A 63131-nucleotide genomic window follows, 5' to 3' on the forward strand; every position below is an offset into this window, starting at 1 on the left:
AGAGAGAGAGAGAGAGAGAGAGAGAGAGAGAGAGAGAGAGAGAGAGAGGAGAGATATTGGTCCTGAGGAGGGCGCACGTAGGGACGACACTGGGTTAAAGTGATTACCAGCAGTGAGTGTAGAGAGGACAGATGTCACATCGTTTATTTTGGTTTATTTACGAGAGGCATCCGGGACAGGCAATGAAGTGGGTATGGCCGGAGCCATATCTCCTTCAAACATGAAGTTGGTGGAGGATTGATCCTTCCAAGAGAGATTGTCAGGGGGCACGACGGTCGCTTCCCACACCCCGTCGTCCAACAGGTTCACACAGACGTTCCCACACCACGTGGAACAGCATATGTTATTTGCTTGGCAGTCTTGGTGAGCCTCACACGGGCGCTTACACAGATACGGCTTTGGCCTCCTCTTACACTCCCCGATAGCCGGGAGATCTTGAATTACTGAAAAGAGCAACAAGAACGGGAGGGTGAGTAGAATGGCTGCCTAGAGAGAATCCCTCCCAGGCTTAAAGTTCCTTCAGCGTGCTAAGGTCCCTCTCAACACGCCTGGGTTTTCCAAGCACCCGTCTTTGTGCCTCTCACCAAGTCCTGGAGATGAGTTGTTTTCTGAACCCCATGCCCCATGCTACTCTCATCCCCTCCTCCACAGCTGCCAGCATCCCGCTCTTCGCTCTCCTCCCCTGGTTTTCCTCTTACCTGCATCGAGGACCAGTCTCTCCTAGTAGACAGAGCTTTGATGACATTACCTCTGTGGGATGGATATTCTTACTCAGCCCACAGAAACCTGAGACATTTCTCAGACCCCCTCCACTCTCCAGAATTTGCAGGGTCCATGAGGGTGACCAGTCAACCCCTGGCCTCTCTTTGCTTCCTTTGTTGTATCTTTCCAGTATCCCATCCCTTTCATAGTTTATCTTTTACTGACGCCCCTGTGCCCTTCTACCCCCACGAGCATCTCTGCACGTTTACCCTTCCCAAATATGCATCAATCAAGAACAATTGTCTTGTTTGTCCTTTGGACTTTCAGCCTTGGGGCCCCTTTACCACAGCAGGAACCCTTGGTTTCTGGATCTTTGGAACGAAGTGGGGGAAAATTGCAGGTTTACTCTCCACCTCTTCACTTTGTTTAGCTCTGGGATCCAGAGTGGGGGAGCTGTGATCACCAGGAGCCCGGACAGTGTTGGGGAGGAGCAGGGTAGGCAGTGGTGCCTCTTCCGCGTCCCTCCTGGCCTGTTCCCCGCCTCATCCAATCCCCTTACCTTCGTATTGCCTCCGTTTTCCGCGGATCCCTCCCTGGGATAGTGAGGACAGCAACAGCAGGACAAGGGTGAGCTGCGGAGCCCTGGACAGCATGGCTTGAAGCGAGCCCTTGGTAGGCTGAGAGCTCCGCTGGATAGCAGACTTCCCCACCGCGGGGTGAGGGCTCACTGCTGCCTATGCTGGCCAAGCAGGGGCAGAGCAACAACCTATCTCTTTTCCCTTGTCTCCTGATCTGTCCCATGTGGCTTTTCTCAGAAGATAACTCCTTTTGCAGTATCAGCCCTCTTTTCTTGCTAAGATAATTTCCATAATTGTGAAATATATTACTTGGGGCCCAGGCGATGGTTCAGTGGGTAAAGTGTTGGCATGTAAAAGTCGGTCTGGAGGCGAATGTCGGCTAGCCTGAACTGGGAGGGATGGTAGAGCGGATAGCTCGCTGGGTCTTGCTGGGCTGCTGGAGGGGAAACTGTGAGTGCTAGGTTCGTTGAGAGACTGTGAAATCTACCGCTAGTTTCCACATGCACATGCGCAAGCGTACTCATATATGTGCACACGTGCATACACTACACACACGAAGGGAAATATACAATTTATTTAATTTTTTTTTTGTTTTTTGTTTTGGTTTTCGAGACAGGGTCTTGCTGTGTTGCTCTGGCTATCTTAGGACTAGCTTTGTAGACCAGGCTGGCCTCGAACTCACAGAGATCTGCCTGCTTCGCCCCCCCCCCAGTGCTGGTATTAAAGGCGTGTGCCACCATCGCCCAGTCTATTTTAGTTTTTTTCATTATAAAAGATTTTGTGGAAAGAAGAAGAGAAAATTATGATTAAAAAGGCTATAGTCTCACCAGTTAAAATAGACTCATTTCTAAAATTTATTTGGTATATATCTCTGGGTAAATCTGTGTTGTATCTATGCACTGCAAGTAACGCCAGGACATCAGATCCCCTGGAACTAGAGCTACAAGCAGTTGTGAACCACCTGATGTGGGTGAATCAGTAAGACCTCTCTTTAAGGAACTGCAGCATGCTGCCTCAAGCAAAGCCCAGCTTAAAAAATGTGGCTGAACTTTGTTTTTTAATGTCTAGAATTCCTTTCCAAGCCCCTTCAGGTTTTAAGTGGATTTTAGTTGGCCATGTGGGGGCCAATCTGTTGGAGAAGGGGGCTGCTTGTTGGTTCCTGGCCACCCGGCTAACTTAGATATGAAATAATCACACAGAAACTGTATTAATTAAATCACTGCTTGGCCACCACAGCACTGTGAAGCCTCTGAATTTGGTTCATGGGTTTTTAGTTTTTAAAAACATCAAATATCTTTTCTTTATTCTTTGACAAGTTCATACCTGTATATAGAGTATGCTGATACCATCCATTCTCCATTCTCAACACTCACCTTCCACTGCTTTCTGAATTCTCAGCCCCCGATATGTCCACCTTTGTGTTTCTCTCTCTCTCTCTCTCTCTCTCTCTCTCTCTCTCTCTCTCTCCCTTTCTGTCTCTCTGCATACCAGAGAACCTACCTATCTCTGACAAAGCCCCACCTCTTAAAGGTAGCACCACTCTTACCATTGCTGCCCTGGGTACAACACCTCTGGCACAGGAACCTTCAGGGAACCATTTACAGACCATAGCAGGTACCATTGTCCTCCTCATCTGTAATTTCTCTTCAGTGTGTTTCCACACTCTTCATACTGTTGTAATTTCTCTTTAGTGTGTTCCCATACTCTTCACACTGTTGTGATTTCTTTTCAGTGTGTTCCCAGACTCTTCACACTGTTTTAATTTCCCTTCAGTGTGTTCCCACGCTGTTGTAATTTCCCTTCAGTGTGTTCCCACACTGTTCACACTGCTGTAATTTCCCGTCAGTGTTTTCCCACACTATTCATGCTGTTGTAATTTCTCTTCAGTGTGCTCCCACACTGTTGTAATTTCCCTACAGTGTGTTCCCATACTCTTCACATTGTTGTGATTTCTCTTCAGTGTGTTCCCACACCATTGTAATTTCCCTTCAGTGTGTTCCCAACTGTTGTAATTTCCCTTCAGTGTGTTTCCACACTCTTCACATTGTTGTAATTTCCCTTCAGTTTGTTCCCACACATTTCACACTGTTGTGATTTCCCTACAGTGTGTTCCTACACCCTTCACACTGTTGTGATTTCCCTACAGTGTGTTCCCACACTCTTCACACTGTTGTTATTTCCCTACAGTGTGTTCCCACACTCTTCACACTGTTGTTATTTCCCTTCAGTATGTTCTCAAACACTTCACACTGTTGTAATTTCCCTTCAGTGTGTTCATACACTGTTGTACTTGGGTTACCAAACCTGGGCCTCTGTCTTTGTACTGGCTTGTCCTCCTTGGTCACCAAGTCTGTGGAGACATAGCACATACTTCCCACTGCTCAGAGCACCAGGGGAACACAGAAAGAGCTCCACACATAGACATATGTTGTTACATGAAGTAATCCTGTGGGCCAAGTTTGAGAGGAGCCTGCTCTTTGAGCTTGACCTGTGTGTGTGTGTGTGTGTGTGTGTGTGTGTGAGAGAGAGAGAGAGAGAGAGAGAGAGAAAGAGAGAGAGAGAGAGAGAGAGAGAGAGAGAGAGAGGGAGGGAGAGAGAGAGGGGGGTGGAGGGGTAGAGGGGAACATTGGGTGTCCTGGTCTGTCACTCTCTACCTTATCCCTTTGAAACAGGCTAGGTTGACATTTTCAACCTGGCTAGGTGGCCAGCAAGAACTAGTGACCCTTTTGCCCATCTGCCCCAGTGCTGGAGTTACAGGCATGTGAGGCACTGTTAGGATTTTAAAAAAAATGTTGGTGCTGGCATCTGAACTCAGGTCCCAGGCTTGCCCAGCAAGCTCTTTTATCCACTGTGCCATCTCTCCAGCTCCTTCCATGTTTCTCTTTGCTATTTGGTGAACAAATCTCTCCACCTACCAAGCAACAACTCTGTAGCAAGATCTTGACTTTAGGTTTGATCAGTCCACTGCCTTTATTTGCTAGATGGCCAGCTAGCTTTTATAAAAACCCAGTTTCTTCACCTCCGTAAACCCTGGAGGGCATTTGTGGCAGCCTGGACTTTGGTCATCAAAGGAGAATCAATACTGAGCAGGATGCGATGATAAAGGTCAGGTCACAGAGCTGGATGTGGTACAACGTCCCTGTAATGCTCGCATTCTGGAGGTGGGGGCAAGAGGATTGCCATGAGTTCTGGGCAAGCCTGGGCTACAGAGTGAGGTCATTCCTCAAACACCACCTTCGCCAACACAGATGGGTACCTTTGACTCCCTTCTTGTGGGGGAACTCAGATGCTTCAGAAAGAGACTGCACCATGCGCTTGAGGAACTCTGGATCAAGACTGGAGCTGTAGACCGGGCACACAATGTCCCTCGCCCACCCAGACACCATCTGTGTCAATGCGACCGCGGTGCTTTCTGGTGGAAGGGTGCCAGAGAAAGAGTCTGTGATGTGGCCAACACGTAACTCCTGGGCTGAACTTAAATCTCTGCTACCACAAAAGTCACCCTAACTTCTAGGCCACTGAACGTCCGGCTTCCTCCCTTCTGTGCTCTGTTCCGGGTCTGGACAAAGCTGTGAGTACACTCTCACAAGCACCTGTGGAGGGCGGAGTGTGAGCGTCTCGAGGCATGAGTCTTATTTGTGGTTGGCTTAGCCTAGTTGCTGCCTGAATAGTGTCAGCACTATTCCCATGATATGGGTGTTGGTGTCCTTGTGTTCAACTGAAAAAACTGAAAAAGAGGTGTCAAGACCGACTCCAAAGGTAAACTTCAGGTGGATGCAGTGGTCACCTGCACGCCTGTCCAGCTGGTTTTTTTTCACATTGTGTACTTTTATGAAATTACAAAAGAATAAGTGAAAGGAAGGGGCAAAGCTGGAGAGGGAGGCTGTGAGTATTACCACTCTGAGGGGAAAGGCTTCCTCACTGCAAGTGATGCAATTCTTCTGGGGGGGGGTTGGGGTGGGCGGGTGGCGGTGAGGGGGGTGGGAAGAAGGTTTCCTCACTGCAAGTGTTACAGCTCTGTTCAGGTCAGAGGAAGGTTTCCCAAAAGTGTTACAGCTCTGAAGGGAAAGCTACTCTGGCAGATGGGAGCCAAGGACTATCATAAAGTCACACTGCACAACAAACCTTACACAGAGATTTATTGGGAGTGAAGAATAATGTAAAAGTATACAAGTGTATTGGTGGTCATCGGGTAGAAGAATCGTTGATATTCCTCTGTTTCCTCTTGTATTTTGTACTTTAAGAATTATACAATCTAAGGACTCGTTATTTTCCTTCGAGAAAGCAATGTCTTCTAAAAAGAAGCGATTTCACCAAAGAAGGCATATGTCATGCGAGATGGGAAGCAGCCCAAGGGAAACCGACGGCTAGCGAGGGAGTTGGTGTACATGTGGGGGCCAGCAGAACGGGAAGGGCAGAACATAGAGTAAACACGTCCCCCAGCGTGTCCTTCTCCTTCTTGCTCAGTCTGCCTTCGTTTCTTTTCTGCTTCTAGCAGCAGTGGATGAAGATTCGTCTTCCTGTAGATGTCAAGTCAGTGATGAGGCTCCGGATTCTCCTCCTGACTGTGCCCATCTATGGGGTTGTGGTGTTTCTGCACGTTCTGGGAAACCTCAAGGGTAGACATGGTAACAGTAATCGTATGACCCTCTGTCCACTCCTGGCATATCTGTCATAGCTGACTTAGGGCCCATATTTCAAAGTCGTCCTTCAGAAGGTCAGACGCTGACAACCTGAGTTCAGTTGCTGGAATGTGTGGTGGAGAGAACTCTCAAAAGTTGTCCTCTTGCCTCCCCATGTGTGCCATGGCTCACGCATGCCTTCACCCACATGCATACAGCACACACGCACACACACACACACACACTACAAAACTAAAAATCAGAGCTATCCTTAAGCAGAGACACCCCAGCGAGACTATACTGGACGCTTCCAATCTAGTGTCCCTTTAAACTCCGTCTGCATCTCGAAAGCATTACCAGGTTTGTGGAAAGAGAGCAAAACCTTTCTACACCACACAGAGCACGAGGAGACACAATTTTCCATCAGACCTGCTCAGTTTGAATCGTGTAAAGGAAGTATCAACAACCAAGTTTTTCTTTGCACTCATATTTCAAAATCTCTGTGCTTTGAGACACCCATGAACAGCACAGTGGTGATGTTAGTCACATCCTGCCGGGCTCTCTGGCAGAAAGAGCTGGGGCAGAGCCGGACCCACTGGACTCTCCCTTGGGCTGAGTGGAAAGTGAGGTTTCTACTGGCTTTGGTTCAGTTTTCCCATTTTGCAAGCTGGGTTTTATCAGTATAAACTTGGTCAGGTGGTACATGTTGGGAAGGCACCCCTGGCCTGAGCTTTAGGACCCAGAATCCCACAGTGCTCTCGTGACAGCTGGGAGGAGGGAATGCCTGTCGTACAAGGATGCTCTCTTAGAGAGAGACTGATTAGAAGTGTGTGTGTGTGTGTGGGGGGGGATTTTGAAGGACAGCCTCTGCTATCCTGGATTCTTCCTGGCATGGGGCATTCAAGTTCCAGAAGGGTTTGCTTGGTCTGAAGATCTGAACGGGTGTCTGCTGCCCATCATGAGTAAGTAGACCCTGGCAACCTCTACCATTTCCATTCCAGGTGAGATCAAAGAGGTCGACCAGTGCTGGGTACAGCCTCCCACAAGGTTTTGTGGGAAAAGGTGCACGAAGGTGCACGGATGTTTGAGACCGAACCACACGTGTTGCTGGACGTACTGTGGAAACATCTGCTTGGACGACGAGTGAGTGGCTGGGGTGAGAAGGCAGGGGTGGGGGTGGGAGGGATGGGGGGGTGGGGGGGCATGGGCACGCTTGAGTTCTGCTCCTCGCGCGCGCTATCCAACCCACTGATCAGAAGTCGCGGGAGACGGCAGCCACCTGAAGTTCAGTCACAGAAACAATCAGATAAAGCAAGAAGCGCCTATCTCTAAATCCTTACCTTCACCAAGAAACCAAGACACTGACGTGGGGTCGGGGTTTGCTTTTCCCACCGCTCTCATTCAGTTTCTTTGCTTCCCACACGACGTTGCCCACTAGTTCATACGTCCCTCGTTTGTCTGAAAGACCCGATCACTACTGGTTCCTTTTTCTCAGCCAGATCCTAGAAGAGCGTTTGGGGGAAATCACCTTAATTTTTTTTTTTAAAGTTTACTTATTTAGTGTACATACACTCAGATATGCCACCATGGGTGTGTAGAGGTCAGAGGACAGCTTGTGAGAGCTGGTTCCCGCCTACCTTCTAGGTCCTTGGGATTGAACGTGGGTGACGAAGCTGGGTGACATGTGCTCTTATCTGCTGAGTTGTCTTGGAGGCTCAGAAACTTGATTTCTGAGGACAACTTCTGATGTAACAGAGAATTCTGTCATTTTCCAGAGCCTCCAAGCTATTGTTTGGATATGGATTTATTTCTAGGGATACTGATGTCTAACGATCTAATTTTTCTCTTTCAGAGAACCGTTTAAAACACTGATGAAACTCTAGTCTCCATGCAGTCCACCGCTGGTGTGGGTTGCGGTGTGACCGACTGGGAGGAATGCTGCCTGCTTCCCTGTAGGGGCGCTCACTCCAGCTGGGAGCCTGTCTGCTCTCTCCTAATGTCTTTGCTCAGAGAAAGTCCGAGCTTTTGCCAAATAAACAAACATATCAACCTGAGGTTCTGTGGTTCTTACATATTTTGTGTTTTTTTAAGATGTGCGTCCTCTCTTGCTAGAAAGCCCCACAGTCCTAACGCTTGCTCCCATCCCGTTGTGAACACAGGCACAAGTCTGTCTTCTGTGTATTAACTAATTACTGCAGCGAAAAAGCAAAGAGGTTAACAAAAATTCCACGGCGCTGCTAAGCATGGTGGCGCACACTCGGCAGTGTGAGGCGGGAGATTGCAGGTTCAAGGTTAGCAGCAGCAGCAACAACAACAAGTTCACGAGACTAGCAAATTAAGTTAATTTACATTCAGAATACATTTTTCCGAGGGTCATCTGAGATGGGTACAAAGAGCTCCCAGGAGGGGCTTCTCTTTCTCCCATGCCTAGTCTCCTTCCTGCCCTACCGTCTTACCTGGCAACCATGCTCAACCATGCTCAACTCCCAAGTCATGTGTTCTGGGCTTTGCTGCCTGTGTTGCTTATCTGGACTGTGTCTGGATGTGACTTGACCTGGATGAGAATATTAGTGGACACCTTCCATGCATTCAACCTTATGCCTCTGTCTGGAACAGAGAACAAAGTGTGTGTGTGTGTGTGTGTGTGTGTGTGTGTGTGTGCCTGCCCTCTGGAGGGACAACGGCTGTTTTCTTCATGATACAAAGAAAGGAACAAAGGGTGAAAAGCACCAGGGACCGGAAGGGAAGGGATGTTCTCAGCTGGGGCTGGGTATTTTGCTTCAGTATCAGGTCCTTTTCCTACCTTTATGCGCCAAGCCAAGACACAAGGGCTGCAAAGGAGAAAAGACGTTGGTTGGTCAATATCAGCAAAAGAGTAATTTGGCACACGGTTGCTGCAGTCTGAAAGAATCATGCGGTGAGATTCCAGCTGATTAACGCAGAAGGCTGGCCCACCAGAACCAATGTGTTCTGATGGAGATAAACTCAGTCGCAAGGCGCTGGGCCTGCCACCTTTTGTATGATGGCTGATTCTTACAGCAGATCTCTTGCAAAGCCATAAGCACTCTCTTTTAGGGCAAGATTTAGCAGGACATAGATTACTGGGTGCAATTTTTTCCCATGTACTGGTATTTTCGGTCACCTTTTCCCACCCTGTGGGTCCCCGGGAGGGAATTTAGTCACACAGTCAATCGCCTCGGTTCCCACAGTCTAATCTCGGCTTCATTCCCTGAGAAGAACTTGGAAGTCAGCTCCCTCAGTTATCTTCTTGGCAGGACATTTGGTTAGGAGAGGAGTCCTTCATATGGCTCACACTCTGGACCTTCAAGATAGGGGTGGCACGTCCCGGCTCGTCTGATTCTTAGTCCTTCTTGATAAGGAGTCTGGTGCCCTAAATTCTCCTATAGCTGACTTGGGAAAATGCTAACCTTAGTTAACCCCAGTTCTACCCTAACAAAAAGCTATTAAATCCCCTTCATATAAATGCGTTAAGGACGTGCACCACCGGTTGCTTAGGCTTTGGTTTGGAATTCGTCAGATCATGAATTTTGTACAATATAACCATAAATCCCCATTGTCCCAACTATGAAGGGTGATATGAAGGGTCCAAGAATAAGAATATAAAAATGTAAATTCCAGAAACAAGAATATACAAATAAAGACATATAAAGTTGTAAGCCTAGGAGAATGAGAACAGACCATCAGCAGCCTTCTCAGCAGCTTGAGGATTAACTATTTATTAACAGTGGGTTACTCTGCTTTACAGCCCATAGCTCTATTTACAAGGTTAAAGCAACTCTCTGCAAACTGAGAGCCTAACATCCCGGCCATCCTTGATTAAAGACAGATATGAGCTGAGTTAACTTTTAGGAGACAGATCTATGACCTCTGGGTTACACATTTTCCCTGCTCTGTGAAATTGGCAGCATCAAAGGGGAGAGCGCAGGGCTTCAGTCAACACCGTCTGCAAGCACCAAGGAAGACAACAGATTAAGTACAACACTCATTTAACTGAAAAACTCTGTTAATGAAGATTGTAAAGTAAGGCATCTAAGTTTTACCTCGAGATTGTAAAAATTTCTTTGTTCAAACCTAATACCTGGTGCCCCAAGTACAAAAAGATGGGTTCAGAAAGCAGCCTTTGCCACAGCCTTACAGAATCCATTTCTGGCTGTGGTCTCAGCTAGCTGATAAGCTTTTTGTGCCCCATGGAGATTTTCTTATGTTATCTATTTATTCCTGGAATCTGGTTTCTGGAATAAAGTTTGCTTCTGGTTTATTAGACATTGGTGCTGTGTCCCTATCTTTGCATCACCCCCCTGGACCCAACAATAAAAGTAACGTTCAGTCTGATAAGTCCCCCTTTGGCTAGCTACACTGATGAAAATGCTAGTGCAGACCAAACACCACACATTTTCCTTTAGCAGTTTATCCCGGTTACGATGGCCACTATAAACAGCCTCTGTGGAGCAAAAGGGAGTACTCAGAGAGCACAGCGCTGTCGTGTTTCCTCCTCATTTTCTGCGTTTATTGATTACAAACTTCTAGCTTAACTGGCCACACTTAGGAATGCAGTTTAACATACCCACTTCCCTTCTCCCCTTTTAGAGTTTAGAAGCCTCCCAGAAGCTGCCTGGACATCTTTTCTGGCCACGCCTCCCCAGGGCCATAAAGATGCTGAGAGGGCACCTCCTGACTGTTATCTGCTTATGCCCCTGAGAAAATTCAAGCTCAGAGAATTGCCTTTGTTAGCGTGTGTATATAAGCTAGAAACTTCGCAGCACTAGGAGAGAACAAAGAACGTGATTTGAGCAGCATGTGTGGGAGCTCATTCAGTCATTTCTCAGACCAGGAATTTTCTTTCTCTTAAAATTAATATCCCACACAGTGGAATATTTCGAAAGCATAAAACCGACTGAAATCTTGCCATTTTCAGGAAAATGAACACAACTGGAGGAATCACGTTAAGTGAAACAATCCAGTTCTCTCACACGTGGAAATGAGAAGAAATAGAAGAACACATCCCGAAAGAGGAAGTGTGATAGGCTGGGAAGAAGGAGGAAGTCAGAAAGGGAAGGAAGGCTAGGGGCTAGGAGGAGCGTGCTCGTGACGTGCTAGTGACGTGATCTGGACGCATGCGTGGATGGAGGTGTAGCAGTGAGAACCATTTAACACTTATAACTCACTCATATATGTTAATAATTATGGTTACTATGATTCTGTGCAGAGAAGCTGAGGGATGCCTGAGGGGTCAGAAGAAGGTGGGCATGCAGACAGCGCAGCTCCTTAGCCAGCTACAAAGACACATGCACAAGGGCTGTGGTTTGTAAAGCTTGTTGGTTGGCTAAGCTCTCAGCCCTACTGCCTGGCGATGTGGCCAGTTGAGGCGGCGAAGAACGAAGCACTAAATGCCAGCGAGACACGAGCAGAACTAACTTTATTCATTTACTTATTTGTTTGTTTGTTTGTAGTTCACTGGAAAGGGTGTGTAGAGGTCAGAGGTCAACTTGTAAGGGTGGGTTCTCTTCTTCCACCACGTGGCTCCTGGGTATTAAACTCAGGTCACTGGGTTTGGTGATAAGTGTCTTTGCCTGCGGAGACCTTTCACCAGTCCATGCATTTCTTAAGGAAGAAATTATTTGGCGTCTTCGGTGGCATCGCAGCAGCCAGTACACCCATAACACAGGGAAAAAAGTGTACACGTTTGTACAAAATGGCTGTAGTTCTACAGATCGCGTCTTACCCGCCGCCAAGTGTGGAATAAATAAGTTGGAGTGCTTCTGAAAGCATGATTATGGAAATATGGGGGAAAGCTGAAAGGCAACCAAAACAATGAAAAAAAAAATGAAGTGTCCACGCAGAAGCAGTCATGGAGGAACTCAAGGACAAAGCAGATTAAGACAGGAAGCAAAGACCAAATGGTGACAGTCGTTTTTCAGAGCTGTGGACTTGTGAAGGGGTTAAAATGGACCAGTCAGAGAGTGACACGAGAAAGATGTTCCAATAGTGAGCCTGGGCCTCCCTCCAGAGCACTATTCAGGATAAATACGCATCCTAACTACATGTTTGAGAAGCTCAGAAAGCAGCTGAAAGGTATTTACACACCAGGCAAGGGTGAAACCGGCACACCTGAGCTCCCAGGAGCACTCCCAGCATCCTCTCCTCAGGATCCTCACATAGCTCAGTGCGCATGCCTCGGAAAACTGTCAACATCCAGCTTCTCCGTGGAGACGCAAAGAGAAAATTAAAGAAATACTTTCTGAGAACTCAAGAACAATGGCAATGGGTTTCTGATCCTACTGCACGTATTGGCTTTGTGGGAGCCTAGGCAGTTTGGATGCTCACCTTACTAGACCTGGATGGAGGTGAGTGGTCCTTGGACTTCCCACAGGGCAGGGAACCCTGATGGCTCTTTGGGCTGACAAAGGAGGGGGACTTCATTGGGGGAGGGGGAGGGAAATGGGAGGCGACGGTGGGGATGAGACAGTAATCTTAAATAAATAAATAAATAAATAAGAAATAATTTCGACATTCCAGCGTGTTTAGAGGGGCTGTTGTAGGGTCTGGGTTTTGTTTCACACGCACTACTGGAGTTCCCCAGAACCACACATACCCTGTGGAAGCCATAATCTAAAATGAAATAAATCAAAGCAGTAGGGGGACAGTCTCAGAAGATGGGTATATAGCAGGCAGACACTAGAGGGAGCCAGAGAAGACACAATCATAGTTTTGGTTTGGGTTCATGATTCCCAAGTGTTAAGAGTCTGTTATGGTGAGAAACAGCAGCAGATTTGGCAGTTGGGACAGAAGCTGAGGGCTCACATCTTAAATCACAAGCTTAAGCCAGAGAGAAACTAGCAATTGGACGAGTCTTTTAACTCGTCCGCCTCCAGTGACAGGCATCCTCCAAGACTGGCACACCAGCTAGACCTCCCCCAAAGAGCACCACCGACCAAGGACCGAGACTATGGGGGACAATTCATTGGAACCACCACACAGGGATTTATCAAAAGGTTAGCTGTAGATGAATTTCTGGCTTTGCGAGTATAGCAGAACGAAAATGTTCAAAGCTGAAAAGCAAGAACAAAAACTTAAGAAAAAGCAACAGAAGACAAAATCAAAGAACATGGGAAACTGCCAAAGGTTTAGAGAGAAGAGTTTCCGAGATGGCTGGATGCTTCCTCACCCTCTTTTTATTTTTACAGTGTACAAGAGGATTTATTCCACAGCATTTCCCCCTTTAAATTAAATTCTAATTAAAAAGGAAGGTTTTAACTTCATCTTAGCAATATTATATACAACAAAACAGTTATTAAGTAAGAATTACAGTTATAATAGCTAGTGTGTTTGTATATGACAAAATTGGAGAAGATATTTTATTATCTATCTTATCTTATTGAGTCTAAAATTTCCCATCTAATATTCCTTTTATCATAACTAAGAAAAATTCCTCACCCTCTTGACTGAGACAAAAGTCTGGCTGCTTAAAACAAATGACTTGATGGCTTTTGTCTCCCAACAGCGGACCCCTGCTGGTGGACTGGATCAGCAAGTTCAAGACTGGGGTGGACGCTATACAACCATTAGCAGCCAATCAAACACCTTATCTTTCTTCAAACTACCAACCCTAGATTAGGAGTGGAATAATCTTCAGGAGATTGAACCCCCAGCCTTTGCGAAGTGACTGGATTTTCCGGCTTTTCAGAGGGTCATTTCCTCTCTGTGTCTGCTACATGTGTGGTTTCCCAAATAAGTGCCGTTCTTCAACTGTTGGTTCTGTTTGCGGGGACAGATTTCTTCACTGCTACTTTTTACACTAGAGAATTTTCCTGCCTTTTAATTCTCCAACTGGCAGAGAAGACAAACCCTATCAAGACCTCTAGACTTTCAGTTTGAGATATGTGCAATGAGACTGTCAACAGAACAAGAGAGAGGGGATAAAAAGCAAAGAAGAGAAAAATATCTGAGCTAATAATAGAAAAATTTTCCCCAGTTAATACAGATACCACAGCACAAATGCAGATTACCAAGTAAGACAAACATCATCAGGAACCATTATAAAAGTATCGTTAAGCATGTCATTTTTGACTACAGAAAACAAAAACCCTCCTGGAAGATAGTAAAGGACTCTCTCTCTCTCTCTCTCTCTCTCTCTCTCTCTCTCTCTCTCTCTCTCTCTCTCTCTCTCTCTCTCTCTCTCTCTCAGAGGCAAAAAGATAAGACTAATGCCGGGGGCTGGGGAGATGGCTCAGCAGTCAAGAGCACCTGCTGCTCTCACAGAGGACCTGAGTTCAGTCTCCATCCTCACAGCTGCATGTAACTCCAGCTCAGAGGCGATCTGACGCTTCTGGCCTCTGAGTATACCCCACACATGTGCACAGACCCACACGAAGAACTGAAAGCAATAAAAATCTTTTTCCTCTTGAGTCAGATGTGGATGGGGTTGAGGGTGTCCAGAGCAATGCTTCCTCTTCCTACTGAATCCTGGAGTTATTTCAACAGCAGCTTTACACCCCTCCCCAATAAGCTGTTCCAGGAACACAGACTGTCCTTGTGACTATGGTTCTAGGACTGTCTGCTGCCCTAACTACTTCCTCTGACTCCACCCCGTCCCCAGTCCCCAGCTTCTGCCTCCTGGTTTGGATTTTCCCTACCTTCCTACCTTTTAGAGGTCACCAAGAACCCTAGACCTGTTTATCACTGCTTATGGATATAACATAATGGAGAAAGCTGCTTCCACGTGGGATGCATTTCCGGCCAGTGAGGGCACCGTCTTTCTGAATTCTCCACACCTGGGTGTGCCCCTGTCTTGATTATCTCAAGCTCTCAACTCTAGTAGGCCCCCACAAGCAACTTCTGCTTCTTAATTAGTCCATGGAAGCAAAATCTTACTTAAAGATGGCAACACCAATGATTTAGAACTGCAAGATGGCATTGGTCATCCTATTTGAGTTCTCCTCTTAAACAATACCTGATTTGTCACTATGGTTCATTCAACTGTTTGGGGGTTTGCGGGGGTCTCTTCAAATGTGAGTGAACGCTACAGAAAGAATAAACAACATTCAGAGGGTTGTCAAAGGCATACAACCTGAAGATGGTGTCCAAATGCACTGAGTGGAGGAGTCACTAGGTGTCACTGTTGAGACAGAGACCTAGGAAGGGAAAGTCATGATTCAAACAAAAGTCAGAAAGGGGTGTGGTAAGAAGGGACCTCATACCCTGGCTTACTGGGTGGAGTTCTGTGGGGTGTGGCATTATGGTAGCCTTCTGGAAGAAGAAATGCTTTGTTTTACCCCAAAGGATGAGACAGAAATGGTATACAGTGGAGTGAAAGTCATAAACATAAGTGGGGTTTGGGGAAGGGTGTGGGTGAGGAGCAGGACAACTTAAATCAAGGGCTTTAATACTCGGTTTTTCTTGCTCGGAATGACAAACTGGGTACTAAGCTGTGAACCACACATCCCATTTGACAACCCCTTATTCTTGCTATACCCATAAATCTGTCCAGCTCAAGCACTTCCTTAAAGAAAGCAGAGGAGAGGTTGGAGAGATGACTCAGCAATTAAGAGCACTTGTTGCTCTTGCAGAAGACCCAGGTTCAATCCCCAGCAGGCACGTGGAGGCTCACAGCCATCTTTAACTCCAGTTTCAAGGGATCCAGCTCCCTCTTTTGATCTCCTAGGCACTGCTTGCACATGGTGCACCTCATCCAGGCAAAACATTTATATTCATAAAACAGCAATTAAAAAGTCATTTAAAAAAATAATACAGAGAGGCAGAGGTAGGCGGATCTCTGAGTTTGAGGCTAGCCTGGTCTACAGATCAAGTTCCAGGACAGCCAGGGCTGTTACACAAAGAAACCGTGTATCAAAAAAAAAAAAAAACCCAAACAAACAAAAACAAAAAAACAAAACAAAACAAAAGCAAACAAACAAAAATAGTAAAGAAGAATAAATTGGCACGCACTGGTAGTTGAGCCTATATGAGTCCACTCAGCAAGACCCTACTCCAAATCTCTCTACAGTGCAGTATTTGAGCATCCTGAATGACGTCCATTGTCACAAGGCAAGGTTAAGATTAGAGAATTCATGAGGAATTGGATCAGGAAGGTGTACCAGGCAGAAAGGGCATTGATATGGGCACAGGGGCCAGACCCTTAGAGTTACACTGAGTTAGCTTGAAGCAATTGCTCTAGACAAAAGTCACGGGTTGTTACGTGTTGGGCCATTAAAGGGAAGTCACTGAGGGAAGGGCTGGTGGCCAGTGTTCTCACTTCCCCTCCCAGGCATTAGGGAACATCAGGGACTTGTGGCTGTCTTGCTCCAGAGATTAATATTCGCTGCAGGAGATTAGTATTCAAAGGTGTGGGTGGCACCCCCAGGCCATCTGACATTAGCCTCACTGAGTGGAACTGTCTAAAGCTCTGGCTCTCAACACGTGGGTTTCCAGCCCCTTGGGAGTTGAATGACACACAGGGTTTACCTTAGGCCATTGGAAAACAAAGATATTTACATTTTGATATGTAACAATAGCAAAGTTACAGTTATGAAGTAGCAACTAAAATGACTTTATGGTTGGGGGGGTCACCACAACATGAGGAACTGTACTAAAGGGTTGCAGCGTTAGGAAGGTTGAGAACCAATGGTCTAAAGTTACCTGATGGGCCATTTATGGCAGGACTGATCAGCAGACAATTTTAATGTATTTTTTCAGTAACAACAACAAAAAGATCAGTGGATGGACATTTTGAAAACTGTCTCAACCAGCAGTGCTAAAACTTTAACTAAATTTGCTATGGTGTGATTACTTCCTAACAGTGCAGTAAATACCTAGAACAATTTATTGATAAAAATTAAAGCACTGTTCTTTTCTGATTAATTTATTTTTTCAATGTGCATTGGTGCCTTGCCTGCTTGTATGTCTGTATGAAGGTGCCATATGCCCTGGAACTGGAGCAACGGACAGCCATGAGCCACCATGTGGGTGCCGGGAACTGAATCCGGGTCCCTTGGGAGAGCAGCCAGTGCCCTCAACCGCTGAGTCATCTCTCCAGCCTGCACACTGCTCTTTTTGATGTTTGTTACTTATGCATGGGAAGGATGGATGGCAAGCAGTTCTCAGAACAAGGCATTCAAATAACCAACAAATAAAAGCATTTGAAATGTTTTGATACTAGAGATTAAAGTTCTCGGTTCCGTGGTGACAGAAGTCAGCCAGTTGTTTCAACTGGCAAAGGTCTTGCTGCACAAGCCTGGCCACCAGGAGTGTTTCCCTCCTTTCTGTGGGTTTTTGCACCTTCATGTGGGTTTAGGAAAGCAATCTGATACACACAATATGCAAATCTAAAATTTTTGCCAATAATAAAAGTATTTTAATACAACAATGAAATCAATATCATTATCATGAAATGAACATAGATTAAAGAGAAAGCTAATACCATAGCAGAGGTGAAAGAGAAAGCAAAATAATAAAAATGCATTAAAAAACACCAAATACAATACCTAGAGATATAATGTATCCCTGTGTTAACAGAACAAAACCAAAGACAAACTTAGTTGATTGGCAAAAGTGTTCTTGGCAGAATAGCAGGGGGACCTGAAGACAGCAGGATATTTCTAAAATGTTTGTTCAAAACATTTCTTCAGTTGGCTTAGGACACCCTGTGGGGAACATTGGAGAGTTAGAATAAACAAGGCTTTTGCATCAGCTGACCTTGAAAGGTGGGCCACAAACAAATATCACCAAAGGAATAATTACAAGTTAAAGGTGTTGGAGAAGGGGCTGGAGAGATGGCTCAGTGGTCAAGAGCATTGCCTGCTCTTCCAAAGGTCCTGAGTTCAATTCCCAGCAACCACATGCTGGCTCACAACCATCTGTAATGAGGTCTGGTGCCCTCTTTCGGCCTGCAGATATACACACAGACAGAATATTGTATACATAATAAATTAATATTTTTTAAAAAAGTGTTGGAGAAGTGTAGCTAAAAGAAGATTTGAGAATCTGGGATAAGGAAGGTAGAGAGATTTTAAAAAACCACATTGTTCAAGGCTGGAGATGTGTTTCTGTGGCATAGAGCTTGACCACTATATATGTTCCTGGATTTGCTATCCAAATCCAGAAAATAAAACATTGAAAAAATAATATAAAATATTGTATATAAATAATATAAATATGCAAATTGAATAAGCTAATAAAAATCTCAGGAGATTCCTCTTGATTGTGGGAATTTATTTTTTCAAGAAAAGGTTTTATTGTGTAGCCCTGACTGTACTGGATCTCTCTCTGTGGACCAGGCTGGTCTTGAACTCACAGAGATCTGCCTGCCTCTGCCTCCTGAGTGCTGGGATTAAAGGAGTGCACCACCACCGCCCGGCTGCAGCAAACTCTTAAGACTCTTTGGCATCCAGAAGCTGAAGACAGAAAAACTGTGCAACCTGCCTACCCTGGACTTGGCTGTGTAACCTACAAGGAGCCCCACATGTGGAACACACACACACACACACACACGTACGCACACACACACGTACACACACACACGATTCCAGAAACGAAATTGTTTTCAGAATGACTCTGTTTACACAGAACAGAAGGAGATGATAATAATAATAATAAAGTAATGTTTGATTATACATGGTGGCATACACCTTTAATCCCAACACTCGGGAGCAGAGGCGGGCAGATAGCTGTGAGTTCAAGGCCAGCCTGGTCTACAGAATGAGTTCCAGGACAGTCAAGGTATGGTTTTAAAATATGAAGAAAAGAGCAAAGGAGGTTATTATATCAATTTAGGAGTCTTTGGGAGGATGTGAGACCTGGAAAGAAGCAATGTGTTTCGGGTGTGGACGATGCTCTTTCTTCTGACTCAGTGATAGTCTACTGGGTGAGCGCTTCATACGTTTGTTAGGTTGAACATTAATCTTTAGCAAATATTTCAGCATTATTTTTGACACATGTTCTAAAAAAGGCTTTCTGCCTTTGTATTCTTCTCAGATACAGAACTCGTCAACCCTAAAGCCATTAGATAGCGCAGATCAAGGAGATTTTTGCCCCCAGGAGAAGGGCACGGGGGGGGGCCAATGTGGGCGTCAGAACTGGGACAGGCCAGAGGGCTTCTGTGTAGGAGGGTGGCTGGCACTCGGGGCAGAACCAGAGAATGCTCAGGGCAGGAGCAGCAAACAGTGCCAAGGGAAGGGTGCCCCGAGGACAATGAGAAAAGCATGCACCTGAGGTGGGGGCAGGGGGACAGCCTGGTACAGCATGAGCTCCTCAGTCCTGTGAGGAGGACGCTCATGTAGAGGAACAGCCTAGTGAGGAAGCTGAGGTCTGGCCAGGATTAGAAAGTTCTTCACAACAAAGGAGGGATGTGGTAGCTGAAGGAGGGGTATGTGGGAAAGCAAGACCCAAGTAATGCAGTGGAACCCCAGCATGGCCCAAAGGATGTTCAGGCAGGTGTGCAGTGTCTGAGCCCAAGAAGATTGAGAACATGTAGCTGCTAGACTGGCCTGCCATGGGGAGTAATGCCCAAGCACCATGCCGAGGATTTTCCCAGAGCAGGGCTTCATGAATTAAGCTAATCAGACCAAAGAAGGCACTGATTTCCAGGGATGACCTGATGAGGCCATGGAACCCTAATCAAATGACCTGGGCATCTGTAGGTAGAATGTCCCAGAGTAGAGACATCTCAATCTGGATAAAGTTGGGTATTTCCCATGTGCACACATACTCACACGCTTATATGTGATACTTATACAGCATTTCTGTAGCTGAAAAGAAAGTAATAACACGTTGTTCATCACAACTGTTCATTCTACAAGAGAACTGATTACACTTTGATCTTTGATTTCAGGAACCTGTGGAAGAGAGAAAGAGAAAGAGAGAAAGAGAGAGAGAGAGAGAGAGAGAGAGAGAGAGAGAGAGAGAGAGAGAGAGAGAGAGAGAGATCAGGAGTAGGGAGAGATTTGGAGCAGCAAGACATTTATTGTTTGGCAGAGGAGAAGTCTTTTGGAGATGCCAGCAAGGAGAGAAGGTTAGCTAGATGTTACTCAACCTCTCTGAGGTAGCAGGTTTTCACCCCAGCCTTTGACTCTCAAGTCTTACTTATAAATAGAATGATAGAGAATTAATTTAGTTAAAGCTACCTTTAGTGGCAGCGGCAGAGCCAGTGCCTGCAGGAACAGAATCCCTACCAGGCTGTGGCCTAAGTGGCCAGGCCACTGCCAGAAAAGCTGATAACTGCAGAGTTGCAATTGCTGGCTGAAATAGCAGTAGATTAAGGCACAACCAATTAGTTGAAGATAAAACAGCAATTTGTTAGTAAGGAAGGATTGCCACCGGGTTCTGTTTACAAATCCAGTATTACTCTAACTCCAAAGTCAGGGGGAGACACAACAACAAAAAAGAGAAAATTATAAACCAACTTCCTTGGCCAGGCTGCCAAACTGTATTCTAAACGTACATTTAAAAAAATAGTTTTTAATGTTTATCTTATGTGTGTGAATGTTTTGCCTGGTTGTATATATGTGCACCACGTGTGTACCTGGTGCCCACAGAGGTCAGAAGAGAGCATCAGAGCCCTGGAACTGGAGTTGTAGACAGTCATGAGCTGCTATGTGGCTGCTGGGATCCGAGCACAGGTCCTCTTCAAGAGTAGCAGGTGATCTTAACTGTGAAGACATCTCTCCAGTCCCCTAGCTATGCGTGTTTATACCCATTGATTTGTACTGCCCTCAGCTTGAGTAGAAGAAGCCTCTTTTTGCAGTAGGTGGTGGTTAAATGCAGAAACCCCAGGTGTTGACAATGGCAAGAGTAAGTGGCAATCAGAGCTCAGCCATGGATAGAATGTCATTAACAAGCTCCTGCCCTACCTCCAACCCCACACCCAAGACTCAGGGAGCAGTGTGGTAGAGGGGGGCAGGGTAGATTGTGGGTGTGCTGTAGAAGACAAACTTTGGGAGGTCATGTGAGTGTTAACACACACAGACACACTGTACCTGTGGTTAGCCACACAAGACCATCACAAGATCAAGCTACTCAAACATTCTAAGATGAAGCAGGAACTGACTCCTGCTGTCTCACCCCCAGCTGAGGAGCTCATGACAGTTGATGGCTCCCGCGGGAGGGAAAGCCACTTTTCTAAGTGTGGTAAGTGGGTTTGGGTAGTTTGTCCATGCCTCAGTGGAGGACCCCACACAGGGGCACATAAGGGCAGAACTAATTAGAATCTGTACATCATTGACAAAAATCAGAGAATTTGGGTAGAGATGGAAGATCTGTTTGGGGGGTAAAGAAGGGGTAACGGAGAGAAGATGGAATGGATACAGCTCATCTTTGCAAGAATGAGAACCAAGCACAGGTTATTCTCATCATCCTTGCTCATACACCATAGCGAGATGATAAGAACCTACTGACGATATACAGGTGCAGTACATTGCTCACATGTATAAAGGTCTTTAAGATGTACAGCCTTTCAATTAGACAAGAATACATTTTTTTAAATCTTTGAAAGTTTGCTCATGAGTTTCCGTGTAGGGGTTGCAGACTCAAACATAGCTTTTTGAAAGCTGGAGGACAGCTTCTGGGTGCCTCCCACCTTGTGTGAAGTAGCGGCTTGTATCTTTTAAGTTCTCTAGTGATTTGGTGGAGTCTGTGCGGCACTTTCATCGTGGGACTTTCACCTGATCTGAGAAGCCACGGCACTGAGCCGCTTACTTGACGATCCATCAGTTGGGGTTTATCTAGCTCTGCCAATCAGAGCCCCCCTCCCCACCATGAGCCTCTCTAGTGCAGCTGTCTCCCATGACTAGAGCGCTCCCATGACACCTGCTCCCAGCTGCTCCTCATCAGTCCCCCGCCCGCACCCCCAGGACTCAGAGGAAGTAGAACTCTATCTTCCTGGGAAGTCACATGACACCATTTTTGCTTTGTTTTATTGGTCAGAGCAGGGCAACCTAGCTTCAGTGAAGGGGCCTCGACCCCACTCATGGGTAAGAGGCACATGGGACAATGCTGATTCCCTGCTTCAAGACTGCCATGCTGTCTTGAACCATTTCTTCCTTCACCTGATTTCCTCCTCTGTTCCTCTTCAGTTCCTCTTTGCTTCCTCCTGTCTCACCCATAATATTTGATTTGGGGGTTCTAGCAGACACTGTGAAACTGTATCTTTACTACAACCCCATGGTAAATGCAGATTTATCCTGAAGGGGTATCCAGCTGTCAATCCCAAAGATTTGAAGAGAAATACCACTGTGCCAAATCAGCATGGCTAAATGAATTAAAGCAAGCAGTCAATTAAAGCAAGCTTTTTAAATTTATGTATAGGGCTGCCTTCCCCTAAGGTGGGGTTCAAGAGATCAACACTGAACATGGGGGAGATTAGATATTTATAGCTCATGGATAAGGGGTTTCCAAATGGGGGTTTGGTGGGAAAAATAGGTGTGGTTATAGGGGAAGAACACAAGCATAACAAGTTAGTCATAATGGCCTCCTGAACCAAGACATGATTGCAAGGTGGTCATAGCAACCTTTTGAAAGAAAGGTGGGATTGCAAGATGGTTATAAACAACTGTATGAAGCAAAGATACGGTTATTGCTTCCTGGAACAGGCAATACAGAACCATTCGTAGTTAAGGTTACAGGTGGGGCATAGCCTAATCCCTGAGACACAGAAGTTTAATCATAAACCTAATGGATGCAGGCTGGTTCATCACAGCCTCAGGGTCCTCCCTTGAGCAGACCGAATGATTATGGAAACGACTCTGGCTGTTGTGCTTACATGGTTAAATGACGGTGCTATCTAAGATGTTCTAACTGCTGTCAGTCAACTTGTCCTCCTCCACCCTGACGTCACACTTCTCCTGGGTCAGGTGGCATTAGAACAGATGCCAGCATCTTGAGCATCCACACAGAAGGAAGTGAAGTTAGGGACATTTTTAGTTGGGGATTAGTGATATAGGCGTAGTGTAGTAAGTGCTCTTGGCTTAATACTAGCTGCAAGGACTAATCCCATTGCATACTATCGAGCTCCTTTGAACTGAGGCATGAGGCTAGAGGTTTGACTCTGGAGCTCACATCCCTGACTCTGGAAAGATGTGGAAGGAGGCAACTTTTTCAATGTATTGAGCCAGAAAAACACGAGCCTGAAAGTTTCTAGGAATATGAGAAAAAAAAATGTTTGAAATAGAAAACAAGACTCTCAGAGTCTGCCAGATAGCTCAGCAGGTAAAAAGTGCTGCTTACCGACCCTAAAACATCCGGTTCAATTTCTGGGACACACGAGGGAACGCTAGAGCTGACTCCTGAGTGTTGCCACACGTCTGCCATGGCACACAACCCCACCAAGTGAAGCAATGTAAAACAAATATTTAAAGGGGAAACAAATCTCCCCATGTTACACACCGTGTGTGTGTGTGTGTGTGTGTGTGTGTGTATTTTGCTGGCGACAGAAGCCAGTCCCTCAAAAATGCTAGACTCTACCAGCGAGTTGTACCTGCAGCCAGAAAAAGGTGTTTTTCAATGAAACTAACTACTACTATTTTTATTATTGTTTATGTGTATGATGTGTATGTAACTGTGTGTGAGAGAGTGTGTGTAACAGAGTGGAAATGAAAGGGGACATCAGAAGATGATGCTCTGGCACTGATTTCTCATCCCGCTGTGTGGGTGTTACAGGGATTGAACTCACACAGTCTGCCAGGCTTGCACAACAAACACCTTTATCCCTGGCAAGGACTTTCACCCCCAAGGAACCATCTCGTAAACCATGCATAAGTCAGTTGTAACGGAAACTTGGTTGGGAGTTCTTCACAGGTAAGAGCAGAGTGAAGGGACCGCAGAGATGGCTTAGGGTTGACAGCATGTGCTTCTCTTGTGGAGGACTCAAGTGTCATAGCCAGCACCCACTTCCAATGGCGCATCATCACCGGGACTAGACACACACACACACAACCTAAATCTTTAAAAAGTTCATGGTGAACTCTGTTCTTACTTGAGATATTTTCTCCTCTATTTCCAAGCATTTTTCAAATGAGCCTCCAGTTTTAGGGGTGCTGTCTCTTCTCTTTCTCAGTTCTTTAGCACTACAGGATAGATACATTTCCCCTGATCCACAATTGTCATGATTTTCACACTTCTTCTCTTTGTGCTGTTAGTAGAAGATTCATAATCTGTCGTGATGTGGGATTTTCCTCTGTATGCTGTGATTACCATTAATGAATAAAGAAACTGCTTTGGACCTATAGCAGGGCAGAACTTAGGTAAGCAGGGAAGACAGAACTGAATGCTGGGAGAAAGAAGAGCAGTGTCAGAGAGGAGCCATGGAGTCCTGCCAGAGACTGATGTCAGAACTTTAGCCAGTAAGCACAGCCATGTGGTGACACACAGATTAATAGAAATGGGTTAAATTAATATGTAATGTTAGCCAATAAGGAGCTAGAGCTAATGGGCCAAGCAGTGATTTAAATAATATGTTTTCTGTGTGATTATTTCAGTTCTGAGCGGCCAGGACAAACAAGCAGCCCACTTACAACACTGTTGTTATCTGAGAATTTATACTGAGGACCAAGAGCAGATAGGGATAACATATTGAGTACTCTGATCAGACAGGGACATCTAAACACAGAGAGCTGTGAGCAAACTGAACATCTGCATGCAGAGGGGTGTGAACAGACATGAACATCTGCATGCAGAGGGCTGTGGACAGACGTGAACATCTGCGTACAGAGGGCTGTGAAACGATATTAACACCAGCAGACAACAGAGGAGTTATTCAGACTCTGAAACATCAAAACTCGCATGATCTTTTTATTAGGAGGAACTAGAGTCTTCATAGGAATAAATGAGAGCCCCGGAGGTTGAGGTGACAGGGTCTTACACTGAGAAGGAGTCAAAAGGCTTAAGGGCATTACGTTTGAAGAGACGCTGGCGTGAGGGAAAGAGAATAAGCCAATTCTGCAGTTCTGTTGTGGGAGCAGCCGGAATCTTAGTGGCTAAGACTTGACTGCTGTCAGCCAATCTAGAGTATCCTTGGACTCACAGAAGGAAGTCTCAAATTTCCAAGACCTGGAGCTTTCTGTAGCTCAACCTTTTCCTATCGAGGAAGACAGATCTGTAAGACACAAGGGTAAGGATGGAGATGCTGGGCTTCAGCCACCGTAGGAACCAGATCCTTCAGCAAATGGAAAGGGATGGGATGATTTTCACATCCCCGGGCAAGCAGGGAAAACAGAAGTGATGGGCTTGCTGGGATCAGCTCGCGCCTTCTAATTTATACCACTTTATACCTGTTAACTCAGTGTGGTGACCATGGCAGCTCACATGCTCCTCCTCTGAGTTGGGTCAGGTGCTCCCTGCTCCTGTGTCCTTTCTTTTCCCACTGCTCCCCTCAGAATTGCAGGCTTCCCTTTGCCCTCTGCCTCCCTCCTATCCTCTCTTTCCCAGGTCCTTTCATTTGCACCTCCAGGACTGCCCTGGCCTTGGAAAGGACTGATGCTCAGATTGCTGTTTAACTTTAGTGGAAATGCAGATTGGGGACCTTTAGCACTTACATCATTTTTTACAGATGGATTTGCAGATACTTTCACTTTTGAAGTTGTTACGGTTCCCCATGCAACCACCAAAGATGAATTGAGTACAGACCCCAGTTTCTTTATTATAATACCAGCGTGGAACACGAAACATGCAGGGGCCAATATTCTTTGGCAGAGTGCAAAAATCTGTGGGGAAAAAATGGAAGACAGATATTTGGATGCCTGTCTCCTCAGGAAGAGCCCCGCCCCCTTCCTCTGTCCACTGCTCTCTTTGTCTAGCTCAGAGCTGTGCTTCTGGTTCCCTGGGAATGTGACCAGTCACTTCAGCCTCTTTGGTCTTCTTTTTCTCAGCTGCAGGATGACAACACAAAGAACCACCTTGCTGGTCGGGACAGGACCGTCCCAGGAGCAGACGTGGCCATTGTGTCTCCTCAGCATCTGAATGATGACTGCTTGAGGACTTGGCCTCATAAACGGCAAGGATGGCCGTCTCTTTCCTTTCTGCCAGGAATGGCCACCATCTAAGTTAAAATATCTCCAGTCCACTAGACGTCAGGGGAGCTGATGCACTGGCTCAGGACAGTTATCTTCCAACCCCAAAGTCCATACCTCCCTCTCCACAGCTTCTCTCTTTTGCTGCTCTTAACGCTCATTCTTTCAAACTGTCCTTGAAAGTCAGCCTACTCCCTAGTCTCCACGCCTTCACACCTCCTCAATGCCCGAGCTGCTCTGGCTAGCAAGGCACACTCCTATTCATTCTTCAAAAGCCTCCCAGTAGCCAGGCGTGGTGACATTTGCCTGACATCGCAGCACTTGGGAAGCCGAGGCAGGAGGATTGCAGCGATTTCAAGGCTGCCCTGAGCTACATAGAAGACCATGTCTGCAATATCTAAACAACCCAGCATCATTGCCTTTCTGATGTCTCCTGGGTCCATGCTTTACCCCTTGATTTAATGCATCTGTTTTATGTCTGTGATGAAGATTTATCGTGGGTTTAACCATATTTTCTGACTGCAGGAAAACTGAGTTCTTCATGAACAAATACTGTACCTTAGCCCTGTACAGCCATTCTGAGCAGATCTTTGGCAAGAAATGGATGTTTCAGGAATATTCTCAGAAATAAAAAAAAAAGGAAGGCAGGAAGGATGGAAGGAAGGAAGTATGGAAGAAAAGAAGGAAGGAAGGAAAGAAAGAAAGAAAGAAAGAAAGAAGGAAAGAGATAAAGATCCCAAACTTATGCACTTAATGAACAACTGATTTCACCACTGAAAAATTCCATTACAATCACACAAGTTTAGCTATTAAAGTGCTGCTCGTGGGTCTTAGCCTTTGACACATGTTGACATTTCCTCTGGTATGGCAGCTCTCTTTCTGTTCTCATTGTGCAGGTAGAGGGCATGAGACTTGGAGAGATGAAGCCACTCCCTGATGTCATACACCAGTGAGGGAGTTAAGTGTAGATGAATCACCAGATATGGTGGTGCACTCTTAGAACCCCAGACACCCAAAGACTAAGGTAGGAGAATGTCAAGGTTGAGGTCAGCCTTAATTCCCTGATTCAGCAACCAGAACCTGAGTAGACCACAGTCGGGGTTAGGATCACAGGGAGGAGGATCACGGCCGGATGTCTGAGTGCTCATCCTCCACCATCTCCACCTTCTCCACCTCCCAGTGTTTCCACACCTGATCACATGTCTCCTAGCACAGAGTTTTCCCATGAGCACTTGCTGGTGTCTGGAAAGCCACTTCTCCCTGTGTTTACCTGCACACTACCCGTCCTTCAGATTTCAAGTCCTATATGGCTTTCCCAGGATAATCTTTGGTAGCCTCATTGAGGAGCCCAATCTGGGTGTCATGGGCACCCGTAAATATTTGCTGATAGATAAATGGGCGAGTAGTTTTGAGGGTCTTGTCTGGAGTTCAAGGACATGAGCAGAGATAGAGTATAGGAGGCTAACGCGATGAGGGGAGGCTTCCTGGGTTTTATGTTAGTCTGAGACCTGGACAAACGAGCCTGGAAACTCCGGACACCTGTCTCAACTTATGAACAGCCAGACGTGTTTTTGCTGTTTGATGAGACTTTGGTAGCTACTTGCATCTCAGAACAGCACCTGAGAGTAGCTAAGGGGTCACATGACTCATATAAAAGGGTTAACTGAGGTTCAAAATGGAAAGGCCAGGTCTAGATAAATGTTTCACTAAGATCACTTACTACCCCTCAGAAGACCTGGGCTCAGTTCCCATTACCCACATGGCAGCTCACAACTATTTATATCACCAGTTCCAGGGGCTATGATACCCTCTTCTTTCCTCCAGAGGCACTGTATGCATTTGGTGTGCATACATACATACATTGAGCCAACATGTTCACGCACATAAAAATAATCTTTCTTTAAAAAGAAAAGGGATGTTGTTTCCTTCATATACTGAAATGGAAGGAAAATGAAAAAGCACCGTCTCTCTTTGTCCATCACTGTCAAAATCTGCACCAATCAGATGTCAAGATAATCACGGTCAAACTCTAACCCTCAGTGGTCTAGGAGCTGACATGGCAGTACCAGCATTGGAAGGCAGGAGGGGTGACCCAGAGGTCATGGCAGTACCAGCATAGGACGGCAGGAGTGGAACCCAGAAAGCATGGCAGTACCAAAATAGGAGGGTGCAAGCAATTCAGCGAACGGGACAGTTACCGTCTCTGGGGTCCATACATATTTTATCACAGACAAACTGGCAGCACTTTTGCCTTGATGGACAGTGTGCATGCTGTGAACATTCGTCTGTATTTACATCTGTACACTTCACTTTGGGTTTTGGGCACATTCCTGTAGGAAAAGAAGAAGATGTGGTCCCCTGAGGAGTTGAAGGAGACATTGTTCTCCCTTCCTACTTCCAGAGTGTCACTGCAGAGCTGAGGAAGCTTGTTGGCCCCTCACCTGTCACTAGGAGAGGCAACCCTCAGGGGCTCAGGTTTTCACAGCACTGGTCCCATCGCCCCCAGCAGCGACTCAGCACCTATTCCCCAGAACCTTCTCCAGCCCTCTCTCCACCCCTACAAGATTCCCCAGAGAGGGACCTGCTCATTTGGGACTGTTCTGATCATTTGGTTTGGCCTTCGTTGGCCCCTGTAGCTCAGTGTTTGCCTAGGTTGTCATCCTGAAGGCTTATGGAACAAAGTTTGAAAAGCCTTGGTCAAGATGCCTGGGCTAAAAGAACAGCGATGAATACTGATAAAGGACTTCCAGTGATTAATATTGATAAAGTGTCCCATGGAGCGAGCAGAGGCGTCCAGAGCATGCGAGGCTCTGTGGACTTGTGCAGATCACACAGCTCTCAAGGAGTAGACCCGGAATTTGCTCCTGTCACACGGCCTCCTGATCACTCACTTCCCCCACGACCTTCAAGTGCTCAGTGTGTTTTAGCTGGTAAGGATGAAATCTCCCTGCTTCACCATCTGAAGGGACCCTGGAGGCTGTTCTTCAGCACACAGGTAAGGTCCTGTGAATACAGGAAAGCTTTGGGGAGCTGCAGTGGGCAGGCAAGGCAGCTGCTGGGGTGCTGCTAGGGAGAGGCTCATCCTAAGTGGAGATCCTTTTGTCTACTTAATTCCCAATGTCCATTCAATGCACACCAGTCCTGAAGTGCATGAAGAATTCCTTATAAAGATAGGGAGTCAGCTGTCACAGACAGAGACCCCTGTGTGACCCAGGGCACCTCTCCAGGATGACGGGGAAACAGTGACCCCAAACATCTCACTCCCACCAGGGTCTGGGACTGGGGTGGGGAAACCCTCTCATCTGCAGTGTGTTTTGTTCTTTGACCCCATCAAGCTACTTCTCTCCATATTAAGAACTGTACCCCAGTACTTACTGAGAAAGAACCCCTCTGCCAGCTTAGGTTCCTGGATGCCCCATAAGAAGATGAAGAGGACCAGGAATGGCAGAAGTTCCCAGAGTCTCATCTTAAGAAGCAGTTGTGTGGCCAGAAGCATTAAGCTGGGTGGAACTGGTCAGTGGCTCCGGCTTCTGCTCTGAGGTCTGTGCCCCAACCGTCAAGGAAGCAACTCTGGACATGAGCCAGTGATGTTCACTTCCGGAGGCCATTCGTGGCCTAGCTGTACCCACAGTCACCCTGTGGAGGAAAGGCCTCTGACTCTCTGGTCTGGACCTCTGCAAGCTGAGGTCTCTGGCTCTCTGCCACACTGGGGAGAGGGGTGTACTTGCTTAGGGTCTCTTAGAATCTCTTAGCAAAGTTATGTGATTCCAGAACCTTCCTTTTCCCAGGGGTAAATTGGTGTTTGGGAATATCCTAGCCTTTTTTCTCTGTGATTCCTCTCTTCTTCAATGCTTTCTTTTTTCTCTCTCTTTCTTTTTGTTTTTTTTCTTTCTTTCATTCTTTCTTTCTTTCTTTCTTTTTTTTTTTTGGTTTTTAGAGACAGGCTTTTTCTGTCGCTTTTGGAGCCTTGAAGCCTGTCCTGGAACTAGCTCTTGTACACCAGGCTGGCCTCGAACTCACAGAGATCTGCCTGCCTCTGCCTCCTGAGTGCTGGGATTAAAGACGTACGCCACCACCGTCTAGCAATGCTTTCTTTCTTTTGCCTCCTTTCCCCCATCCTTCCTTTTTCCTCCAAATACTCCTCTCTCCACCTTCTCTCCTTTGAGACAGGATCCCATCTATCCCAGGCTGGTCTCGAACTTCGTATGAAGCAGACGACTTCTGCTCCTTCTGCATCCACTTCCCCAGTGCTGGGATTACAGATCTGCCTCACCTCTCCTGGTTTACATGGGACTTGGCTGGGGCAGGGGGCTTCAGGCATGCTAGGCCAGCATTAGATCAATCGAGCTGCATCCTGCCTTGGCTGCATCTTGTCTCCCTCTCTGGCCTAATTATCTGTGGTTTTGCCCTGTATGTCCTTTTTCTCCTTTTCAATGACCCTGCCTGAGTCTCTGTCTCCTTCCCTTTCAGCTCCCTACCTTGTCCTAGCTGGCCTTGAATTTGTAATCCTCCTGCCTTCTGAGTATCTGTTATTACAGCCCTGAGCCATGATGCCCAACTCCTGCCCTGGATATGCCTTCTATGTGGAGCAATGCAGTACGGTGTGTGTGTAACTGGGGACGGGTCAGAAGGCAGTCTCCAGGGCTGCTTTTCCTCTTCCACCGTGCTTGAGGTAGTCTCCTCACAGTTTGTTGCTGTACTGTGTATTCTGGGGCAGCTTGCCCATCAGTCTCTAGGGTATTTGCTCTCTACTGGTCTCACTGTGGTGGAGCTGGCTTTAACAGTTGCTTACATTGTTCCAATTTCCCATGGGTTCTGGGGTCTTCACCTTAGGTGCCCATGACCAGTGCTCTCCCTGCCACCTCTGGACTCCATTTCCCCAGGTATGTCTTCCACAGAAACCAGGCAAAGAAAGTCTAGTCAGTTTTAAGATCTTTGTGCCTCATGGGGATCACTGTTAATAATACGTGCTGTAGGTTTCCAAGTTGCCAAGGGAATAGATCTGATGTTCTCACTACAAACAGTGATATCTGAACCAATGATGTATTATCTTGAATTGTCCCACAATGTACACTCCTCACATACCATTCTACTCCATAAAAGGCCTAATCATCATTTGCCCAGTAAAATTTCAAACCAAAAGGGTAATGTGTAAGATGCTCCGGAAGAGCGAGGTGACAATTTAATATGAAATCAAATGCTGAGAAGTGAGAACTCTGAGGAAAAGAAAGGGGGGGGGGTGAAGTACATCTAATTAAAACCATGCATAAGGACAATATTATCCAAAACACCGAAAGTTAATATATGGAAACTGTCTGAAGGACTTAAAAATAAGTTATTGGTGGCACTCCAGACACATTCTTTTACTTGGAATCCTAATTCTAGGCTGGACAGCTAAAATCACAGTGGCATACCATAGGCCGTCCCTGAGTGAGACAAACCCTGAAACTCTCAAACTTTATTCTCACTCTCTTCTCTAGTCTCCACACTGTGCGTGTATGTTTGTGTGCGTGTGTGCATGTGTGTGTTTATGTGTGTGCACGTGTTGGTAGTCAGAGGACAACCTTGTGTGTTATTCCTCAGGCGACACCCACCTTTATTTTGAGTGAGTCTTTCTCTGATGTGGAACTCACCAAGTAGGCTACACTAACTGGCCAGACTGCCCCGGGATCCCCGGTATCTTCCTTCCAAGGTCTGGGGTTACAATATGTACCACATTCCTGACTCCCACCCCCACCATGGGTTCTGAAGACTGAACCATGCATTCAGGCTCACACAACAAGCCTTTACCCCTTGAGACAGTTCTTGGCGATTCTCACCCATTTTGTCTTTGCTTTGTTCCCACGAACCACATCCTCAGGGGAAGAACTTTGAATTGTCCTTTTGTTTGGAACCGGAATTCCCATAACTGAGTGGCATATGAGAAGTAGAGACACGATTTTTTGTTTGTTTGGTTTGTTTGTTTGTTTTGGTTAGTGCTTTGTCCTGTTTCTTTGTTTGGTTTTGTCCGTGGCATCAAAACATCCCCTTTTCTCTTCCCCCTCCTCTTCACTGTTTCTGGAATGTGTTTGCCTGGAGTAAGTGGCATATCACTGGGTCTTTTCATCTTGGAAGAAAAAAAAAAAACACCTGTAGGAGGTGCTGGCTCAGTGGGTAAAGGTACTTACCCAAGTTCTGCCCCTAGAACTCACAGTGGGAGAAGAGAACAGACCCCCCAAATTGTCCTCTAGCTGCACATGTGCTTGACACCCCCGACACACATGTGCCAACACACACACACACACATTTTAAAGATACATATGAGACATGAAGAAGCATGATGAAACTGGAGCTTCGAAGGGGGACTGTCTGCTGTCTGCTTGTCAAATTGTCTAGATGAATCATAAGATCCCAGAGTTGTATGGAGCTAGAAAGAATGAGAAGAATCTTTGTTAACCCAAGGCCATTTGGGACGTGTGTCTGTGTGTCTGTGTATTTAATCTATGCATGTGTATCTGCGTGCGTGTATGTACGTGTACCTGTGCTATTCAGAGGCACCAGGATACTCTACTGCCTGCCCAGGTCTCCAGACAACCTCATGCTCTCTATTCCTGTCATCAGTGGAACAAAGCAAAGGCCCTGAAACGTGTCTGAAGTTGCTTCAGACGTGAGCACGGGAAAGCCACCTGGCAACGATTCCAAGCAAAGCTCTGTGATGATTCAAGTGTGACCTGTTACCCAGGAGCGAGACAGTGGGAAAGTGACCAAAAGGGCCCAGCTGCAGCCCTGTGGCCAAGTATGGGGTGCCACAGAGGATCCTGAGGTGTCTGTCCCAGGCCTGTCTCACTCGCTACCCTCCAACAGACCCCTTCTCGCTTCTGGTTCTGTTTTCTCATCCATGAAGTAAGTGGGGCTGGGAACCCTCTCTGCACGGCGTGCGCTTTTCTTCAGATGTGCCTAACTCAGGCCCCTGTTCTTTGCTTACACAGGCATCTTCCCCTCCATGGCTCCACCAGCTTCTGGAGGAGTGGAGCTCTTGTGTTGCTTCTCTTCCTCTCCTTGGAGCAGACTTCCGCATCGTACACTGCCAAAATCAAACGTGTGTTCTTCTTCCTGGGAAGTGCTCTTGGGGACTGAGGGCTGGAATGAGGCAAAGGCTGGCATTGGTTGACAATGGTTGGATTCAGGGTGCCAGAGAGCTGTCTCTGTTTACCACTCTATGGCTTCCTCATCTGTTTACCCCAAATTATTTCCCTAGCTTTCCTCAGTATGTGTCATTGAGTTTTCAAAACTTAATTATTCATTAGGCATGAGTCTGAAAAGAGAGGGCCAGAGAGGATTCATCTTAATAGTGGAGGTGAACCATGGCAGGAGGCCAGGTGTCACTCTGAGGAAGGGGCAGCAAAGAGAGGGGGTGGGGGTGGGAAGAGATTTAAGAAACAGAATTGGCCCAAATCCTAAATGGATCAGACTCTGGGGTTTGGGGGAGTATTGGTGTTTCACAACTGAGTTGTTCACGTGTTGAAGGTCAAGCCTGGAAACAGAGTGCAGGGTGCTCTTTAAGCCCGCCAAACACTGGTTCTGTGTACACACATGAAGGTGAAAGGCTCTTGAGAACCACTTGAGTAGCTTTTCCTCAGATGACTGGAAACAAGGGTCTTCAGTTCAGAATAGAGAGTGGGCCCGGGGGAAGATGCCAGAACCAGTCAGACCAGGAGAATGGACATGCTAAGCCAGAAAGAGTTCAGGAAGTTGAAGAGACAACTGAGACGAGGACATGTGCAAGAGCCCTTGGGTGCGTGCACACAAGGTGAGTGACTCAGAAGAGCCATCCAGGGAGGAAGGGGAGCTCAGAACTAGCTGATGAAAGGGGAAGAACGTCCAAAGCCAAGGCTCCTCTTTCTACCATGCAGTCCGTCCTCTGAGCAACCTCCCCTGCAGACTGTGATGCTGAACGCAGGGGATGCAAGGGTTAATGTCATCAGGTCACAAGGCAGTAACTCTTTCATTTAAGACAGATGGCTTTGTCTCCACCTAGTTACATGCCTTGGACTCCAAGATGGCTTTCTTCAGTTACTCGAGCACAAACTCCTGATTTAGCTCCACTGGAAGGAACCAAGGGTGGGGAGACAGCTGTGGCCCCTGAGTACAAGCAAGGGAAGAACTGGGTCGGGGTAGATGACAAAGGGCTGAGATTTTCACAGCTCCCCTTTGCCGTGGAGGAAAGGAGCCATAGTGTTCAAGGATGTGAACCTGGGTCTTTCTTTCTTGCAGAGAAAGTGGGTGAGTGCCCCAGCAAGCGGTTGGAATGCGGAAGTAGGGTTCCAAACCCATGCACAACAGACTTCAGCTGTGAGGCACATTTCAAGTGTTGTCCTTTCTCCTGTGGGAATTTATGCATAGATCCTTATGAAGGTACTGGCATCCAGGTGGGAGGCAGAAAACTAGCCAAATAATCCTTTCAGATGGCAGGACCATATGCCAGTGTTTAAGCCTTTCTCATTCTGTAATTTAACTCTCTGCATTCAAGTACAAGTCAGGCGTCCAGGTGTAGTGGTTACCAAGTCATTAGTACTGATGCTAGACTTCTTTTGTAGGACGCTCAATCATTCACCCATAACTAGTGCCTTTTCTATGTCCACCATGTGTTAAAGCTATTGTTTGTAAAAAGCCAAACTTCATGCTAATTGTTGTTTGAGAAACAAAGCATCCATCAACCCAGAGACTCATTCATTCATTCCATAATTTTACAAAGATCTCACTGATATATTATGATAGGAGCCAGGTGTGGTGGCACATGCCTTTAATTTGAGCACTTGGGAGGCAAAGGCAGGTGGAGCTCTTTGAATTACACAACAGCCTGGTCTACACAGAGAGACTTTGTCTCAAAAAGGAAAAATAAATGAACATATGTATGTATTATGTACATACATATGTATACATACCCACATATACACACATATATGTATACACACTATATATATGTGTATATATATATAAAGATAATATTGCCTCTCCATATCTCAAAATTGAAATTACACAGGGGACATGAAGAGAGGGGACCTGTGCACCTGCTGGGTGGAAGTGTTTAATAACCCACGCTCTCTGTTAACTCAAAGCCTTATGAGATCAACTTTTTTTTGGCCTAAGGCTACCATGACTTGCTGAACAAGTTGTGTTTATTGTTCATGACCATCATGGAGCACGTTCGTCATAGAGTCATGAGGCTTCTGTCTCAGTAAAGATCTGTTTGAGTCCATCAGAGGATTTGGGCTTGGATTGGGTGGTTCACAGAGGGCTAGAGAAGTGAGGGTTAGCCTTACATCAGATATTGTCCAAAGATGGGTTCATTCTATGACTGAGCATCTATGGCTCTTATCTCTAAATAGTGGTTCTTATCTCTAAAGAGGGCATTTAGAATGAGGATAACTTATCCTCTCAAAGCTCAAGACATTCAGGAAGACGGATCTGCTCCAGTGTGGTTTTGTAATGTCCTCTATTGGCAATGCTCAGAAGAAGAGCCAGGACAAGAAATCTTTTTAGAAAGATTTGCTTATATTTCATGTGTGTGGTTGTCTTGCCTGCATGTATGTATAGATACCATGTTTTCCTGGTGCCTGCCGAGATCAGAAGAGGTTACCAGATCCCCTGGAACTGGAGTAATAAACAATTGTGAGCCCCATGTGGATGCTAGGAATCATGCCTATGTCTTATAAAAAGAAAATTTAGTTGAAAGCCCTTGCTGCTCTTGCAGAGCACCCAATGTTCAATTCCAGGAGATCTGTCTCCCTCTTCTGGCCTCGGAGGCTACTGCACACATGGTACCTAACCATACCAGAAAGTAGAACACACATATACACAAAATTAAGTTGGGGGTGGGATTAAAAGAAAAACTGTTACTGCTACATTTGCTTATTTTTATTTGGGGGGAGGCTGCCACGTCATGATTGTGGAAATCAGCAGACAACCTGTGGGAGCCGGTTCCTCCCTGGAGGTCAACTCAGGTCATCAGGGTTGGTACCAGGCAAATGCCCTAACTCACCGAGCCCACCTCCTTCATCCACCTATGTCTTTTTTCACCGACTTTTTCTATGAGCAGAGCAGTAATACTAGGGATTATGATGAGGGCTTGTGGCTGGAGCCTGACCTCCTCTTTTCATGCCCACGCTTTACACTCTTGCTTTCCTTCCTCGCCTCAGAACCCTGCATGTTACCCTCAGACGCAGGAGACTGCCATGACAATCAGACTCGCTGGTATTTTGACTCTGAGAAGCATTATTGCAGACCTTTTACATACAGTGGATGTCATGGGAATTCCAACAACTTCCTCAGCAAGATGGACTGCAAGAACGCCTGCATGTTAATTGGTAAGAGCCATGTCCCTAGTAGTCTGAGGTCCTTGCTTAACTACTAACATTATACCAGTCTAGCTATAGAGCGTCAGGCTGTGAGGCTAATCTGCCTTCGATCCAAACCAAGGCTCTTTTGCTTGCTGTAAGAGGCCTTCAGCCGGCTGCTTGCCTTCGTGAGTTTTGGCTGAGATATAAAATGAAGACGTCAACAGAATTTACACGATGGAGTTGTTGTGACCAGAAACAGATGACATAAGAATTGTGAGGCTGGAAATGAGGGCAAGTAAGTAGATAGGAGGCCTCCGGAAGCCAGGCCACATCTTGAAGTGTTCCTGTGGGCTGCCCCTTCTCCCCAATCACTTTGGCCTGATGTACACATGGAAGTCTTGGGCTCAGAGAATGACAAGGGGAAGGCATGGTCCTTCCTGCTCCGAGCCACCTCCCATCTGAAGAGGTGACTTTCCAAACGGTCTCTATTTTAAAGTCTCCCACCCACCTAGGTTTCCATTGCCTACAGGTAAAAGCTCATACTCCTTGGTCTCATGTCCAAAGCTCTCTAGCTTCCAAGTAGCATTGAGTAATCTCAGGAGTCCAGCCTCTTCCCCTCTTTTGAGCAATCAGGCAACTGCCTCGGGTTCTCTCTTTCCAAATGTGGTTTTCATACCATTCTCCTGAACACTTTAATTCTCCTTGGCCCTTACTCAAGGGCTTAAACTGCTTTTTCAACTCTCAAGTTTTCACTCCAACTACCCATGACTTCTCTATTCTTGAAGTCTCCCCAACCCCGCAAAATGAGACAACACGCAAAACTTGCTCATAAACATTGGCCAGTGGAACCTGAAGTTCAAGTCTAACTCTTTGGAGGAAGATGTGTTATCACACCAACCTGCTGAGCATCATCCTGAGGAAGCAGAATAGACATAGGCAGGTCTGTTCCAAACCCCAGGGAGTAGCTGTAGACCTGGGAGAGTGAGGTAGAGGTAAATTCTGCATATTTGCTCTTCAGTGCAATGAATAGGACCAATAATGTTGGGAGCCAGTGTGCTGTGGGGTTTATGTATTAAATAATGTGGATTAAAATCCTACTCCCCTCTGTCCACTGAAAGTTTCTTTGCCTTCTTGATTCTGGAAGAGCAATTGTCTTGCTGAATTGTTGATAGGATTCTGTGCCAACAGAGATATAAAAGGCATGGCATGCTGGGTCTTCCTGGTGTGGCAACTGCCGATCTTCAAAATGTATGTGTCCACCTTGGAAGAGATATGATTGACTTATTGGCACTGTATTTCTGAAGTTTTCTGAGTCAGGTTGACAAATATTCTGTTGTCAACACTTTGTTTTGTTTGTTTGTTCTCACTCTGTAGCCCAGGCTAGCTGGGAACTTGTGGCAAGTCTTCTGCCTCAGCCATGCAAGTGTTGGTGTTACAGGTCTGAGCCACCATACTTGGCTCCATCACCAACACTGCAGATGAGAAAACAGAGTTAGAACAATCCACTTAGCTGCCTAGTGATGCATGGTTGGTTGGGGTAGAGCTGAAGTTTTAACTTAATTTCTTAGCCTTTGAACAGCAAAACCAAATTTATGACCTGACTCCAAGAAGCTAGGACCATATGCTCCCCTTTCCAGAAGGCTTGAGAATGCAGAGAGGTTCTCAACCCACAGGTGATGACCCCTTGGAGTTGCATATCCTGCATTTACATTACCTATCATAGCAGTAGCAAAATTGCAGTTATGAAGCAGTAGCCAAATAATTTTATGGTTGGAGGTCACCTACCACACCATGAGGAACTATATAAAAGGGCCACAGCATTAGGAAGGTTGAGAATCACTGCTGTAGAGAACCATGGAGTCATGGACTCGAAGGACATTGGGCAATACCTTTGTGAGTCAAATACATGAGCCAGAGCCAGGTATAGTGTCTTATAGTCCTAGCATTTACGATGTAGAGGAAGAAGGATTAAGAGTTCAAGGCTGGGGACTAGAGAGATGGTTCAGTGGTTGAGAACACTGACTGCTCTTCCAGAAAACCCAGGTTCAGTTCCCAGCATCCACATGGCAGCTCACAAGTGTCTGTAACTCCAGGATCTGACATCCTCACACAGGCATATACGTGCTGGCAAAACACTAATGCACATAAAATAATAATAATAATAAAGAGTTCAAGAGTGGCCTTGACTACACAGTGAGTTCAAGACCAGCTTGCACTACATGTGACCTTGTCTCAAAACATTAAAAGTGAAACAGATGCAAGAAGAAATATATATATATTTTTAAATTTCAAGTCTGAATCTGACCTGAGAAAAAGAAAGAAAGGAAAGAAGAAAGGAAAAAGGAAAGAAGGAATGGAGTCCTTTTATGCTACCCAGGGAGGTACGCATTCCAAAGGGAATCTTTCTCACAACATCTGGAGCCCTTGACAGCCCAACAACGAGGAGAGAAGATGTCCTTACAGCCACTGCAGCAGGAACTCCATCTACCAGAGGCAAAGTGACGGTGTTTACATCGCAAATCTGAAGACGGCAGCTTTGTGACAATTTTCACATCATTTCCTCTCTTTCTCAGAGACCCTGAGCTCACTGAGTGGCAGGACTGGGGCTTTGTGGTGGGGGGGCTTCAGACACTAAGCCCACTCTATTGCACGGAACACCCTATTTTTTTTATTTATTTATTATGTATACAATATTCTGTCTGTGTGTATGTCTGCTGGCCAGAAGAGGGCACCAGACCTCATTACAGATGGTTGTGAGCCACCATGTGGTTGCCGGGAATTGAACTCAGGACCTCTGGAAGAACAGGCAATGCTCTTAACCACTGAGCCATCTCTCCAGCCCCGCCCTATGTTTTTGTTCCTCCTCAGCCTACTGGTGATGGTCAGGGTAAGCTGAAGCAAGGTATAGGAAGTATGACCCACAAGGAGGAGGAGGAGCTTGCTGCAGGTCAGTGGGGTGCTGGGGTGCTGTCAAGCTCACCTTGCCTCTCCTTGCAGTGAAGAAGGGACAGTGCCCACTCTTCCCTTTCCAAATGAGGATGGAGTGCCCGCCCTCCTGCAAGAACGACATGGACTGCCTGGAGAAGGAGAAGTGCTGCGAGTCCAGGTGTGGCTTCATTTGTGCCAGGGCCTGGCTAGGTAAGGACTGGCGGCCGGCCTCCCAGGGTCTACTGGGCATAGGCATGGATGCCATGGTACCCCATGGAGCAGGGTAGGGAAGCTCCTCAGAGTCTGGGGTGGCCTGGATCTTACTAAAGAATCAAGCCAGGCTCAAACTTAACCATCCTCCTGCCTCAGCCTCCTGAGTATTACACCAGCATCTGCCTGGGACGTGGAGAAGTCCCTTGGATTTCAGATGCCTCTTGCCCTAATCTTTGATATCTCAGGGGACTTAAAAAAGAAAGAGGGCTCTCATGTCAACCTCTTGATCTCTGGATCCTTGTACCGTTCTTCAAAACCTCTCATGAGTGCAATTATTCTGTTTTTCCTCCTCCCAAAAAATTTATTCTGAGTCCTCATCCTTCAGTGACTGTGAGTTGATGGTCCAGCGGCAGGTGTGAGCATGTACCTGCATGCGCGCGCGCGCACGCACACACACACACCTCCACTGGGTGCATTACCCTTATAAACCTGTATTCTATGGGAGGGGAAGCGTGTAAATGCCTCTGAAGCAGATGCTGCCCCCGGCTTCTAAGCCTGAGGAGCGGTTAAGTCACAGCACAACAGAATGGCGGGAGCCGGTGGCTTCGGCTGACTTCACCTGTCCTGCCTTTCTGCAAGGCTTGGGGCACTGTAGTCTTCAGTCCCCCTTGTTGATAAGATAGGGGTTCTGGGTTCTTCTGAGACTCCTTCCCCCACTATCACTCTGGGACTGTGTAACTCAAGTCTGTTTATTGTGTGGGGAGGGGAGGTCCTATCCATTTACACAATTGCACAAGGCCTTTCTTGATCTTCAGGTCATTATTCAGGGTTGACACGGCCTCTTGTTAACCGTAGAGGAAAGAGAAGAGGTTTAGTCAGGATAAAACCTGGACTGAGGGGACCTGTACAAACATGAGGGCCTGAGTGTGGATCCCCCAAACCCACATCAAAGTTGTGACCCCCAACGCTGAATGGCAGAGACAGGGGATCCCAGAAGCTCAGTGGTCAGCCAATAGAACTGCGTGAAGAGTTTCAGGTTCAGTGGGAGACTTCATTTAAAGAAAAAAGAGAATTTGTTGATTGTGGAAAGACATTATAATGTCAACCTCTGGCCTCCACCCACACCTACATAGGCAAGCACACCTATGTACACACACACACACACACACACACACACACACACACACATACACACACAAAGAATAAAACATTACCCGGGTTTCCAAACTTACGTCAGACTATTTCCAAGTATTTCAAGTCAAGTGTCTTGTTTTACTTCACAAAGTCAAAACAGGTTTCTGCCCAAGTAAGCCCATGATATGCTCGAAGATCGACAAGCCCAAGTGCTTGAAGGACAACGACTGTCCCCTGGACGAGAAGTGCTGCTCACGCTGCGGCCTGAAGTGCTTGGAAGCCAAACACTGAACAGTAAGCGGGAGAAGTGCCATTGCCAGAATATGAATTATCAGTAGCATAATATGCAGCTGCCACTTCTGTCTGTTGTCAATTATGACAATACTGATGGGCTTGCTGTGATTCCAACATAGATTTAATTACAAATTATAAATTTATATATTATATAGTTATAAATTATAAATTAAATATATATTTAATTTTAGTTTTATTTACATGTGAGCATATGTGAGAGTGTGCATGTGTGTGTGCTTGAGTGTGTGTGCATGTATGTGTGTGTGTGTGCATGTGCATGCATGTAGCAGAGGTGTCAGATTCCCTGGGACTGGAGTCTCACATGATTGCAAGCTACCTGCTGTGTGTGATGGGCACCAAACTTGCCCTGCAAGCATCAGGACCTAAGCTTGATCCCCAGAACCTATGTAAAGTTTTTGGGTGTGGAAGAATGTACTGATAATCCCAGAGCTGGGAAGACAGAGAGAAGGATCTATGGGGATCACTGGTTGGCCTAATCACTGAGCTTCAGGTCAATGAGAGACCCTGCGTCAAAACCAAGGCAGATGATACCTGAGGAACAACACCCAGACTTTACACCTGGCCTCCCCACATGTGTACACGCATGTACACAAGCACCAGCACACATAGATGTACCTGCACACTTATGTACCTGTATACTCATGTCCCTGTACACATTTGTGCATGCTGGCACATATACATGAAATACATGACCACATCCTAGTGAGCAGAGAAAGATCCATACAGGAACCTTCCAGGTGGGCTTTATGGCACACACATTCTGATGCTCAGAAGTCTGAGGCAGGAGGATTGATACAAGACTGAGTCAGCCTGGTCTGCCTTCCAAGTTCCAGGCTACCTAGGAAGACTGGGAATCCAGGGAGGCCTTGTTTCAAAGCAAAACAAAACAGAGACCAGGCTGGGGAAAGACAGCTCAGTGGGTAAGGGTGCCTGCTGCCAGGATGACCTGAGACTGATCCCTGACATCCATGTGATGGAAGAGAGAACCAGCTCCTGGGAGTTGTTCTCTGACCACCCTACCACACACACACAACGGGACATACATGCACAGTAAAATAAATCAATAAATCACACATACATACATACATAAATGTAACCAAAAATAGAAAACAAAAATAGGAACGTTTCAAAGTTTTCTCTTTTTTTGAAGTTCCTATACAAAGAAGTTATCTGTCTATCATCTATCTATCTGTCTATCTATCTATCTATCTATCTATCTATCTATCTATCTATCTATCTATCTATCTATCTAATTATCTCTCCAATGCCATGTCTTAAAATCTAACCCATGCCCTTGTATGGAAAATAAACCCATGGAAAATAAAGACCCTGAAACCTTCCTGGGTTCTGCTAATCTGTAGGTACCCATGTAGTATGTAGAATCTGGCAGCTAGCCGGCCCTGGTTTGGTCCAAGGAAGACAGAACAAATACTTAGCACGTGAAATTTGGGTCTAAAACACTCTTCTATGGTCTCCTCTTCCCTTCTGACTGTCTGGAAGCCAAGCATAAAGAAGCGGGATCCAGAGGCGAGGAAAACCTGCCGTAAACCTGCTATCCCTTGTCTCTTCATTTACAGATATCATCGTTAGAACCGAAAATGACCTCCTGTCTTAGTCTGTGTCCTCTGCCAGGATAAAACAGCATGACCAAAAGCAAGCCAGGGAGGAAAGGGTTTTTTTTTTTTTTTTCATTACAGTTCCACATCACAGTCCATTATCAAAGAGAAGTCAGGGCAGGAACTCAGTGAAGGAACCTGGAGGCAGGAGCTGAAGCAGTGGCCATGGAGGAGTGTGGCTTACTGGCTTGCTCTCCACGGCTTGCTCTAGGAAAACCTGCCCGGGTGTGGCATCACCTACAGCGGGCTGGACCCTCCCCCATCAACCACTAGTGAAGAAAATGCAATGCACTATAGGCTGGCCTACAGGCCGTCCTCGGGGAGGCATTTTCTCAGTCTCTCACTCTAGACTCTAGAAAGTGACTCTAGAAACAGCGGCAGAGCACGTTGACATAAACTAGCCAGTACCGGCCAAAGGCCTGTCTCGAATACTTGTTCCGCAGTGGGTGGCGCTGTTTTGAGACACAGTGGAAGTGGTTTTTGGGGGTGGGGCATAGCCCAGCTTTTGGTTCTAGCCTTGATCTCTGCTTCCTGGCCTGCCCAGTGAACAGTCTCTGTTACCCTCTCTGGCCATCACACACTGACCCCTTCTGACGCGCTCTGATGGAACGAAAGACTCTGAACAGGGAGCCAGCACAAGCCTCTCCACTCTGGGGTTTCTCTCAGGCATTTGTCACAACGCTAACGTAACCAATGCAAGAAATGTTACTTCAGCAGGGTGTGGTGGTGCACGCCTTTAATCCGAGCACTCACGAGCCAGAGGCAGGCGGATCTCTGGGAGTTCTGGGATAGCCTGGTCTACAAGACAAGATCCAGGCCAACTGGAGTTATATAGTGAGGTCTTGTCTCAAAACATAAAACAAGCAAAAATAGAGCGAGAATGGGGAGGAGAAGGGAGAGAGAGACGGGGGGGGGGGGGGAGGGGGGGAGAGAGAGAGAGAGAGAGAGAGAGAGAGAGAGAGAGAGAGAGAGAGAGAGAGAGAGAGAATTTGCTTAAAAGACTGAATTCCTTCTTCTTCTTTTTTTTTTTTTCCTTCTTCAGATATCCACTCTCGGCCTGGACAGCAACCAGGAAGAATTATTCCCCTAATGGACAAGAAAGACCCTTTTCATCTTTGAATCACCTTTGGAACAAGGCGCAGACAGTCACCCACACACTTGGTGACACTTCACTTGCTGATCCTCTGACTGTATCACTGGAATCATTGGCTTTGTCTCTGCCATGCATAGTGTTCCTGCCCCAGTGACCCTGGGACTTCTCCAGCTCACGGGTCCCCAGGGTCTGGGCTTAATCTAGATACACATGGCAGTGCCTGATCCGCAGTTACACAGATTCCTCATGCCGTAGAATATTGTTTTAGGATGTGTTGTATTTTTTTTTTATGCTGGGAATATTTCCTTAATGATGCAAAGATGTGTTGCATTCCTTTATGTCACATTTGTTTAACTCTGTGAAGCTGTGTTTCTTTGCCTGCCTAAAACATCTGGCTGTTCTAATAAAGAGCTGAACGGCCCAAAGTAAAACAGGAGAAAGGAAAGGCAGGGCTGGCAGGCAGAGAGAATAAATAGGAGAAGTCTGCGAGGAGGAAGAGAAGCAAGAGAAAAGGAGAGGAGAATGCTAGGGGCCAGCTGCCAGCCATCCAGTAAGAGTAAGAGTAAAAGTAAGAAATACAGAAGTAAGAATAGGAAAAAGCCCAGAGGCAAAAGATTGATGGGAGAATTTAAGCTTAAGAAAGCTGGCTAGCATTAAGCCAAGCTAAGGCCTGGCTTTCTTAGTAATAATAAGCCTCCAGGTGTGTTTGTTTGGGAACGGGGTGACAGGCCCCGCGAAGTGTAAAGAGTAATGAAACAACCAGCCCTACCTGACTGTCTCCACAGCTACAGGGTGGGCAGCAGGAGACAGGAACGTGAGGCCCACGTCTTCCGGGTGTTCTGACTCTCCCAGCACCTCACTGCGTAGTGCACAGTGCAGCTCGTCTTTGGCTTTGGCTAATGTTCTGACTCACACAGTCAGGCTTCCAACTCATCTGCCCACTAAACACTCAGTCCTCTTACTCACGTGGCCAATCTCTCACCTCTACCCAGCTTCGCCTCCCCTCTCTGCTCTCATCCGCCACCTTGGTTATCCATCACTTCTGCATCCAGCCATACCCAGTCCTCTCATCAACCCACTAGCCAACTTTCCACTCAGATGCCCGCCACCCATAGCCCCGCCCATCCCACTGCTAACTACTATGCGTCGGATCTTAAATGTCCCCCGAAAGCTAGCGTGCTGAATGAAGCCTTGGTCACTTGACACTATTGGGAAGCCTTAGGAGATGGGATTTAGTTAGAGCAATAAGTCTATTGAACTTAAATCTTATGTCCTTCAGGGACGTACTGATGCTGTTGTCCCTTTCTTCCTGCTTCCCGGTTGCCATGAAAAGGAAGTGGGCAGCTTTCTTAGCTCCACCACGTGCTCCCCACCTCCATGGTCTGCTTCCAGACAGACCCAGACCAATGAGTCCAACCAACTATGGACTGAAACAGTCACACAAAATTCCCCTTTTTTAAATTACAAATATCTTATTAAGAATGTGTTTTTTAGGGGCTGGAGAGATGGCTCAGCGGTTGAGAACATTGCCTGCTCTTCCCAAGGTCTTGAGTTCAATTCCCAGCAACCACAGGTGGCTCACAACCATCTGTAATGAGATCTGGTGCCCTCTTCTTGCCTGCAGACATACACACAGACAGAATATTGTATACATAACAAATAAATAAATTTTAAAAAAGAATGTGCTTTTTAAAAAATACAAATACCTTATTTCTGTGTGCATGTGTGTGTGTTTGTGTGTGTATGCATACATCCCACAGATACATGTGGAGCCCAGAGGACAATACTCAGGAGTCAGTTCTTTCTTTCTACCATGTAGGTCCTGGGGTTCAACTTCAGGTCATCGGGCCTAGCAGCAGGGACTTTTATACCCTGAGTCATCTCACAATCGCAGGTTTCCCTCCTCTTAGTTGAGTATGCTGAATATTTTGCCACAGCAACAAAAAGCTGACCAACCTTGTATTCTGTTTAACCTTCCCCACCTAGCTTTTCATCTATCCAACCATCCGCAATCCATGCACTCATGCATCCAGATACCCCCCCCCCGTTCTTTTCTTCTTTTTCTACTCATCCAAATCCTCCCATCTATCACTCTATCAACACCACCCACCTGTGCGTCTGCTTAAATGCCTACCGGTTGCCCTGCCTGTCTTGTTCAAACAGGGAAATGTACTGAGAGTTTGTTCCGAACATCCCTCATGTTTTAAGGACCGGTGGCTAGACATTGACCTGTTTACTGGATCTCAGAGCCTATTTGGGAGAACAGATGTGCACATTAACAATTCAGTTTGATGCATAGGAACAACACAGGGAGGGAGACATCCATGCCAAGTCCTGGTCTGATGAAGAAGCATGAGTTGTTGGATACGGGTCAGTGTGTCTTGGTCCTCCCTGGATCACTCTTTCTGAGCAGAAGATGTGTCCTAGAACAGAGGTATATGAAGGCCATGGCCTTCAATGAGAGTAGAAGAAGGAACGAAAGGCAAGGACCCAGGTGTGTCCTGACCAACGTGTTCCATGAATTAAGTTAGAAGGAATCCCAACCTAGGCCCCAGAGACATAAATTTCAAGTCACCTGCTTGGAATATGACACTTATATGTGTTAACATACAACTCAGACAGATCAGACAGAATGTGGTAGAATAACACATATAATTTCTCCCAAGAGAGTTTAAGGAAGAAGGCAGACTTAGCTGGGGTTCCTGGGGACACTGGGAAGTTTGTTGGCTGTGGTTCTTCAGCCTGTCTCTATGGCATGCATCACTTTTGTCCCCTATGGGTTAGTATTCTAGCCGTTACCTTCAAGTCGATGAAGTATTAGAGTCACATCACCATGAGAAGATTCCCTAGTGGCCTCCGGTGGAGACACACTTGTGCCCTGGAATTCTGTCGCTCACAGTCACTCATTGGATGACATCTGTCAGGATCTTCCCTTCTCTGGGCTACATCAACCCTGTCTACAAAATTAAATACCTCAGGGCCTTCCTGTCTAGGAACAGGAAAAAGGTGTTCACTCTTTCTGGCTGAGTTTGAGAGAATCCCGAAGTACAAGAAGGTCAGGCTGACTTAAGACATCTTGGTTGTTTAGTGGAAATTCTGTTTCCCAGACTGGAGAACTAGGTCAATGGGGGAGTGTTTCCTAGTCTGTGCAGACCTGGATTTGACACCCAGCACCAAAAATAAATCTATTCTTCAGCATTTTTACAGGATCATTCTTAGGTGGCATTATAAAGTTGCTGAGATGGGATTACCATGGGGGTTCTGCTGTGATCCCGAATTTTATGATCATATTATTATTTAATGATGAGACTGTGGACTCTATGTGGCTGCTGTCTGTCATGTGAAACAAGTTGAGGACGATGACCTACACAATATGTCGACAACTCAGCCAAAGAAAACAGAATCCTTATTGTTAACACTGCCCTTCGCGGTCTCTTTCCTTTCCAGCCCGAGTTGAGTGGCTGGTACCATGGATGCATGCCTTATGAGGAAGCGGCTGGTACTATGCATGCAAGTCTTACGAGGGGGCGGCTCAGGTTTGCACCCTTCTTCTCCTGACAGCACAGTTAGAATCCAGCAGCTCTGCAGTGTCGTTGACCTTGATTCAGCTGCTCTCTCAGATCCGTGTCTTCATTTCAGTGTCTCCGCAGGCAGCAGAGTCTGTGTCATGTGGTGGAGGCTCCCTATGGTCTGTAACATTCAACAACACTGTGGCAAACACTATCAAAAGACTCTGATATCAGCCTGATTCCCACCCCCAGTTCCCTACTCTCTGACCTTAGGAGAAGGAGCGGGGAACACAGAGACTATGGGTTTCCCACAGGAGTAAACATTAGATACTAACATGAAGAGATACCAAGACAATAGAGACCCTGTCAGAGACAAATGGAAGGGTAATGATGCTTTTTTTTTTTTTTTTTTTTTTTTGTTTTTCGAGACAGGGTTTCTCTGTGGCTTTGGAGCCTGTCCTGGAACTAGCTCTGTAGACCAGGCTGGTCTCGAACTCACAGAGATCCGCCTGCCTCTGCCTCCCTAGTGCTGGGATTAAAGGCATGCGCCACCATCACTTGGCTGGATGGATGCTTTAGAAATGAGCAAACGAATGGGAAAGAGGGCGATCCACATAACTTGGAGTCATCAAGATGAAGACCTAAGGGTGGCATTTCCTCTTAATGTAGCATAGGAGGTATAGAGTACACTTTGCTCACTACTCTGGTTGGCCGGAAGGCTAGCCCTATGTAGTCCAAGCAGCAAGGACATAGTAAGATGTGGGCTTTCTCCATCCATGTGGGCTGTGAATGTCATTAGCTCTACTTATGATCTCAGGAACTTGGTGTTCCCAGCAAGATAGTAGGTGACTGGCTGTGCTCCAGCCTTACAGCCGAGGTAGACTCTTGAGAGTCAGCTGGGCTAAGGAAGCCAGACAATTCCATGGTCTGGAACCAACAGCCCGGCCAGTCCCTCCCCAGAATGAAGTTTTCTGGATTTCTGAGCATCCTCGTGCTGCTTGGCCTGTTTGCAAACATCCAGGGACTTGGCCTGACTGACTTGCTATTTCCCAGTAAGTACCGGTGTTCTGCTGTTGTCTGGGAGAAAGGAAAGACCAGGATCAGTTCCTCAGGTTCCCATTGCCTTTCTGCATCTTCTCCCTGGACGTGACATGGGAGAGGAGGGAGACACTTACAAGGTCTCTTCCGTGTGATGTCCTTTGTGTTACTCCAGGAACAAGGGTCTGGGAAAACACTCTTTGAAGGGCCTTTGAAGAGGTGTCTTCTTTGGGGAGAAGAATCATGGATCCAGCATTTATGGGAAGAGCCCTCAGCTCTCAAGTTCCTTTGTCGGGAACTCTAGGGTCAGAAATCGGTGGGTTGAATGCTGGTAGCTAGGAGATCTTGAGAAAAATATTTGAATTTCATGTAGGCTCTCTGAAACTTAATTTCTTCATTTTAAGAGAATTTTGGCCCTAAGCTTTGTGACAAAGACCCGGGGCGGAGAGCGCAGCTTCTTGCCTGGTAGCTGCTCTGCCGTCATTATGTAGTAGTTGTTGTATCTGCTATCTCACTAATCCTCATCACAGCTCCGGGAGGGTAAGTCCTAGCAACATCCCTATTTTATTCTTCTAATTTAAAAAAATATATAATTTTTAAACATTAAAACACAGTATCATTTTCCCTCTTCCTTCTCCTCCCTCCATTTTCTCTCATGTACCCTCCCCCGACACACAGCCTTTCAAAATAATGGTCTCTTTTTCTTTAATCTCTGTTGTAAAATGTATATCACTGTGTGGTGTTTATGGTGTGTGTGTGTGTGTGTGTGTTTGAGTGTGTGTATGTGTTTCTGTGCATGTGCCTAAATAAATAAATACACAGTGCTGGGTCTGTTTAGCGTTTCTTGTATATATGTGATTTCAGGGCTGAACACTGGTATTGGATAAGCAATTAGGGGGCTCTTCTCTGGGAAGGATTATTTCTCCTGCTTTCAGCATCCCTCAGCTGCATGTAGCTCTTTGTCCCACTCCCCTCTTTAAGGATGAGGAAACTAGAAGACATAGGATTGAAATAATTTGCCCAGGATTACACGGCTACCAGCGTTCAACTTACCAAATATTTTTCTAAGATAACATTTTTGTTAATCCACTGAGAATTTTATGCAGTGTATTTATGATCATGTTTATTCTCCCACACACATTCATCCCAGTAGAGTTAGAATTCCAAAACCCAGCCGTGGCTGCGGAGGAATTGCTGTACAACGTCGCCCTCCAGAGGAACTCACAAACAAGGCCACCGCAAGACTGACTAGCTAGAACAGTCTAAAAGTAGCGCTCTAGGGGAGGGGTTTTTGCTCCCAGAGAGGCCTTCCCAGTGTCTTGAGTCAGTTTGGGTCAAGGTTGTTGCTAAAGGCCCTACAAAGCACAACGCAGTTCCCATGGCCAGCAGGTGATTATCCAGTCTAAATGTCACCAGTGGTTGAAAACGTCTGCTTCTGCGGCTTGGGGTAGACCAAGGACGGAGGGAAGAAGGGAGAGAGTGGGGGTGTTTGAAGAGGTTTGGGGTGTAGTGTGGGAAACACGAGTGAGGAAAAGGATTCCTTCAGGATGAACGAACTTGAACATACGCTTCCCTGAATCCCGCAAACTGAAAGCCCCGAGACCCAAAGACTGTCTCCTCTCTAGGGAGATGCCCCCGATTCCGAGAGCACTGCGAACTCAAAGAAAGGGACCTCTGCTCCAGGGACAGGGATTGCCAGAGGAAAGAGAAGTGCTGTTTCTTCAACTGCGGAAAGAAATGTTTAGACCCCCAACAAGGTAACACCACGGCTCCTCTTCCGCCCACCTGGGCTGCCATTGCCACGGCTCACTGAAGGGTGGTATTTAGGTAAGGCTGATGGGTTTAGGGTCTTGCAATTCGTTAAGGTTCCTGATGTGGTGTGTGGCAGTGATGTTCTTATCCCAGCAGGTAATGTGAGAGCCTCGGTTTTCCCCAAATAAATGGTGGGTACATGGGTGGGATTGAATCAAACTATTTTTTCTTTCTTTCTTTCTTTCTTTCTTTTCTTTTCTTTTCTTCTTTTTTTGGTTTTTCAAGACGAGGTTTCTCTGTAGCTTTGGAGCCTATCCTGGAACTAGCTGGAACTAGTAGACCAGGCTGGCCTCTAACTCTCAGAGATCCGCCTGCCTCTGCCTCCCGAGTGCTGGGATTAAAGGCGAGCGCCACCACCGCCCGGCTAAACTGTTTCTGGATGATTTTTCACTGCCATGATTTTCTGAGTCCCCACCTGGCCATTGCCATCCTAACTTATGTTCGCATTATCGGTGACAAGCAAAGCGATTTATCTTCCTAACTTTTGACTGCTAAGCAGTTATCTCTCTGTCCATATGAATTGGACTACATACTAGGAAACATGCCTTGGCATTCCAGACCAGAGCTGCAGTTTCAACTCTGTCTCCACCACCTCTCTGGACTCCCAAAAGGCTATTTGAGATTCTTCATTTCTTTAGAAATAGTTACGGGGTGTTTCAGATGCCCACTTTTTAGGTTCATTTTGTGTTAACAAATATGTGAGACAGGTTAGTTATGAAGAAAAGGGGTTTATTTAAGTCAGTTTTTGAGGCTGGGACCACACATCATGGCAGGGAGTAGCACAGTCCTCATAGGAGATAATGGGAGGGAAAGGTCACACAATCAACGGAAACCAAGAGGGGCTTAGGGTTCTACAATCGTTTTGGAGGACATGTTCCAGTTAATCTGGGAGTCTTCCAAGAGATTTCACCTCTCAGAGGTACCACAACCCTGTGGACCACGACTTGAGGGGGACACACATAATCATACTCAGACCACAGTGCCTGTAATAGCACCTGACTTGTTTAGTGTGGCCAGGGATACTACAAAAAGCCTCGAGGTAACCAGACTCGGAGCTGAGTTCAGAATAAAAGGTAGCAGTAAAAGTGAGGCTGACGAGGCTCACCGGGGAATGACTTGCAAAGACGTCGGTGGGAGCTCCCAGGGAGGCAGAGCAAGCATGACCCTAGTCACTTGGAAAGGCCCTCTGTGTGTTCGGATCATATGGCCCCGGTCTGACGGGCCTGAAGAAAGACTCTCATCTTAATCCTAAGAATCACAGGCTCGAAGATCCTCTTATTCCTAAGAACCAGGGCTGGAAGATGAAGAAAAAGCAAGCAATGAGGTGACCAATATCTGTGACCCTCCAGAGCGTGGGAGGGTGACTGGAGGACTTCCTAGAAAAGGGAAGTGATGGGTTCAGCCAGAGACAGCTCAGTGAAGGAAAGAGAGGGTGGCATCTGGAAAGTACCGAGGAGCGTGGGATGTGTCAGAATAGCAGAGCGGGCAGACAAGGTGACATGTCAGGGTCTGACTCCAGACTTCCTAAATTCAGATCTCAGATCCAGTTTTTAGTGTCTTTTTAAAAATCTTGAACAAATTAACGCTTTTTTTTCTGTGTGCCTCCATTTCTTTACACGATGAAAGGAGTTATGCCAATGGCTCTTTAGCTCCCTTGGAGTTCTCAGAGCAATACCAGGCACAGGAGAGAGCCAGCTGAGGCCCATTAGTTTAAATGGTTTGTCTTTCTGGCTTGAGAACTCAATAGGAGTGATCACGTTCGTCTTTCTGGTTTGAGAACTAAGCAGGAGTGATCACGTGTCTTCTTTCTCTCTGAAAGCATCCGGCAAATGGTAGGTGCTCAGGAATAATTTACTCAGTTCCGGTCAGCGTCCGCCTTACTTCCCCTCTAATGCTCCATAAAGCTCTGTACCATGCCAGCCCACCTGCTGGGCATCAGAACCCGCAAATGAAATCAGACATAATCCCTGAGCACTGGAAATTCGCAATCCCAGGAACAAGACTGGAGACATTTTGAAGAATGATAAATGAATACACAAGCTTCAAAACCAAGATAGGGAAATGCAGGCTTGATTCGGGCAGCTGCCGTGCTGTGGGATACAGCGTGGAGTTGAGAGTCATCACAGAGGAACTGATTTTTGATAAAGAGTTTCGAAGGAAGAATAAGCTAACAGCAATGTTGCGTATGGTTGTGCAGCGGTATTGCCGTGCAGTGTGGTGTTGTGTGCTGACTTGAAAATCGCTTTAGCATGGGGCTCAAAGGGATCCCTCGGCAGAAGAGGCCAGAGCCAGGCACAGGAGCCAGAAGACGAAGGACCTTGTGTGTGACAGAAGAATCTTGTCATGAAGCCAAGGTCTTAACACATGACGTGACATGATCAGTTTGTTTTCAAATCCATTTGCTCTTCCTCCCTGGTGATCTACATAGTAGATTGATGGGATGAGCCAGGGAGGAAGGTGGGAGGATGCATCGGAGGCTGCCTCAGTGGACTATGTGGAGACCCAGGCTTGAAGAGCCTGGCAGAGAGGGGAACTGTCAGGAGGTAGAAAGCAATTGCTGTGGTCCGTACGGTCACAGAGCTTGTGGCTCAGCTGGAGCCTGCGTTAGCTTGCTAGTGCCGCTGCAATAATGTGCCCCAGCCTGCTGGCTTCCGCAATAGTAATGTGTTTTCTGACAGTCCTGCAGGCTCAGAGGAAGAGGTTAGGTGACAGTGATGTCAGAAGAACATTTCGTGGAGTCTTTTCTCTCCTTCCACTTTTTCATGGGCTGTGGGATTGAACTCAGGTCCTCTGGCTTACATAGTAAGTGCCAACATCTCCCTGGCTCGTGAGTGAGAACTTAATCACACATCTCTCTATTAATATCTGGTGGCTTGCTGACAATCTTTGGCATCCCTTGTAGATACATCATTCTGATCTCCACTTTCAAGTCCACATGGTATCCTCCCTGCGTGTGCATCTCTGACCAAACTCACTCCTTCCAAGCTCCAATATGCAACCACCTCAACTGATTGTGTCTTCAGGCCGAAGATACAGTTCTATGATAGAGCACTTGCCTAGCATGCGTGAGGTCTCCAGTCCATTCTTAGTATCCCCAAAAAGTAGGGCAGGGAAGGTGTCACCTGTGTGGTAATTCTTTCACCATGCTGTGACAAAACACCCAACAGAAACAACTAATGTACCAAAGGTTTTTTTATTTTATTTTTTATTTTTTTTGGCTCATGACTTTAAAGGGCCTCTGTATGTCACCATGGAAACAGCATGGTGGAGTTCGTGGTGTCAGAAGCATGTGGTAGAGAAGGGGGGCTAGGTTTAGGAACCGGCTTAGGAACTGGGCCTAGGCTATAACCTTGAAAAGCCCTCCCTTAGTGACCTACTTCCTCCAGCCAGGCTCCACCTCCTAACAGGTCCCACAGCACGCCCCCACAAATTATCATCCCCTAAAAGGACAAGTGTTCAAGATGTAAGCCCGAGGGGAGATATTTCATGTTCAAACCATAAGCACCCGCAAAGATCCGACCTCTGGGGATGTAGAGACTCACCATCGTGTCTCCCAGCAAGCAGGTGCAGTGTGCTTGTGGTGCTAAAGCCCTCGAGTGTGAGAGGAAGAGGAATCTCTCGGGGAAAGGAGTGGCATTTTGTTCTGTTTTGGGTCACCCACTCTTGAGTTCTCAACCCTGGGCTCTCTCTGCAGATATATGCAGCCTGCCGAAGGACTCTGGCTACTGTTTGGCTTATTTCCCTCGCTGGTTTTATAATAAAGAAAACAGCACGTGCCAGCTCTTCATCTACGGCGGCTGCCAGGGGAACAACAACAACTTCCAATCCCAAAGCCTATGCCAGAACGTCTGCCAAAAAAAAAGTGAGTCCTGGAGGCACCATCTAATATCCCCACCAGGGCCATCTGGGAGGTGTGGGTTGGCCTGTCCCAAAGCAGCTAGGTCCTTCTCAGACCTGGCAGAATTAGGTCTGCTCAGGAGCTGGGGGAGGGTTGATCTGATCAGGAGCTGGGGGAGGGTTGGGGGGAAGACAGGACGGTACTGTGGCCCTCTGGAAACTGGAGGTGGGAAGGTATGGGGGAGTTAGCAAACAAAAAGGGATTTAGGGGGGTGGAAGGGGACGTAGAATGGTCCCAAAAACCAACTACAAAATGATCCGTGTCCAGCCCTACCTGGGCACGCTGGCCAGGGAACCATCCCAGGCCAGCAACTTCTTCACCCCGTTTTGCCAGCAATCCAATTTTGTCCATTTTTCCTTGAAAGAACAAACTGACTGGTTTTAATATGCTTTGGAGTTCGCATACAAAATAATAAGTTTCATTATATTTTCACCCCTAGATGTTTGCACTTGGCTCACTTTCAACCGCCATCGACAAACCCCACTTTGAACCCCCTCCCATGGAAAGATGTAGAAACATAACTCAGACTCCAGGGGTAAACTGAGCCCAAGATTCTCAGCTATATCTTGTATCTGTGTTCTCAACAGGCTCTTCCCCCTGAAGAAAGGACATGCTGCGAAAACCATCAGGATTTGGCTTCTGCTCCAAGCTCTGTATACCTGCTGTCTCCTCCAGAGTGGTTTCTGGTGACTGCTCCAGGCACTCCAAGGCATTAGGTCCTCCCAGCATTGAACCCCAGGATGCCTCCCCTTCCCCCATCTCCAGTCCCTAATTATAATACCTCCCCTTAGGATCCCCCCACTAACGATGCCTCGACTGCTCAGCTCTACCCGCACGGCACGTAAACTCCCTGTTTATGTCCATGTAGCCTTCAACTTTATTCAGTAAAGTATTGGCTTCACCCTGTGCCTCTGAGACTGGGTGATGCACACATCTTCAGTGTGGAGAATGAGGAAATGGGAAAGCTTCTGGTGACATCACTCAAGGGCTTGTGGACACCACGTCCTTAAAAATTGGGATGCCCAGGGATCTTGTTTTGTTTTGTTTTGTTTTTCTCCTCTGTTCTAAGGCCTGTGGGCAATGACTCTAAGACAAGGGAAGGGGTTAAGGGACATCTTTGGGAAATTCCCCCAAGAAACACAAGATGGAGACTGTGGCAGGTGATTCGCAGGGAGAAGGGTGTACACTGCAGCAGGAACTGTTGCTGCCGCACCTCAACATACTTGGCTCCCAGCCAACAACCTGCAACAGCAAACGTGTTCCGGCGCACACTTTTTTCCATCTAATTTTTTTCAAATTGCCATATTTTAAGTTGGTTGCTGCTGGGAATTGTAACACACGCCCACTAGGTTTATTTTAGAGAGTCATGTGAACTAATAAAACATGCCTCCAAATTTTCCTCATCTATCTCCAGTAACACGGATGCTGATACCGGTCCAGTGTTCCCCCATTGTCCCTGGATGCCTGAGGTATTCAACCCCGCATCCACATTCCAGAATGTTCCACATTCAAGCTGAGTAGGCTCCAAGGGATCCAAAAAAAAAAAAAAAAAAAATTGCGGGTCAGAAAGTAGAGTGAAACTTTGGCATACGACAGGATGCAATTCAACCACAAGAATGGGGAACTAACACAGTGTTCTGCTGTGGGTGAGCGTACACTGGTGGCTGGGGACGTGGCTTAGAACGTGCCACACAGGCATGAGTTCCTGAGTTCAAATCTCCAGGACCCATATAAAGCCAGGCAGGGTAGCGCATACCTGTGATTATAGTGCTCCTTCATTGAGATGGGCACAGAAGTCAGAAGAACCGCAGAAGCTTGTGGATCAGCTGGCCTGGAGGATATGCAGAGTATGGGCTGGGCCCAGGCAACAAGGATACCTTGCCTTAAACAAGGTAGATGAGGAAATCCCACATCGGAGATTGTCCTATGGCCACTACACATAGGCCATGAAAACCTCACTACACACACACACACACACACACACACACACACACACACACACACAAAACTGTGTAATTCTATTTACATGAAATATCTAGGAGTTGGGCATGGTGGTTCAGGCCTGTATTCACAGATACTCAGGAAGCAGAGGCAGGAGGATTACAGGTTCAAGGCCTGCCTAGGCAAGTTAGTAAAAGTCTGTGTCAATTCTTAAAAAAAAGGGGGGGAGGGGGTAAGAGGGCTAGATTAGGAATGTAGCTCAGTAGGGCATTTGTTGGTGTGAGGCCCTGAACTGAAAACCACCATGGGCAAAGAAAGACACAGCGGGAAACAGTCTGAGGGGCTGGAGGGGATCGGAGGCTAGAGAGTGATTGCTCGTGGGACGAGGATCATAGCTAGAGTGATAAAAACACGTTGGAGCCAGTAGATATGGGCCACAGTCATGTGGATGGAGTAATGAGAGAAGATAGATTCCATATCTGGAAAGGGCTGATTATTTTCTGGAGGAATTCGGCTCAGGTTTTTGAGATGCAGGCCATGGAAACGGCTCTTGCAGCTGCAGATGGAGTCCTAGGTGAGTCAGGTGTAGATGGTTGCAGCCAGTATCCCTACCTCAGTCTCCCCTTACACTGCTCACGTGTGTCCACACTGAGCCCACTCCCTCACTAATGCTCCAAGAGTTGAGTTGAGGGAATATTCCAGAACTATCAGAGAGCCTCTTGGGAGTTGACTTTGAGCCATTGCTTCCTGTGGCCTCTGCTAACCTGCTCTTGGGGCACAGACCCTCAGAGCCACTACTTTCCTGCCTTCAAGATGCCATCACCTGTCCAGATGCTCACCAGGGACCTTAGGTTTGTGCCCACCTAACAATCTTTACTCTTGGATGGTGGCAGAAGAAGACAAGCGGGTCAATGACAAGAGAGAGAAAAACCAAAGGGACCTGAAGGGTAAGGAGACAGAGACTTGGGCAAAGTCGTTGAAAAGGAGAAAAAGGACACACAGGGCAAAACCACAGATAATTAGGTCAGAGAGGAAGACAAGATGCAGCCAAGGCAGAATGCAGCTCGATTGATCTAATGCTGGCCTAACATGCCTGAAGCCCCCAGCCCCAGCCCAGTCCCACGTAAACCGGGGGAGGTGAGGCAGATCTGTAATCCCAGCACTGGGGAAGTGGATGCAGAAGTCGTCTGCTTCATACGAAGTTCGAGACCAGCCTGGGATAGATGGGATCCTGTCTCAAAAGAGAGAGGGGTGGAGAGAGGAGTATTTGGAGGAAAAAGGAAGGATGGGGGAAAGGAGGCAAAAGAAAGAAAGCATTGCTAGACGGTGGTGGCGCACGCCTTTAATCTCAGCACTCAGGAGGCAGAGGCAGGCAGATCTCTGTGAGTTCGAGGCCAGCTTGGTCTACAAGAGCTAGTTCCAGGATAGGCTTCAAGGCTATAGAGAAAGCCTGTCTCTAAAAACCAAAAGAAAAGAAAAAACGAAAAAGAGAGAGAGAGAGAGAGAAAGAAAGAAAAAGAAAGAAAGAAAGAAAGCAAGCAAGCAAGCATTGAAGAAGAGAGGAATCACAGAGAAAAAGGACGAGGATATTCCCAAACACCAATTTGCCCCTGAGAAAAGGAAAGCTCTGGAATCACATAACTTTGCTAAGATATTCTAGAAGACTCCAAGCAAGTGCACCCTCTCCCTAGTAGGCCAGAGAGCCAGAGACCTCAGCTTGCAGAGGCCCAAACCAGAGAGTCAGAGGCCTTTGGACTGTGGGTACAGCTAGGCCACAGATGGCCTCAGGGAGGGAACATGACTGGCTCATGTCCAGAGTTGCTTCCTTGACGGTTGGGGCACAGAGCCTCAGAGCAGAAGCCGGAGCCACTGACCAGTTCCACCCAGCTTAATGCTTCTGGCCACACAACTGCTTCTTAAGATGAGACTCTGGGAACTTCTGCCATTCCTGGTCCCATTCATCTTCTTGTGGGGCATCCAGAAACCTGAGCTGGCAGAGGGGTTCCTTGTCAGTAAGTACTGGGGTACAGTTCTTAATATGGAGAGAAGTAGCTTGATGGGGTCAAAGAACAAAACACATTGCAGATGAGAGGGTTTCACCACCCTAGTCCCAGACCCTGGTGGGAGTGAGATGTTTGGGGTCACTGTTTCCCCACCATCCTGGAGAGGTGCCCTGGGTCACACAGGGGTCTCTGTCTGTGACAGCTGACTCCCTATCTTTACAAGGAATTCTTCATGCACTTCAGGACTGGTGTGCATTGAATGGACATTGGGAATTAAGTAGACAAAAGGATCTCCACTTAGGATGAGCCTCTCCCTAGTAGCACCCCAGCAGCTGCCTTGCCTGCCCACTGCAGCTCCCCAAAGCTTTCCTGTATTCACAGGGCCTTACCTGTGTGCTGAAGAACAGCCTCCAGGGTCCCTTTAGATGGTGAAGCAGGGAGATTTCATCCTTACCAGCTAAAACACACTGAGCACTTGAAGGTCGTGGGGGAAGTGAGTGATCAGGAGGCCGTGTGACAGGAGCAAATTCCGGGTCCACTCCTTGAGAGCTGTGTGGCCTGCACAAGTCCACAGAGCCTCGCATGCTCTGGACGCCTCTGCTCGCTCCATGGGACACTTTATCAATATTAATCACTGGAAGTCCTTTATCAGTATTCATCGCTGTTCTTTTAGCCCAGGCATCTTGACCAAGGCTTTTCAAACTTTGTTCCATTCACCTTCAAGATGACAATCTAGGCAAACACTGAGCTACAGGGGCCAACAAAGGCCAAAACCAAATGATCAGAACAGTCCCAAAGGAGCAGGTCCCTCTCTGGGGAATCTTGTAGGGGTGGAGAGAGGGCTGGGGAAGGTTCTGGGGAATAGGTGCTGAGTCGCTGCTGGGGACGGTGGGGCCAGTGCTGTGAAAACCTGAGCCCCTGAGGGTTGCCTCTCCTAGTGACAGGTGAGGGGCCAACAAGCTTCCTCACTCTGCAATGGTACCCTGAACCCAGGAAGGAAGAACAATATCTCCTTCAACTCCTCAGGGGACCACATCTCCTCCTCCTACAGAAACATGCCCCAGAGTCAGAATAAAGTGCGAAATTGAGGAAAGAAACGAATGCACAAGGCACAGACACTGTCCCAACAAGAAGAGATGCTGCATGTTCAGCTGTGGCAAGAAATGCTTAGACCTCAAACAAGGTACCTCTCTGACCTCTGAGCAGCCCTTGTCCTCCTGCTTTCTCCTCTCCCCATCCCTTCATGAGGGCTGGTGTTCACCGAGACCCCCATGGCATCATCTACCCGATGCAGATCTTGTAGGTACTGGCCACGGAGACCTGTCCTGAGACCTTTGGCGTCTATTTGAGTAAAGGATCTGACTGAGGTTCTTTTTCAATTCTGAACCTCATTTCTTAAGATATAGCTGGGTACTGGCTCATATGACCCCTTGACTACGCTCAGGTGCTGTTCTGAGATGCCAAGTAGCTCTCCAAGTCTCATCAAGCAGCAACAGTACATCTGGATGTAGGATGAGCATGAGGCAGGTGTCGAGAGTTTCCCGGCTTGTGTATCCAGGCCTCGGACTAACATAAAACCCAGAACGCTTCCCCTCATCGTGTTAGCCTCCTATACTCTTTTCTCTCTGCTCACGTCCCTGAGCATCCATTTATCAATCAGCAAATATTTACGGGTTCTCATGACACCCAGAATGGGCTCCTCAATGAGGCCACCAAAACTTTTCCTGGGAAAGCCATATAGGACTTGAAATCTGAAGGACAGGTAGTGTGCAGGCAAAAACAGGGAGAAGCAGCTTTCCAGACACCAGCAAGTGCTCACGGGAAAACTCTGTGCTAGGAGACATGTGATCAGGCATGGAAACACCGGGAGGTGGAGAAGGTGGAGATGGTGGAGGATGAGCACTCAGACATCCGGACGTGATCCTCCTCCCTGTGATCCTAACCCCGACTGTGGTCTACTCAGGTTCTGGTTGCTGAATCAGGGAATAAGGCTGACCTCAACCTTGACATCCTCCTGCCTCAGCCTTTGGGTGTCTGGGGTTCTAAGAGTGCACCACCATATCTGGTGATTCATCTACACTTAACTCCCTCACTGGTGTGTGACATCAGGGAGTGACTTCACCTCTCCAAGTCTCATGCCCTCTACCTGCACAATGAGAATAGAAAGAGGGCTGCCATACCAGACATTTCGTCAACATGTGTCAAAGGCTAAGACCCACGGCCAGCACTTTAATAGCTAAACTTGTGTGATTGTTATGGAATTTTTCAGTGGTGAAATCAGTTGTTCATTAAGTACTTAAGTTTGGGATCTCTATCTCTTTCCATCCTTCCTTCTTTACTTGTTTCCTTCCCTCCTTCCATCCTTTCTTCCTTCCTTCCATCTTTTCTTCCTTTATTTGTTTATTTACTTCTGAGAACATTCCTGAAACATCCATCTTTTGCCAAAGATCTGCTCAGAACCGCTGTACAGTATTTGCTCATGAAGAACTCAGTTTTCCTCCAGTCAGAAAATATGGATAAACCCACAATAAATCTTCATCACAGATATAAAACAGATGCATTAAAATCAAGGGGTAAAACATGGACCCAGGAGACATCAGAAAGGCAATGATGCTGGGTTGTTTAGATATTGCAGACATGGTCTTCTATGTAGCTCAGGGCAGCCTTGAAATCGCTGCAATCCTCCTGCCTCGGCTTCCCAAGTGCTGCGATGTCAGGCAAATGCCACCACTCCTGGCTAATGGAAGGGTTTTGAAGAACGAATAGGAGTGTGCCTTGCTAGCCAGAGCAGCTCGGGCATTGAGGAGGTGTGAAGGCGCGGAGACTGGGGAGTAGGCTGACTTTCAAGTATAATTTGAAAGGATGAGCGTTAAGAGCAGCAAAAGAGAGAAGCTGTGGAGAGGGAGGTATGGACTTTGGGGTTGGACGATAACTGTCCTGAGCCAGTGCATCAGCTCCCCTGACGTCTAGTGGACTGGAGATATTTTAACCTAGATGGTGGCCATTCCTGGCAGAAAGGAAAGAGACGGCCATCCTTGCCGTTTATGAGGCCAAGTCCTCAAGCAGTCATCATTCAGATGCTGAGGAGACACAATGGCCACGTCTGCTCCTGGGACGGTCCTGTCCCGACCAGCAAGGTGGTTCTTTGTGTTGTCATCCTGCAGCTGAGAAAAAGAAGACCAAAGAGGCTGAAGTGACTAGTCAGATTCCCAGGGAACCAGAAGCACAGCTCTGAGCTAGACAAAGAGAGCAGTGGACAGAGGAAGGGGGCGGGGCTGTTCCTGAGGAGACAGGCATCCAAATATCTGTCTCCCATGCTTTCCCCACAGATGTATGCAGTCTGCCACAGGATCCTGGCCCCTGCATGGCTTACTTTCCACGCTGGTGGTATAATAAAGAAACTGAGGTCTGTACTGAATTCATCTATGGTGGCTGCAAAGGGAATCCTAACAACTTCCAAACTGAACATATCTGCAGAGTTGTCTGCAAAAAGAAAAGTAAGCGCTAAAGGTCCCCAATCTGCATTTCCACTAAAGTTAAACAGCAATCTGAGCATCAGTCCTTTCCAAGGCCTGGGCAGTCCTGGAGGTGCAAATGGAAGGACCTGGGAAAGAGAGGATAGGAGGGAGGCAGTGGGCAAAGGGAAGCCTGCAAGTCTGAGGGGAGCAGTGGGAAAAGAAAGGACACAGGAGCAGGGAGCACCCGACCCAACTCAGAGGAGGAGCATGTGAGCTGCCATGGTCACCACACTGAGTGAACAGGTATAAAGTGGTATAAATTAGAAGATGCGAGCTGATCCCAGCAAGCCCATCACTTCTGGTTTCCCTGCTTGCCCCGGGATGTGAAAATCATCCCATCCCTTTCCATTTGCTGAAGGATCTGGTTCCTACGGTGGCTGAAGCCCAGCATCTCCATCCTTACCCTTGTGTCTTACAGGTCTGTCTTCCTGGATATGACAAGGTTGAGCTGCATGAAGGTCCAGGTCTTAGCTCCTAGTCTGAGACTTGCTTTTGTGAGCCCAATAAATGCTTGGATTGGCTGACAGCGGCCACGTCTTAGCCACCAAGACTCTGGCTGTTCCCATAACAGAACCCCTGAATTTGTTTATTCCCTCTCCCTCACTGCAGCGTCTCTCCTAAAGTCATGTCCTTTAACCTTTGACCCCTGTCAGTGTTAGACCCTGTGACCTCAACTTTCAGGACTCTCATTTATTCCTATGAAGATTCTAGTTCCTCCTAATAAAGGATCCAGTGAGTTCTGATGTCTCAGAGTCTGAATAACTCCTCTGTTGTCTGCAGGTGTTCACATCTGTTTACAGCCCTCTGTATGCAAATGTTCACGTCTCTTCACAGTTCTCTGTATAAAGATGTTCATGTCTGTTCACACCCCTCTGTATGCAGTCATTCATGTCTGTTCACAGCCTTCTGTGTACAGATGTTCGCAACCTTTTTGTATGCAGTTGTTAACATCTGATGCTCACAACTGTTTGCAGCCCTCTGCATGAACATTTGTAAGTTACTATATAGAGACAGAACTTAAGGATCTCCCTCTCTCTCTCTCACACACACACACACTGTTAGATAAATTTATTAAAGTTTCAGAGTTAAAAATGAATATGCAAATATATGTGGTGATTCTATATACCAATAAAGTTCCACAAGAGGGAAATTTAGAGAATAATCATGTTTTCATTAGTAACAGCAAAACAAACAAACAAAACAAACAAACAAAAAAAAACAAAATGGGGCACTGAACTGAACAGAGAATTCTCAAAAGAAGAAGTTCAAATGGCCAAAAGACACCTAAGGTCATGCTCAACCTCATTAGCAATCAGGGAAATGCAAATCAAAACAACTTTGAGATATCATCTCACACCTGTCAGAATGGCTAAAATCAAAAGCACCGATGATAGCCTTTGCTGGAGAGGCTGTGGAGGAAGGGGTACCCTCATCCATTGCTGGTGGGAATGCAATCTTGTGCAACCACTTTGGAAATCAGTGTTTCGGTTTCTCAGGAAATTCGGGATCAACCTACCCCTGGACCCAGCAATACCACTCTTGGGAATATACCCAAGAGATGCCCTATCATATGACAAAAGCATTTGTTCAACTATGTTCATAGCAGCATTATTTGTAATAGCCAGAACCTGGAAACAACCTAGATGCCCTTCAATGGAAGAATGGATGAAGAAAGTGTGGAATATATACACATTAGAGTATTATGCTGCGGTAAAAAACAATGACTTCTCGAATTTTGCATGCAAATGGATGGAAATAGAAAACACTATCCTGAGCGAGGTAACCCAGACCCAAAAAGATGAACATGGGATGTATTCACTCATAATTGGTTTCTAGCCATAAATAAAGGTCACGGAGTGTATACCTGGTGAACCTAA

The 63131-nt window shown here is 46.7% G+C and overlaps 5 protein-coding genes across 5 annotated transcripts; 3 read left to right on the forward strand and 2 right to left on the reverse strand.

The window, feature by feature from the left end:
- Positions 1–131: 131 nt before the first annotated feature.
- Positions 132–1480, reverse strand: Wfdc10a (WAP four-disulfide core domain 10A). The gene is made up of 2 exons (XM_050151189.1): positions 1262–1480; positions 132–443 (listed from the first exon to the last, which is right to left on the reverse strand). The coding sequence occupies exons 1-2, from the start codon at positions 1353–1355 to the stop codon at positions 154–156; spliced, it is 384 nt and encodes a 127-aa protein (XP_050007146.1). The 5' UTR covers positions 1356–1480; the 3' UTR covers positions 132–153.
- Positions 1481–5782: 4302 nt separating this feature from the next.
- On the forward strand, positions 5783–7918 carry Wfdc9 (WAP four-disulfide core domain 9). The gene is made up of 3 exons (XM_050150635.1): positions 5783–5908; positions 6904–7045; positions 7755–7918. The coding sequence occupies exons 1-3, from the start codon at positions 5785–5787 to the stop codon at positions 7783–7785; spliced, it is 297 nt and encodes a 98-aa protein (XP_050006592.1). The 5' UTR covers positions 5783–5784; the 3' UTR covers positions 7786–7918.
- Positions 7919–24685: 16767 nt separating this feature from the next.
- LOC126507101 (WAP four-disulfide core domain protein 6A-like) lies at positions 24686–29424 on the reverse strand. Its single transcript, XM_050151277.1, has 4 exons — positions 29293–29424; positions 28116–28247; positions 25444–25611; positions 24686–25004 (listed from the first exon to the last, which is right to left on the reverse strand). Exons 1-3 carry the CDS (start codon positions 29411–29413, stop codon positions 25445–25447), a joined length of 420 nt encoding a protein of 139 aa, XP_050007234.1. The 5' UTR covers positions 29414–29424; the 3' UTR covers positions 24686–25004; position 25444.
- Positions 29425–30467: 1043 nt separating this feature from the next.
- Positions 30468–40802, forward strand: Wfdc8 (WAP four-disulfide core domain 8). The gene is made up of 7 exons (XM_050150969.1): positions 30468–30518; positions 32639–32799; positions 32886–32995; positions 34171–34311; positions 36096–36263; positions 39234–39374; positions 40663–40802. Exons 1-7 carry the CDS (start codon positions 30468–30470, stop codon positions 40800–40802), a joined length of 912 nt encoding a protein of 303 aa, XP_050006926.1.
- A 7203-nt stretch (positions 40803–48005) lies between these two features.
- On the forward strand, positions 48006–59657 carry LOC126506952 (eppin). The gene is made up of 5 exons (XM_050150970.1): positions 48006–48096; positions 49708–49839; positions 53589–53756; positions 58788–59035; positions 59574–59657. The coding sequence occupies exons 1-5, from the start codon at positions 48006–48008 to the stop codon at positions 59655–59657; spliced, it is 723 nt and encodes a 240-aa protein (XP_050006927.1).
- Positions 59658–63131: the final 3474 nt, after the last annotated feature.

The sequence above is a fragment of the Alexandromys fortis genome, unplaced genomic scaffold, assembly GCF_014885135.2.
Source record: "Alexandromys fortis isolate MF-2015 unplaced genomic scaffold, M_Fortis_MF-2015_v1.1 scaffold_27, whole genome shotgun sequence".
NCBI classification, from domain to species: Eukaryota; Metazoa; Chordata; class Mammalia; order Rodentia; family Cricetidae; genus Alexandromys; species Alexandromys fortis.

What these genes read in the sequence shown, in the direction of transcription:
- Wfdc10a (XM_050151189.1), bottom strand. Translation starts at nt 1,355, where the DNA reads ATGCTGTCCAGGGCTCCGCAGCTCACCCTTGTCCTGCTGTTGCTGTCC. An exon ending in AAAACGGAGGCAATACGAAG is followed by an intron (nt 444 to 1,261) that starts GTAAGGGGATTG and finishes TGCTCTTTTCAG; the next exon opens with TAATTCAAGATCTCCCGGCT.
- Wfdc9 (XM_050150635.1), top strand. Translation starts at nt 5,785, where the DNA reads ATGAAGATTCGTCTTCCTGTAGATGTCAAGTCAGTGATGAGGCTCCGG. An exon ending in AAACCTCAAGGGTAGACATG is followed by an intron (nt 5,909 to 6,903) that starts GTAACAGTAATC and finishes TTTCCATTCCAG; the next exon opens with GTGAGATCAAAGAGGTCGAC. An exon ending in AACATCTGCTTGGACGACGA is followed by an intron (nt 7,046 to 7,754) that starts GTGAGTGGCTGG and finishes TTTCTCTTTCAG; the next exon opens with AGAACCGTTTAAAACACTGA.
- LOC126507101 (XM_050151277.1), bottom strand. Translation starts at nt 29,413, where the DNA reads ATGCTTCTGGCCACACAACTGCTTCTTAAGATGAGACTCTGGGAACTT. An exon ending in GGCAGAGGGGTTCTTTCTCA is followed by an intron (nt 28,248 to 29,292) that starts GTAAGTACTGGG and finishes CTTTTCCTACAG; the next exon opens with GAATGTGCCCAAAACCCAAA. An exon ending in ATGTATGGACCCCAGAGACG is followed by an intron (nt 25,612 to 28,115) that starts GTAACTGTCCCG and finishes TTTTCCCCACAG; the next exon opens with ATTTTTGCACTCTGCCAAAG.
- Wfdc8 (XM_050150969.1), top strand. Translation starts at nt 30,468, where the DNA reads ATGCCCAACTCCTGCCCTGGATATGCCTTCTATGTGGAGCAATGCAGT. An exon ending in ATGCATAGATCCTTATGAAG is followed by an intron (nt 34,312 to 36,095) that starts GTACTGGCATCC and finishes TCCTCGCCTCAG; the next exon opens with AACCCTGCATGTTACCCTCA. An exon ending in TTGTGCCAGGGCCTGGCTAG is followed by an intron (nt 39,375 to 40,662) that starts GTAAGGACTGGC and finishes TACTTCACAAAG; the next exon opens with TCAAAACAGGTTTCTGCCCA.
- LOC126506952 (XM_050150970.1), top strand. Translation starts at nt 48,006, where the DNA reads ATGAAGTTTTCTGGATTTCTGAGCATCCTCGTGCTGCTTGGCCTGTTT. An exon ending in GACTGACTTGCTATTTCCCA is followed by an intron (nt 48,097 to 49,707) that starts GTAAGTACCGGT and finishes TCTCCTCTCTAG; the next exon opens with GGAGATGCCCCCGATTCCGA. An exon ending in GAACGTCTGCCAAAAAAAAA is followed by an intron (nt 53,757 to 58,787) that starts GTGAGTCCTGGA and finishes CTCCTCCTACAG; the next exon opens with AAACATGCCCCAGAGTCAGA.